The sequence below is a fragment of the Hemiscyllium ocellatum genome, chromosome 1 (assembly GCF_020745735.1).
Source record: "Hemiscyllium ocellatum isolate sHemOce1 chromosome 1, sHemOce1.pat.X.cur, whole genome shotgun sequence".
Lineage (NCBI taxonomy): Eukaryota > Metazoa > Chordata > Chondrichthyes > Orectolobiformes > Hemiscylliidae > Hemiscyllium > Hemiscyllium ocellatum.
The window spans coordinates 98529577-98590524 of NC_083401.1; the positions used below are offsets into that span (position 1 = coordinate 98529577).

A 60948-nucleotide genomic window follows, 5' to 3' on the forward strand; every position below is an offset into this window, starting at 1 on the left:
ATTCCAGAAGTAATCAGCTGCGATAGGGCAGAAAGAGCCAAGATACATGGCAACATTTGGCTCCTCACCCTCTACAAGGAGAAGCTCCTGAACCTGACTGTCTGGAGTGGCCAAACGACTGTGCCATATCCCTGGACTGATATGAAATGCTTTTCTTATCTTTGACTGGTGCACATGCAGTGTGTTTTCCATGTCTACTGTTGGCATGTGGTGCAGGTATGAGATTGACAAAGCATTGTGCCATACACATCATATTCACTCCCTTCAATGATCACTGCGGACAAGTTCAAACAAACATATAGAGCATGCTGGAGAAGCCTAGCCAGTCCAGCAGCACAGGTGGAGAGAGAAAAATAGTTAGCATTTCAGGTCTGATATGAACAAGCTGCCCTGGCTTGGATCTGCGCTCAAAGACAAGTTAAAATAGAAGTACTGTGAACCTATTAACTCTGGCTGAGGGGGCAAAACACAAAAAGATAATGCAAGAAGGGAAGGCAAAGCAAGGATGATATGAGCATCAAAGTAGATGTAAATTGAGTGAGTGAGAAGAGAGCGAGTGAGGATCCCTGAGATATGCCCTCGCCCAATCCATTAGAGGGGACCTATCCCTGAGTGCAAAGTATCATTGCAGCAGCACTGCACTGAGAAGTGTTGATTCCAGAAAAACCTTTCATATCAGTCCAGGGATAAGGCATAGTCGTTTGGCCACTCCAGACAGTCAGGTTCAGGATCTTCTCCTTGTAGAGAGTGAAAAGTCAAATGTTGCCATGTATCTTGGCTCTTTCTGCCCAATCACAGCTGGTTACTTCTGGAAGTATTAAAGTGCAGCATCAATGTTGTACTGTATGCAGGTACACCAGATGTGGTCTCACCAATGCCTTATATAATTGCAACAATACTGCTCTGCTTTTATACTCCATACTTTCAACAATAAATGTCAACATTTTATTTGGCGCCCTTAATACCTGCATACCAGCTTTTTGCAACTTATCCACGAGGACATCCAGATCCCTCTGCACTGAAGCATTATGAAATTTCCCCCATTTAGATGGTAAGTTGTCTTTTTATTTTTCTAAAATGGATACATTTGCACATATCCATGTTAAACTCCATCCACCAAATTTTGGCCCATTCACAGAACTAATCCTATCTATTGTAAGTTTGTTATTTCTTCATTGCAACTACCACCTATTTTAGTGTTGACTATAAAATATTCTATTTTTCCACTAAAGTCATTAATATAGATTGTAAATAATGTGTCCAATGAAAGCATAGAGTGTTCATCAGTTGTAATACTGTTGCTCCCATTGTCCAACTCATTATTTTCTGAAGCATTGTTTCCTATGAATGGATCAGTGAGCTATAAGTCTTGCAATTTACGTTGTTCAGTAGGCCACCTATAAATAATGTGAGGTTGATATATTTCCATAATCTCTGGATTCTGGGCTTACTCCTCATGATATGTTGGGAGTTGCAAGACTAATTATTGTATAAGCAGTCTGCGATGGGATATTAGATGCCAATTGTGTGTTGAGTTTGGGTGTGGGGCAAGACATTAAGTGCAGTGACACAGAGAAAATAATTGCGGTTTACCAGAATCCATGGTGCCTACACACCAAGAGATGAGAATCATAAATTTCTTTTGCTTTTGACTTTGGTCTCCCTTTCAGTGTTTATTCAGCTACAGCACTGTCCAGGTGTCTCCACCTGTGTTATAAGGTAGCCACTTTAATTTGTAGCAAAGTCAAGGGTCTTATAATCCTCATAGGCAATGTGCATGCCTCCAACTACTTCTGCACCAACACTATATTAAAGGTGTCTTAGACCTCTTCATATTTAAAAATTGTTTTTTGCAGAATGTGGGTGTTGCTAACTGGCCAGCATTTATTGCCCGTCTATATTTGCCCTTCAGAAGGTGGTGATGAACTGCCTAATTGCCTGATGAAGGGCTTTTGCCCGAAGCATTGATTTTCCTGCTCCTCAGATGCTGCCTGACCTGCTGTGCTTTTCCAGCACCACTCTAATCTTGACTCCAATCTCCGCATCCGCAGTACCAACGTCTGCCTTCTTGAACAGTTCCAGTCCACCTGCTGTGACATGAGGGAGGGATTTCTAGGATTTTGATCCAGCGACAATGAATGTTCAGTGATATATTTTCAAGTCAGGATGGTGAGTGGCTCGGAGGAGAATTTGAAGGTGGTGGTGTTATCATGTATCTGTAGCCCTTGTCCTTTGAGATGGATGTGGTCATGGTTTAGAAGGTACTGTCTGTGGTTCTTTGGTGACTTTCTGCAGTGCAAATTGTGGATAGGACACATGCTGCTAATAAGCGTCGGTGGTGGAGGAAGTGGGTGCTTGTGAATGTAGTACCAATCAAGTGTGCTGCTTTGTCCTGGATGGTGTCAAGCTTCTTGAATGTTGTTACAACTGCACCCATCCAGGTAAGTGGGGTGTGTAACATCACATTCCTGACTTGTACCTTGTAAATGGTGACAGGCTTTGGGGAGTCAGGAGGTGAGTTACTCACCACAGTAATCCTAGCCTCTGACCTGCTGTTATATCCACTATGTTTATGTGGCAAGTCCAGTTGAGGTTTTGGTGAATGGTAACTCCCATGATGATGAGAGATTCAGTGATGGTAACACCATTGTATATCAAGTGGTGGTGGTTCAATAGTCTGTTATTGGTGATGGTCATAGCCTGGCATTTGCATGGTATGAATGTTACTTGCCACTTGTCAGCCCAAGCCTGGATATTGTCCAGATCTTGTGCATTTGTACATGGACTGCACGTTGATCTGAGGAGTTGTGAATAGTGCTCAACATGGAGAAAAGTGAGGACTGCAGATGCTGGAGAAATGTGGTGCTGGAAAAACACAGCAGGCCAGGCAGCATCTGAGGAGCAGGAGAATTGATGTTTCGGGCATAAGCCCTTCTTCAGGAATGAGGCTGGTGTGCCAAGCGGGCTGAGATAAAGGGTAAGGGGGAGGGAATTTGGGGGAGTGGTGCTGGGAATACGATAGGTGAAAGGAGGTGAGGATGAGGGTGATAGGCCGAAGAGAGGGTGGGGGTGGAGAGGTCGGGAAGAAGATTGCAGGTTAAGAGGGCGGTGCTGAATCTGGGGGGTTGGGACTGAGATAAGGTGGGGAGAAGGGAAATGAAGCCGGAGAAATCTACATTCATCCCGTGTGGTTGGAGAGTTCCTTGGCGGAAGATGAGGCGCTCTTCCTCCAGGTGTCGTGTGGTCAGGGTCTGACAATGAAGGAGGCCAAGGACCTGCATGTCCTTGGCGGAGTGGGAGGGGGAGTTAAAGTGTTCAGCCATGGGGCGGTTTGGTTGGTTGGTGTGGGTGTCCCAGAGATGTTCCCTGAAACATCTGTCTCCCCACTGTAAAGGAGACCACATCGGGTGTAATGGATACAATAAATGATGTGTGTGGAGGTGCAGGTGAATTTGCGACGGATATGGAAGGGTCCATTGGGGCCTTGGAGGGAGGTGAGGGGGACGTGTGGGCGCAAGCTTTGCACTTCTTGTGGTTGCTGAACATAGTGCTGAACATCCCCACTTCTGATGTTATGATGGTGTTATGGACCAGGCCAAACCCCTTCAAAGCATTTCAAGAAAGTAGCCCGGACCCTAACTTTGCTAGTTGTTTCAAGCAGGAGAAAGTGAATCTTGCAGGAGTGATGCAGATGGCACAACCACTTAGTTTTAGACAAAACAGAACTTATTTGCAAAATTACCGAATTAAACACTAATGAAAGAGAACAGAACATAGAATAACAACCTATCTGAAAACTCAACAGATTATCACAACTTAATGATACTGTTCCAAATTCCTGCAATTGTTCCCATAAACACCTCTTGGCAAAAAAGGCAACATCAGACACAGAGTCTTACAGGAGAGAGAGAGATGGCAGAGGGATTCAGAATGGAACACCTTTTCCCATGTAGCTGTTTCTTGGACCAGCAGCCTCAAAAATGACTGACTGTTTTCCTTGAACAGCCAGACTGCTAAAACCTAAACCAACCCAACCTAAACTAGAGAAAAGCTGAGCTGGGAGAACTAGCCACTTCCCTTTCATTGAACAAGTGTTTTTTTAAAAACTTTTTAAAGTAGATCAAGCCAGACATTTTGGAACCTTTGTCTAAAAACAGTTTTCAAAAAAAACCCAAGGACACCACAACCTTGTTAAAGAAGCAGCATCATCACAATGGAGGGAAAGTCATTAATGAAGCAGCTGAAGATGGTTTGGCTACAACTGAGATGACTGACCTCCAACAACCACTACGTCATCCTATGTGCCAGGCATGACTCCAACCAGGTATGCATCCTGGTGCCATTTATTGCAGTTTTGCTAGGGGTCCTTGATGTATCAAAGGCTATCTCTCTCACCCAGCCTCTGGAATTCAGTTCTTTTGACCATGTTTAAAGCAAGACTGTAATGAGATCAGGAGCTGAGTGGCCCTGGCAGAACCCAAACTGGGTGTCACTGAGCACTATTGATAGCATGGTTGATGACACCTTCTGTCACTTTTCTGATGATTGAGAGTAGACTGATGGGGCAGTTATTGCTTTTATCCGGCTTTTATGTACAGGGCATGCCTTAGCAAATTTCCACATTGTCAGTGTTGTAGCTGTATTGAAACAGCTTAGATAGGAGGGCAGCAAGTTCTGGAGCACAAGTCTTCAGCATTATTGATGGAATGTTATCAGGGCCCCATAGCCTTTTCAGTATCCCGTGCCTCCAACTGTTTCTTAATATCACACGGATTGAATCGAATTGTCTGAAGACAGGTATCTGTAATGCTGGGGACTAACTGGAGGAAGCAAGGTGGATCATCCACTCGGCACTTCTGGCTTAAGATTCATGTGCATGCTTCATCCTTATCTTTTGCACTGATGCGCTGGGCTCTTCCATCATTGAGAAGGGGCTATTTGTGGAACTGCCTCCTCCAGCAAGCTGTATAAATATCCACCACCGTTCATGACTGGTTGTGGGAGGATTGCAGAACTCGGATCTTATTGTGGGATTGCTTAACTCTGTCTATCACTTGCTGCTAATACTGTTTGGCATGCAAGTAGAGTCCTGTTCACCAGGTTAACACTATATTTTCAGGTATGCCTGGTGCTGCTCCTGGCATGCCTTCACTCTTTACTGAACCAGGGTTGATCCCCTGACTTGATGGTAATGGTTAAGTAGAGAATATGCCAGGCCATGAGATTGCAGATTGTGCTGGAGTACAATTCTACTGTTAATGGCCCACAGCGCCTCATGGATTAATAGTTTCGAATGGCTAGATCAACTTGAACTCTGTCCCGTATAGCACGGTGATAGTGCCACACAGTACAATGGAGGTTATTCTCAATGTGAAAGTAGGACTTCGTCTCCAGAAGGGCTGTACAGTAGTCACTCTTACCGATTCTGTCAGGGACAGCCAATAATATGCAACCAATAATGTAGGGAATGAATACCAGAGGGAATTTATGATATTAAATTTCTACCATTGCCTTATTTGCCCTTATTTCTTATGCTTCAACTGATTGCACGCAATCTATTTTTAAAATTATACACAGATTAGGACTTACAGATGAGTTGGTTCTAATAGGATTTGGGAGAATTACACAAAGCTGACCAAGCACATTTGATTTGAGATTAAACCTAGCCTAGTAAAAGAACAATCCCAATGCAACATTAGCCATTGCTCAAGGTTACCCAATTGAAGGAATGTGTAACAGAACTTAACATGTGAAGGTGTAAACAAAAAGATGCCAGTATAGATACAAGGCTGATTCATTATTACTGTTAACAAATGTCTGAAATATTAGTGAAAAGACTTTTTCCATAATGATGTGTAACTGTGGGCTTAGTTGCATCAGCAGGTTATTCTACTGGGAAATTCTAAATGTAAAGTGACCCATAGCAAAATTAATTTCTTTTGTAAATGTACTTGATTTCAAAGGATAAACATGAACAGTGACAGTTACAACATAATACTTGATGTATCTTGTGACCTCTTTCTCATGTATTCAAAGCTAATGAACATATTTGTATGAGCCGTGGGCTAATAACATTAATCAGTTACATACAACATCATAATTCAACAGTCAGGAAAATTATGCAAAAATAGACCCCGACATTCTTGAAAGTACTATCATGCAATTTCTAGAACATAGGGTATACTGGTAGATCTGGTAGTCCTAGCAAACAAGAAAATGTGAGATAAAATACAGTTGAAATAAATAGAGAAGCAAAATATAATTAATCTAATAATTGCCTCTCTCGCTCTCACTCTCACTCTTCTCTCTCTGTCCCTCTCTCTCCACCTATCCTTGTTGACATATCTTATTGTGGGGTTGGCAATCTGTGTTTTGCTAATCAACTATCTAAACCCTTTTCGGCCTCAGACAGCTACTCATGATGTGAAGATGAACATTGCCCTCATGCCCACCTTTACCTGAGGGTTAGCTTAACATGCTGTCTAACAAGAAAAGCTTGTAACTTTCCTGAAAAAGGCAACTATAGGGTAGTGTAGTGCCCAATACATTTTTGGTGTCAGTTATAAGCTCAGTGATTTTTTTTCCTTTGTTTTCACATACTTAAGATCTGTTTATATTTGTGGAAAACTCGTTACTGTTATAATACTTTACACAGTAAATACTAAATATGAAATTTTAAAAGAATTCAAACTTTTAAAGGATGGCCCCAATTTCCAACACCACCATCACTTATAAGTTGTACCTCCAAGTCACGCCATACTGATTTAGAACTATATCATCATCCCTTTACTGTTGCTAGGGAAAATTCCTGGAATTCTGTCCCAAACAATCCTAAACCACATGGACTGCAGCAGTTCATGAGGCAGCTCACCATCATCCTCTCTGGGACAGTTGGGAATGGGCAGTAACTGTGGACCTAGCCAGAAACAAGCACGTGCCATCAATGAATAAAGTAAAATTGCTTTTTTAAAAATTTGTCTGTTGCCTTCAAATAATTCTGTAATTACACCTTCAGATCTTGCTCGGGCTCTGCGTGCCCTTTAATATTTTACCATTTGGTTTACATTCTTTCTTTCAAAATTCATCATGACACTGTTCTGTGCATTAAAGTTCTCCCAAGTATTTTCCTACTTCACTCATTTGTCCATGTTCTCTTCATACCTGTTATTACCTTCTATTCAGTTCCATTCAGTACCACAGATGACAGGCTTAATATTCATCAGAAAAACATTTAATTTGAATACAATCTTCTAGTTTTCTCCTGAATTCTGGCTTTATTTCACACATTTTTATCTCACAAAGATGCTGATTAAAAATGTTATAATATCTGGAAGCATATAATATAATTTATTTAACTTCAAACATTTTGATGAATTTTGTTATAGAAATGCTTGAGATTCATCAAAACCAATTTTCTGTGGTTATGAACACTTCACAAAGGTTAACTTGTTATGATTTGGAGGTGCCAGTGTTGGACTGGGGTGTACAAAGTTAAAAATCACACAATATTAGGTTATAGTCCAACAGTTTATTTGGAAGCACTATCCTGTAAAAACTTGATGTTTGTGTTGATGTGAGCAAATTTCTTGGAGATCGTCTTCCAAATAAACCTGTTGGACGATAACCTGGTGTTGTGTGATTTTTTTTAACTTTTAACTTGCTAATTACAGTGAATAAATCAGAATACTTAAAACAGCCCCATCTGGTTTGAAAGTTACCTTTGCCATTATTAGCAAAGATTTTTAAAATGCTGCTGTGCTGTCCAATATGAATCCCAAAAACTGCATTACCAGAACTAAGTACAATATTTTGTTGTTAAAAATCCAAAGAACAGTAGATGGTGGAAATCTAAAACAAAAACAGAAATTGATGGAAAAGCCCCAAAGACCCAGAAACTTTAATTATGTTTCTCTTTCTACAGAAACTGCCAGACCTGCTGAGTTTTTCCAGCAATTTCTGTTTTTGTATGAATAATTGTTTATAAATAATCTTCCTAGACATACATTTACTGTCATTTTTCCTACATTACAACTGTGACCAGATTGCAGTTAAATCTTTCAATGTTATTGGAAAAAGTTTCAAATGCAGCTGCATTTGATGTTGGTTCGCCTATCTATATTTTTATTTTCATTGGGACTGACATCATCTCATTTCATCCACATACTGGGAAATTAAAATCAAAATTGATTTTAATTGATTATGCTAATATAGGAATAGGAGATTAAATCATAATGCACAGTATTACAGTTAGTAGGCTGGCTCTGATAATCACCTGAGATGGTTACAATTCTTTCAAGGTGGACAGTGAAGGAGATGTAGGAGTTATGGGTCTGCAGATTTGTTAATCTTTCATCGTAACTGCAGATATTTGCTTAACTTTTTTGTTATCTTTCACATAATGTGTGAATTTTCAATCTCAACTTGGCTGAGGATTCTTGCTGCCATTGAATGAAGCAGGGACGCTTCTACATTGATTAATAACCTAGTGTTTTAAGTGCATCCAAATTAAATGTAGATTTTTGTGGGAATCCAGGACTTGTTCAAGTGGTCCATTCTATTGTGGTAAGTTTCTTTTAATTCTGTATCAAATAGGTGTGTTGTGGATATTGTTTTCTTTGTTGTTTTTTTGTAATATCAATTCATTGAATTTGATGGTTTGGACATATTCTGCACAATGACTCACTTATTCAGCATTGTGAAACTTAATTGATCAATGCCTGAACTCATTTCCATTTCATGTTGGGGAGACGTATGATTAACTTGTAATTGTTTTCCTCAGTCATTGATTTTCAATGTTAAATTACTGCTTAATTATTCTATGTAATCTTTAAGAGTCTCTCAGAGCAATGTATTGGGTTAAGTGACATCCAAACATGTGCCACTGAGAGAATGAAAGCAGTATAGTACTTATATTAATTATATACTGTGTATAATTAAATCATGCAGTTCTCTTTTCTTTCAATGGAAAGCAATTTTATGTCATTAAAACTGAACTGAAAATGAATTGGAGGATAATCTAATACACATTTTTCAAAGATTATTTTATGTTTAATGTGATTACTCTTTAAGCACCTCATTACTTCACTTATTTATTATCAGATAGATCTGGATTTTTTTTAATAGATGGAACAGGAAGTGCAAGTTTGTTTCACAGAGGATGCTAAATCAATTCAATGTATTTGGAAGCTTAGACATTAGGTAAATATGGAGCATACTTCTTGCACAAGGGTATGCTATTGCCATCTTCATACTTGGTTCCATTCTTTGATAACTTTGGGCCAGTTTTTATTTTTTTGCTCTGATAATATTAGAGCCTGCTGCTTTATGCTCCAACATTAATTAGTTAATAAACACAATATTGAAAAACCAATTCTCCTATTAATTCTAGAATAAGGACAACTATATTTATGTTGCTATATGTGCACTCTGCATTGGAAATTATCCAGATTTCCCCCGCAAAACAATGAGGAACATAATTTTCTCAAAGGGGAGGAAAAATCTAAAGTGGAGAGTGGAGAAATTACATTTTCAGTTTAATTATTTAGGTGCAAATAAAGCGCAAAATGACGATAAAAAAAGTGCGCCTGGTCAAAAGGGAGTAAAAGTCCTTTTGTGTCCATTATTTTAAGTTGCTTTCACACATTTCCTGGTGGATGTAAAACACTGAGGAATTTTTGGCAATTTTTAAATTACAACTTTGTTTGTAAATAAGTGACATTGACTTGCATAGGAAATGTAAGGTGGTGCAGCATTCTGGACAGACTAGACAAGTTAGGTGCTTTGGAGCAGAATAGAATTTATTCTGGCTCTATTCTTCACTACACCTGACTAGAATATTTGTTGTAAACAATGAATGCTAAATAGGGAAAACAATTCAATTTTTAAAAACTGACATTTTTCACTTTGAAGATTATAAATGCCACACAAAAAAAAAATAAAAAGGCAAAGAAATTGGACTGATAATGATGCTGGGTATGGTAATTAAAATACTATTGTGTTAATGTATTATTCTAGATTTGAATTTTTATGAGTATCTGGCAATACTTAGCATTTAAGCGTCGAATATGAAAGCAATTCAAGATCAGCAGCTAAGAAAATTTGAATTAGTTAGGTCAACTTAACCAGTTATGTCAATGCACAAACTTCTAAATGATTCATGTAACACAGTGCTCGGACTAACACTGGAAATCTGTGGTTTTATTATTTCATTATTTATGTTTATTCGATGCCTTTCTAATAGAAGGGGAATTTAGCTATAAATCTGTTTTCCTTTCCATCTGGATACAACCGTGGGCGGCACGGTGGCACAGTGGTTAGCACTGCTGCCTCACAGTGCCAGAGACCCGGGTTCAATTCCCGACTCAGGCTACTGACTGTGTGGAGTTTGCACGTTCTCCCCGTGTCTGCATGGGTTTCCTCCGGGTGCTCCGGTTTCCTCCCACAGTCCAAAGATGTGCGGGTCAGGTGAATTGGCCATGCTAAATTGCCCGTAGTGTTAGGTAAGGGGTAAATGTAGGGGTATGGGTGGGTTTCGCTTCGGCTGGTCGGTGTGGACTTGTTGGGCCGAAGGGCCTGTTTCCACACTGTAAGTCTAAGTCTAAGTCTAAAACAACTGATTACAAGAAGTACCAGAAATTTAATAGGATTAATGAACTTTTATGTGTTTGTAGTGTTACTAAATGTTCAACAATATACCCACCATTGTTAATTAATTTCCAATGCTTCTAAACCTGGGCTAGAAAAGGAATGATGTGACTGCTAAACCAATCATTACTTTATGCAATGTATGATTTTAGCAGTTAACACAGACCAGTAAATCCAAGTTCTTATTGTCACATTGCATTAGTTGTAATGGATGGTAATAAGGGTCCACTTAGCAAAGTAGATCATTATTGAAATGACCTGGTTCTCAGTGTGAAGATTAGGAGGATGATACCGAGTGTTGCTTGTATCTGTGTTGTTGCTTATCATGTAATTCTCACCTGTTTGAAGAGGTTATATGTACAAATTTACAAACTAAAAAATCAATGATGCTTGGTTAAATGGTTAACTAAGGTTAAAACAGGAGAGCAGAAAGTTCATTGCTGCTGTTGCACAACCTAACTTATGGGGCAGGAGGGGCACTCAGAGAGCGGTGGCAATGAAACATTGTGTTCCAGTGAAATTTAAAAGAACTTAAAAGAGAGACAATCAATAAAAAATATAAAAAGAAAAAAACGTTCTGAAAACTTGAATTAGGATCAGAAAACTTAATCCATCTGTAGCATTTTCTCAAAGAGGGTCAGGGTCAAAACATAGCAAGCAACAATGAAAAGGCGTAAAGAACTTTTACGAATGTGTGTTTATAATTTAGTACATTTTGTAAAGAAAGCAAATCTGCCTTTACAATGGACAAAAGGAATCATAAAATGGGTCTCAAAAGCCACATGACTTCTCTTATGGATTCATCTACAGCAAATAATCAGACTGAGTTATCTTCACAGTCAATCATAAAGAGTCATTAAATAATTCAAGAACTCCAGAGCACCCACTCAACCCCCAAAGGCATGAAGACTTAAAGCTTCAGTGTTAAATAGGGGCCAGAAGGGATATTACAAAGAATTCCAACAATATTGACTTTGCTTTGTGGAAATATGATTCATTTTAAAGTTAACATTTAGCTGTTTAATTTAGCAATTGTTGATTTGTAATAAAAGCCAGAGGAGAACACCATCAGAGTGAGACATCTAGAAACCACAATAAAGACTGAAAAGATGGAGAACTTCATCAGATCTGGCAGCATCAGTGGAGTGAGAAAGAGTTAATGATTTGAGTCCAAAGTGGGATTTGAAGAAGAATCTTGGACTCAAAACATTGACTCTGTTTATTTCTTCACAGATTTTGCCAAATGTGCTTCATTTTTGTTTTTTCTGTTTCGAATAAGACTTCCTCATCATCATTCCTAATTTCCCCTAAGAAGTTAGTTGTGAGCCATCTTTTTGAATGATTACAGATTCTACAGTGCAGGGACAGCCCAGTGTTTTAGGGAAGGGTGTTCCAGGTGAACATTGTGTAATCATCCATGACTATCCCACTGGGGATGACGACACTCTGAGAAACTCCTGTAGAATTGTCCTGAGATTGAAATAATTAAAATCAACAGCTTCAAAAGAAGAAACCAGACAAACTGAAATTTGTTAATGGTTTCTTAAAGAGACACATGCTTCTGGACAATCTATATTCATTCTTACTTTTAAACACTGTATTTTCCAGCAGTCTGATTTATTTTCAGGGTTTTTAAAAATAAATTGTGATGCTTTTACATTTTACTGACAATATCATCAATTATGGACACATTTCCTTTCACTATTAATCTGATGCAAGGTTAATTAATGATATGTACTGAAATAGTCTACAATTGCACAAATAAAATGTTCTTTGTGTTCTGAGTACTGATTGAGGAAATAATGAGATAGTTTTTCCAGTTATCACACTTGGGTAAGTGCCTATCTTATTAACCGACACTTTTTCAATTGCTATTCAACACATGATTCTGGAGACATAGAAACAATAAGAACATTTAAAAAACTATAATTGAGTTTTATGATAAATTATTCCTGTTTGTCACAGGAGCAGATTTTTTCAAAAAAATTCTCCAGTGAGGACATAGGGCAGAACCTTCCCATTCCCTGAATGACATGGGCATTGGTAAGTCAATTTAGAAAACAAGAAAGGCAAAGATGGCAACTCCAGCTTTCTATTTGCTCCTCCTGGCTACCATCTATAATCCCTAACATCACAAGGCATGCTGCACAGGCAATGACTGATCATAACCGTGTCCACAAACATCTCCCCCTCACTTATATGTTGTGTTGCCCCTCCATTTATGATTGTTATTCCCTTTGTATCCCAGCAAGCTGCCTCCCAACATGACATACACTTTGAATGCTCCAACAAATGACAGTTCTGTCATAATGCCCCAGAACATCCTCATTTGGTGGTGTCACAGTGCCTCACTCATCTGGAGAACATTCTATCAAAGACCAAAGTCTGTGGTCCTCCTGCACTTTCTCTGTAAAGTGAGGGCACCATTGCCTGGAAACTCTAAATTTTGAGGCTGCTACACATCTACCAGTCCTGGAATGCTGGTTCTGGACTTCCAGATGCAGGTGCTCCTCACTTACTCCTGTGGACATTCATGGTTCAATAAACAAAGGTGACAACAGCTTCCATTGGTGGTGATGTCAACGTGTAAGGAACATCTGAAATAAAGCAGCTCCTCAAAATGTGATCAGTGAGCAGTTGCACAAATAACTTATGACCATTATCTTTCACATACTGGAACATGGAGGTCTCCAAAGTGGAGGGAAATGGCATACCTCTTCATGGACCATTTACAGGTGGAAATTTTTCAGCTGTATGCCACACAAACCATGTGGCAGATATATAAAGGAGGAGTTTGCAAGTGTGGTAGGAACAATGACATGACACAAGCATTGCGTGTAAGAAAATAACAGTCAAAGGATCTCAGATTACTCACAAGTACAACCCACTCCCTCAGCCAAATCAATACACTAATTGCACCCACTCAAAGTTTGGTAGCAGATATGCTGCATTTCCATTGCGCATTTGTGATTCAAGTTAGGATAGTAGCACTTGATAGAGTAAGTTGCAGGTTCATCCATCGACAAAAGTGACCCCAAAAACTGGTGACAGTCTTTGAACCACTACCCCTCCACCTCAAAATGCCCCCATAATTTCTTGCAGTGGTTCCCAAACTTTTCAATTACAAGGCACACTTCAATAAGTCAAACAATTCCATGGCACACTCACATTTTTCAGCTGAATTGATTGCTCATAAATGTCACTTCAATTTGCATTTCTTATGAATACAATCTTACCAGAGAGGTTTGCAAAATAGTTGCCTACAGCAAGCTATAGACAGGCCAAATGAACAAAAGGGATTAGTTTCATTTGGCGTCATGTTCAGCACAACATCGTGGGCCGAATGGACCACTCCTCTGCTGTATTGTTCTGTGTTCTATATAGAATAAATTGCAATTTTCCAGGTTAGTGACTGACCAAGGGTAACCCCTGCACTGGGGTAGAATAAGTCCCTTGAATGACTGTAATAGTGTCATTTGACTAACTATAGTCCCTCTTTACACCATAAAGGACTGGTCCCCTTTGACTTTCACACATGGCCATTCGCTTGAAGCACATGAAATTTGTTTGCTGCACAATGCTGACACATGCTACAAGTATGACATTAACATAATGCAATGTTGCACAGTGACATTTCCACCCCCTTGACTCTTCAGTGATTCCCATCTTGATAAGAGCTAGCTTTCCCCTAAAAGGCAACATAATACATCGTGATGGGCAGCCAGTAGATGTCTAAAGATCCTATACATTGAGAAAGCAATATTTGTGAAAGAGATACATGCATACAAAAAGACTTGGCAATAGAATGCAGGTTGTAGGTAACCTGAGCTTCAAAGTAAAGTTTGGAATGGCTGAAGTGGTTGATGAGTTGATCCAAGAGAAGAGGTGAGGAGACAATGGGTTTGCTGATGCTGACTTGTGTGCCTGGTGATTCAAGGAGGATGATGGCCATCGAGCAAGCAGTGATGATGTTTTCTGAAGGCCAGGACAAGTATCCAACATGCTGCAGCTGCCTGGTACCTACTCTGATTTACTTTTGGAATTTGTGTTGTCTAATTTCTCATGAAAGGAGTGGAAAATGAGTGTGTAACTAAGGCATGTTGGAACTTTTTGAATATATTAAGGCACAGAAATTAGATAATGACTACTCAACAATGATGCCATTTCAAGGTTTGAGAGAAAATTGCAAACATTTTTCTCAACATCAGGATTCAGATTTTATCATTCTTTGTGTGTTGATCCACCTTTCTCACATTGTTCATGCCACATCTGACAAGAAAGAATTCTGGCCAATGTCTTCTAATATTTTCTAGTACTGAACTTTCTTATTAATTACACCAATATAAACTGGGAAGTATACAGGCATGTATTAAAAGACTCAATGTTAAGAACTTATCAGGTATTAAAATTCTTGATTATCACACCCTGTTACGTTGTGGGCTTTAATGAGTGTGAATTCCATAGAACGTAGAACAGTACAGCACAGTACAGGCCCTTTGGCCCTTGATGTTGCGCTGACCTTTTATCCTACTTTAAAATCAAACTAATCTACATACCTGTCAATTTACTATTATCCATGTGTCTATTCATGACGCGCTTAAATATTCCTAATGTATCTCACTCTGCATCCACCACTCTCTGTGTAAAGAACCAACCTCTGACATCTCCCCTAAACCTTCCTCAAATCACCATAAAATTATGCTCTCTTGTGATAGCCATTTTTGCTCTGGGAAAAAGTCTCTGACTATTCACTCTATCTGTGCCTCTCACCATATTGTACAAAAACTGTCTATCAAGTCATTTTTCACCTTTCTTCACTCTAAAGGAAAAAGCCTAGCTCCCTCAACCTTTCTTCATAAGACATGCCCTCCAGACCAGGCAGCATCCTGGTAAATCTTCTCTGCACTCTCTCTGAAGCTTCCACATCCTTCCTATAATGAGGCGACCAGAACTGAACACAATAGTCCAAGTGTGGTCTAACCACGGCTCTATAGACCTGCAGCATAACCTCACAACTCTTAAACTCAATCCCCTTTCTAATGAAAGCCAACACACCATATCCCTTCTTAACAACCCTATTAACTTGTGTGGCAACTTTGAGGGATCATAGACCCCAAAATCCTTCTGTTCCTCCACACTGCCAAGAATCCTGCCTTTAACTCTGTAAACCGCATTCAAATTTGACCTTCTAACTGAATCACTTCACACTTTTCCAGAGGTTGACTCTATCTGCCACTTATGAGCCCAATTCTGCATCCTGTCAATGTCCCACTGCAACCTGCGACAGCTCTCCACACTATCAACAATTCCACAAACCTTTGTGCCATCAGCAAAGTTACAAACCCAGTCTTCCACTTTCTCATCCAACTCATTCATAAATATCACAAAGAGCAGAGATCCAAGAACTGGTCACCAAGCTCCGGGCTGAATACTGACAATCTACTACCAACCTCTGTCTTCTATGGGCCAGTCAATTCTGGATCCAGACAGTCAAATCTCCCTTTATCCCATGCCTCTTTATTTTCTAAATGAGCCTACCATGGGGAACCTTACTAAATGCCTTGCTAAATCCATGTATTCCACATGAACTGCTCTACTTTCATCAATGTGTTTTGCTACATCCTCAAAAAATTCAATAAGGTTTGTGAGGCATGACCATAGTTGGCCATGCTGACTATCTCTATTCAAACTATAGTTTTCCAAATAATCATAAATCCTGTCTCAGAAAATCCTGTCCAATAATTTGCCTACCACAATGACTGGTCTTTAGTTCCCAGGATTATTGATATTCCCTTTCATGAACAGGGGAATAACATTTGCTACCCTATAATCATCTGGCACTATCCAGTGGACAGTGAGGATTCAAAGATCATCGCCAAAGGTGCAGCAATCTCTTCTCTTGCTTCCTGTAGAAACCAAGGGTATATCCCATTTGGCCCAGGTGACTAATCTATCCTTCTGTTTTTCAAAGTTTTCAGCACATCCTACTTCTTAACATCAATGTGTTTGAGCATATCAGTCTGTTTCATGCTGTCCTCACAAACGACCAGGTCTTTCTCAGTAGTGAATACTGAAGCAAAGTGTTCATTAAGGACCTCCAACTCGAGGCACAAGTTCCCTCTACTACCCCTTATCGGTCCTACTCTCACTCTGGCCATCCTCTTTATCCTCACATTTTCCTTAATCCCTACTCACTAAAGCTATTTCACACCTTCTTCTCGCTCTCCTAAGTCTATTCTTCAGTTCTTTCCTGGCTACCTTGTAACCCTCAGGAGCCCTGTCTGATCCTTGTTTCCCAGTCTTAAGTAAGCTTCCTTCTTCCTCTTGACTCGAGGTTCTACATCCCTTGTCCTCCAAGGTTCCTTCACCCTAGCATCCCTTCCTTGCCTCAGTAGGACAAACCTATCCAGCATTTTCAGCAAGTGCTCCCTAAACAGCCTCCACATTTCTGTTGTGCATTTTCCTGAGAACACCCTTTCCCAATTTAGGCACCCCAGTCCTGCCTGATGGCATCATACTTCCCGCTCCTCTAATTAAATACTTTCCCATGCCGTCTACTCCTATCCCTTTCCATAACCATAGTAAAGGTCAGGGAGCTGTAATTACTATTACCAAAAAGCTCTCCCACCAAGAGATCTGACACCTGGCCTGGTTTGTTACCAAGCACCAAATCCAGTATGGCCTCCCTTCTAGTCAGCCTATCTATATATTGAGTCATGAATCCTTCCTGGACATACTTGACAAAAACTGCTCCATCCAAACTATTTGAACTAAGGAGATTCCAATCAATATTAGGGAAGTTAAAATCACCCTTAATAACAACCCTGTTACTTCTGCACATCTGCCTCCCAATCTGCTCAGCTATGCCTCAGTTGCTGTTGGGGACTCTGGAGAAAACTCCCAATAAAGTGACTGCACCTCTCCTGTTTCTGACTTACACCCATACTGACTCTGTAGACAAACTGTCCCCAACGACTTCCCTTTCTTCCCATTAATTGTCTCAATTGTTTTCATTTGGAGATGAGACTGAGGTGAAAGTGACTGCCTTTTAGCATCATGGCACCATTTCACTGAGTGCAGTATCAAGGAGCACTAGCAAAATTAACTTCAATAGCAATTGGGGTTAACTCACTATTGGTGGAAGTCATACCTTGTACAAAGGAAGATGGTTTTAGTTGTTAGAGGTCAGTCATCGTAGCTCCAGGATATCTCTTCAGGGTAGTGTCCAAGGTCTAATCATCTTCAGCTACTTGGTCATTATAAGGTCAGAAGTGGTGATGATCACTAATGGTTTCACAATGTTCAATACTATTTGCAACTTCTCAGATCTTAAAATAGTCCAATAGACCTGGATAATTTTTCAAATTGGCTAAATGTCAATTACCAGGCAATTTTCATCTCTAGCAAGTGAGAAAATATAACTGTTGCACCTTGATATTCAATGGCATTACCATCACTAAATCCCCCACATCAACACTCTGGCCAATTACCATTGACAAGAAACTGAACTCGACTAGCCACATAAATTCTGTGGCTACAAGAGCAGGTCAGAGGCTAGGAATCCTGAAGCAAGCAACACACCTCTGGTTTACCAAAGCCTGTCCACCATACATAAAGCACAAGCCAGGAATTTCTTGGAATATTCCTCATTTGTCTGGTTGAGTGTTACTCCAACATCACTTAAGAAGCTCGATACCATCCAAATCAAAGCAGCACACTTTATTGGTAGGAATCCCTAAACGTTCATCTCCCCACCAATAATGCACAGTGACAGCAGAATGTACCACCATCAAGATGCACTGCAGAAATTTGTCAAGGCTCCTTAAACTTCACCTTATAAGCCCATTTTGAAGAAAAAGGCAGCAAATACATGGCAACATCACCACCTGCAAGTTTCCCTCTAAGCAACACCCCAGTCTGATTTGGAAATATATTGCTGTTCTTTTAGTGTTATTGAGTCAAAGTCATAGAACTGACTCCCGAACAGCATTATATGTCTACCTACATCAAATAGACCGATAGAAAGATGGCAGCTCACCACCACCTTCTCAAGCATAACTAGGGATGAGCAAAGAATGTTGGTCCAGCCAGTAGCACCCATTTCCCAAGTGTGAATTTAAAAAAGTCCAGTTGAATCTTAGGGCCCTAGTTTAGTTTATTATGAACATACTGTGCCGAATAATGAAGAAAACATTTTGATACCTATCGACAAGATTGCATTTAGGTTTCTCATCAGACAAAGTAATGGACATATCTTCCAAGCTGTGGCAATGATCATGGTCAGAGTGCCACTGCTTCCGCAATTTCCCTTGACACTGATGTGAATTTATTTCATGGTCTTCTAAACCCAGCTTTCCCAGAAATGGACAGAACAGTGTCTCTCAGTTGAGGGTCATTGGAAGGGAATAGAGCTAGGGAAGGCAGGATGCAGCACCTTTTTTTGGCACTAGCTCCCATATGGTAAGTTTAAATGTCCAGTGTTTGAGTGTTAGTGAGTGAATGGGTGGGTGAGTAAATGAATGGGTAGGTGGGTGGGTGGATCAGTGAAGAGTCAAATAGCTTAGGAGGTGTAGTCAGGCCAGGGGTTGGGCAGTTCTTGTTAGGGGAATAGTTGGATGCTAAGGGTAATCTAGTTGGGGAAGTGTTCGGGTCAGATCAGGCAGGATGCTTTGGTTGGTTTGGGTGGTGATCGTGTCAGGTTGGGGGTTTAGTTGGGTGATCAGTGGGGGCTGGATCTGGGCTCAGATTAATGGGGTACTGGCCTAGTTGGTTCAGGACTTAATTAGGTAGTCAGTGGGGATAGTTGGTTGATGAGACTTTAATAGTGTGCATAGTCAGGTACTCAGGGTTATATTGGAGGATGGTGGAGGTAATGGAGAGTCAGTTGTGGAGGTGTCCAGATGTTATAATTTGCCTTACAATTTCTGTGTAACTATTCAGGAATGTATGGCAGAGCAGTCCAAAGTCACCAACTGTAGCTCAGAATCGGAGATATTCATGGAGTCTCCCAGTGAGGAGGTAAATTGGCCATCAGGAGTTGAAACATCAAGGGCACTTCCCATATATGTTCAAACATCAGTGCTTCCACAGGTCCTGATGGCCATTTTCAATTGTATGTTTGGGGTTCAGTGACCTGGCCTTTTATACATTGTTATATGTAGTGAAATTAATGGACATCATTATATGGTTAGAAAATATAACAGGCATAGCAATTTTACACTAAAACCAAGAAGTTTGAGAGATTATTTTCTCTGAAATAGCAAAGAAAATGTTAGTGAATTATCCTAGATATGGTAATTTCATAATTCACAATTCCAACAAAATTCCACTTTGCAGTGCCAAGTGGTGTCAGTGATACTGAAGCCTGGAAACTGAAAATGGCAGATGATCCATTGTCAACACCCCCAGTACAACCCATTTTGCACACCATATTTGTGAGGAAGTTAGTGTGTATGTGTCAGGGGTATGCAGAGAGGAGCGATTGTGGTGACACTCAGTATCTAACAATGACTTGGTCCCCTGACTTGTCATTCTGTGCCTCATGGATCTCATTGACGTATATTTCAAACATTCCCAGCTGATCATGTATTCAAGTGAGTGGGCAACCTGATAGGCCTGATAGGAGTATATGAAATAATGATAGGATGGATAGTCGGAGTCTTTTTCCCAGGGTATAAATGACAAATATTAAAGGACATAGGTTTAATGTTAGAGGGGGAAAGTGTTTTTACACAGAGGTGCTTGGAATGCACTGCCAAGGAAGGTGGTAGAAACGGGCACAATAGCAAACTTTCAGAGGATTTAGATAGACACATGAACAGGCAGGGAATAGAGGGATATGAACCATGTACAAGCAGATGGGATTAATTTAAAATGGCATCCCGGTTGAAGCAGACATTGTGTTCTTATGCTGTAGTGTTCTCTGTTCTAAGTGCACAAGGAACCACAAGCTACTGTTATTTAAGAAGATCAGTGTGGAACTTTAAGGCGAGGTGCTTTTGACATTAACTGTTGGAAAGTTAGTGAAAGTGCTGTGAGTTAGAACAGCTATTAGAGTCAGAGTGGAGTGTTGCTAGACTTTAATGAGAATATTGAGAAGTGAATGGGCAAAGAGTTGGCAAATGGAATATAATGCAGAAAAATTAGAAGTTGTTTATTTTGGCATGCAGAATAGAAAAGGAGCATGTTATTTAAATAGTGAGAGATTGCAGAGCCCTGAAATGCAGGAAGATCTCGGTGTTCTCACGCGTGAATCACCGGCATTTAGTATACAGGAACAGAAGGTAATTAGGAAAACTAATAGAATGTTATCATTTATCACAAGGGGAACTGAATTGAAAAAACGTGAGTTCATGCTTTAGTTATACAGGGAACTAGTGAGACACATCTGGAGTACTCTGTAAAGTATTGGTCACCTTATTTAAGGAAGGACGTAAAGCATTGTAGAAAATTTGGAGAAGGTTTATTAGGCTAATACTTGGAATGAGCATATGGTCTAATGAGGATAGGTTTGTATCTGTTAGAGCATAGAAGAAGAAGAGATGAATTGTTTGAAACATACAAAATCCTGCAGAACCTTGAAAAGGGTAGTTGTAGAGAGGACATTTGGTTTTGTGGGAGAATCTAAAATAAAGGGCAATGTTTAAAGATCAGGGGTCACCCCTTTGAAACAGCGGGAGGGGGGGGTTGGAAATAATCTCTTTGAGTGGGTTGTGAGTCTTTGGAGCATTGTCCCTGGAAAGGCAGTGGAAGCAGAATCCTTGAATGTTTTGAAGGCTGAGATAGGTTCTTGTTAGTCAAGAAGTTGAAATGTTATTGTGTGTAACTGGAAATGTGGATTTGAGAGTACAGTCATATCAGCTACAATCCAGACACATTATTTAGCTGTGTACTGTAGTGAGGATCTCTGTGTTTGATTCTCTCTAAGCAGTGACGGTGGTTCAGTGATGTTCATTTTTCCAGCAATGGGAACTACCATGAGCTTGAATGTTCAGAGTTCCAAAGCCAGTCTAGTGGTTCTGGCACACGGTTTGAATCTGGCAGAATAGACCACCTCTAATGGTTTGTGATTCATAAAATTAAGTAATTCCAACCCAGTGCTGGACTAGCATGTGTAGAATCTGTCAGAGATCTACTTGCATTGGTATTAGTCACAGGCACTTCTCATCCTTTGGACTGGCATCTACAATAACTTTTGTTGGCCGATGTGGGTCATAGTATCTCAGGGTTTGAGGAACTGTGAAGTTGTTTTTCAAAGATTTGAAAACAGCCTTCTCTTCTTCTGCAAATATGAACTGTTCCTTCTTCATGGCTAATTTCCTTAATGCATCAGCCAGGGTAGCAACATTTAAGATGTACCTCAGTCAATAGTTCACAAGTCCCAGAGAACATCTCACTTGATTGGAATGTTGTGGTTCACATGTCTTTTGCTTTTGCTTCTCTCTTGTCTGTGTCTCAATTGATTCAGTTGCTTGTGAGTTTATTTCCCATGAACGTTTGCTCTGTAGTACCCAGCAAGGACTTTGCTGCATTAACAGTAAGTGCTGTTGACTGTACTACAGCAAACAAAGATCTAAGCCTTCCATCGTGTTCCTTTCTGTTGGCTGTATTGGTATCCCTTATATCCTATTACAGATGTCATGTGCTGGATCTCCAGTGCCATATTTATGCCAAATGTTAATCACCTGTATGAGTACAGTCCATAATGAGTGAAAATTGTCACTTTCCTCAAATCAGGATGTAGCTCCAGATGCTTTAGCACTAATTTAGAGAACATTTTGCTTGTTAACATCCTTTGAAAGACTTTGTCCGCTGTGGGAATTTAATGTCATTCTCTCACAACCATTTCACTAATTTGTTGCATATCAACACAGAGTTTGATGCTACCATAACAGCACTCACCTCAGTTTTGGATCAAGGTATCATGGAGCCCATTGAAGAATCATCAGTTCCTTGAACCTTGCCCCAAGTTGCCCTTTCAATCAAGAAGGCATTCTGTGTACTGGTTGAGCTACAGGCTTCACATTCTCATCCACGATTAATCTCACTTGGTGGATGTGCAACTTTCAATTCCTAAGAACACTGCTCAAAACTGCTCTCTAAATTTTACATAAAATTTTACCAAATTCACTTTCAATCCAATGTATTGCACCCCCAAGGATTAGGCAGCTTCTTTGATCAGAAGAAACTTCTTTAATGTGTTAAATTCTGGCTCTATGTTCTGATTCCCAGCTCTCACACCCATGGAAGAGTTTGAAGTAGGATGTAAGGTGTGTGAGGATAATACCTTTTGACACATTTTCAAGATGTGCACTTGATCCTCTTTGTCTTCAGCTCCTCCCACAATAACAATGCCAATAACAATGTGGTCAATTCAACACCAGCAGAAATCACTGGCACGTCCACATGGTTGTTTTCACTGAACACAAACATGTCTTCATGATTGCTAGTTACTGTTAGGTTAAAAATCACACAACACCAGGTTATAGTCCAACAGGTTTATTTGGAAGCACTAATTTCCCAGGCGCTGTCTTAATGCCTCGAAAGCTAGTGCTTCCAAATACACCGTTAAACTGGTGTTGTGTGATTATTTTCACTTTGTCCACCCGAATCCAACACTGGCACCTCCAAATCATGGTTAGTCATTAGCTCACTCTCTGCATCTTCTTCAACACACCTCACAGCTGTGGCACTTTCATCTCTCTTTCCTTTACATGGTTTCACTCTTTGTTCATCTTTACTTCTACACATCTTATCAAAATAATCTTTGTTCCTACATTTTCTGTTGACAGGGCCATAGTCATAATCATAGTATCCCAAGCCTTTTAGACTTTTTGATGTTTAAATTTACATGGATCTAGATTCTGTGGTGCCAATCTGTTTTTGTCAGGCTGATGGTAGAGGTGGGACCAAACTTCATCCTGCAAAATTGTCCATCCAGTGCTTCTAAAGTGAGGCTGCTATTTTTAATTGTCATTCAATATTAATTTACCTCAAATAAAAGCAAAATACTGTAGTTATGAAACTGCAGAAGATCCAAAGAAAAATCTTATTAGACTCAAAACATGAGCCAAGTTTCTCTCTCCACAGATACTGCCAGACCTGCTGAGTTTCTCCAGCACTTTCTGTTCTTAGTTCAGTCACCTCCCCTTTCCAGCAGTTTATGATGTAATTTATCAGAGTTGCCATCTTGGATTACCTGTTGCATTATTTGGCTATTCAGATCTATCACAATATAATTGCATCCATCTGACACGCCTATCTCAAACAGTTCTCAAATCTAGCTATTGCTTTTCTCTCTTTGAACCCCATCTCTCAGAAACCATGGGACAGAATCTTATAAGGGTGTGAGCAATGCTGACAAGGGCAAGGCACATTGGAGAACTGAGTGACAAGTGCAGCGAAGCCCATCTCAATGTTGGGAGCAACTCACTCCATATTGTATGCTATTCATAAGTAGCATGGCGAGATTTTCCCTTGGCAGTGATAATATGCCAATTGACGGGGGATTAGCCATTTTGCTAATGGAGAAACTGGATGCATTAATATTCAGCCTCCCATCTTACCGAACACAGCAAACAAGCTCGATGTTAAGAAATCTTGATATGCAACTTGACCGAGCACCTGGCAGGCTTAGCTTGCTGTTTGCTGTGACCAGCCTCCATGTTGGAAATGTTGTCTCAATGTCTCATGGCACACTCCATAGGCATCAGCCATATGCGGTCCACATCACTGTGACATCCACATTACCAGACTGTAAGAATCCTTAAGGTACACCCTCAATCCACCTCTTCACTTCAAAGTTGCACCTCAGGGTGCACTGGCAATTATCACTGTAATGTGGAGCAAGGACACAGTGCACTCAAGGGCATGCATTCAGCTCATGGACTGCACCAGGCTCCATCTCTGGACTCTTCACTTGCTGTCATAGTGTGAATTCATCTTAACCCTATCTGGAAGCTCACAGCATCCCTGCCTTGTATTGCTTTGCCATGTTTTTTTTACATTTTGCCCCTGAGCTAGAGATACCAGCTTCCTATTAGCACAGACACAAAGCCAGAAAGCTTGTCATGGTTTTCAGCAGGCCCCAGTGAAGTTGAGCGGGATTGCTTTCCCTCGGGCTCTGACTCAATAAGATAAAGATAGTCTTCAAAGTCAGTCCAAGGCCTGCTTGGGGTGCTCAGTCAGGATAAGAGTGAGATATTACAGAACCTATCTCAGCCTTCAAAATATTCAAGGTTATTCATTCGTAGGATGTTATCAACCACTATCAATTTTCCATGCCAGCACTTCCAACTAAGAATCACTTGTTTATATTTTTCTGAAAATGTTGCATATGCATTGTGCAAAAATTCAATTCCCCTTTTACAATGTAAGAAAATGGCAACTTGTTCTTTACACATATAATTAGCTGATGTAACAATAATGTTATATGCCACATTATGAAAGAAAGGTGCTTTGCTCTCAACAGAGTAGACTCATGATCTCCTTTTCACACCCAACATTTCCACCAATTTTACATCTCCGCCACTCCTTTAACACTGTTAGCACTCCATTTGTCTTTTGCTCCAAACACTCTCACTATCTGTTCATTCACTACCTCTCTCCCTCTATCAGCAGCATGAAAATCATCATTTCTAAATCCCTTTCAACTCTGAACAAGAGTCATACTTTGAAATGTTAACTCCGTTTCTCTCTCCACAGCTGCTACCAGATCTGTTGAATATTTGTAGCTTTTCTGTTTTTATTTCAAAATATCCAGTATCTTGTTTTACTTTATTTGCCTTGTTCCTTTTCAGGGAATCAATTTGGTCATCAAGATGGCGACTGTGATTAATACACACCAGAGCTATCTTCGCATTCCCCGAGTGTCTGTTCATCCTGCAGATGATGAGGTGGAACAGATGGAGAATGGACAAAGCAGGTATAGCAGAATGATACAAGTCATCTTGTATCAGAAATCTAATCACTTAAGAAAAGTTTCATAATGAAACTCAACAACACTACACTATATAAGTATCTACACAAGTTTAAAAAACAAGTTCTTGCTATTTTGAACTGTATGGTTCTGAAGAAAAGTGGGCACTGATATTGTCCATTACATGACTTTTGAGCTCGTCTTCAGGTATTATCCATAAGTAACAGAAGCCTGCAGCAAGCATATAATTTTAACTCTGTATCTGTTTGTCTATCATTGAAAGATGAAAAATTAAGAAAAAAACTCTCCCATGAAAAAATGCATTTGGGTGAACTAATGGACCTATAGGCTAGTTCCAGCATTGCAGGGCTCTGTAAAAATTATCCTTTTCATCCCAGGACAAAACTTTGCCTGTAATTTACTCTGAAGTTAATCATAAACTAGCTTTCCCCAAAACTGAGATATGTAGTGAATATTATATACACAGTTTGACCAATAGTCATGGAGATAACTCTATTTCACCTAAAATTGTATTTTAAATGTTGATCTGTTTGTTTACTTGAAAACCAAATGACGTGCCATGAAACAGGTCTGTGGCATAAATCAAAACACTAATTGTCGTCTCTAATTTTTTTGTTGTCAATAAAATATCTGAAGTGTACGTGCAAACTGTCTTTAATAAATAATGGGGGCAATTGTAAATTCTAGGGGGCCAATGGAGTAGGCTGATGGTTGGGATGGGCGAGTTAAAAATAATGTAGGAACCCAACACTATCTGAACCCACTATCTGCTTAGAAAAGAAGCAGATCAGTGGAATTGGCGAAAGTTTGACTGGTCTGATCTTCGGAGATGGGTTGGTCACTAAAATCTTAGAAAGAAACAGGGACTACATTTTTATCAGAAGTTACATTTTTAACACTTGCAAACTAGGGTACATACACTTTGGAAATTTGAGCGGATAAAAGGAAGTGAGCAGTGTTTTTCTGTAAGGTTTCAAAGTAGCAGAAGTGTTTACCCCATTCATTAAGCTTACATTTTGAACTTTGAACAGTAGGCCATTTACCCCATTGAGCCTGTTACTGCCATTTAATGCATTCAGGACAGATCTGTAGCCTAACTCCATACACCTGCCTTGGCCCATCTCCCTTAATAACTTTGACTTAACAAAAAATTATCTATCTCAGTTTTAAAATGAATAACTGATCCACATCCACTGCCATTTGTAGAAGACAGTTCCAAATATCTCACCACTCTTTGTTTAGAGAAGTGCTTCCTAATATGTCTTCTGAATGGTCTGACCCTACTTCTCAGACTTGGCTCCCTAGTTCTAGAATCCCCAACTAGTGGAATTAGTTTTCTTTATCTACCCTGTCTTTTCCTGTTAATATCTTGAAGACCTAGATCAGATCACCACTTAACCTTCTAAATTCTAGAGAAAGAAAGGACTAATTTGTATAATCTCTCTATGTAACTTAACCCACAAAGTCCATTCTTGTTAACCTGCATAGCACTCTGTCCAACGTCATATATCCTTCATAAGGTGTGTGCCGGGTTTTGTGAACATGCAACGTAACTTTTGCATCCTTATACTCCAGTCCTCTATAAATAAAAGGCGGTATTTCATTAGCTTTCTTGATTATTTTCTGTACCTGTTTATGGCGTTTTATAGATCTTTAGGCCTGAACCCCCAAGTCTCTTTGGACATCGTCTATATTTAACCTCATATCATCTAGAAAGTACTCTTATCTATAGTTTTTTTGTCCAATGTGAATACCCTCACACTTGCCTCAATTGAATTTCATCTGCTACAGTTTTGCCCTTCCACTTAGCTTATCAATATTGCTTTGAAATTTTATGCTACCGTCAACAAAGTCTACAATGCCACCTAACTTTGTGTTATCAGCATATATGGATGTATGACTTTCTATGCCATTGTGCTGTGATGGTACATGCTTGCAAAATGATAGTTCCACTTAATAGTGTCCTTTTCACATTCCACTCTCATCCCTTTGATGTCAGAATGCCTGATGAATGCTCACAGATTGCCTATGGTCAATCTTGGCTATTGGATGGTCAACCTATCGAAAAATTATAAAATGTCTTGTCATTCATTCTGTTAGGATCTGTATAATGGCATTATTTTCATGGCAGCGTGGAAGAGCACCCTCCCTCCCAATGACCAGGTGCTGTGTCTTACCACGGCTGACATGGGGTAAACCCTATGCAGAGTCAACCCATGTAAGGCTGCTGGACCAGATAACATCCCTGACAGAATGTTCAGAGGATGCTTTGATATACTAGTGGATGTTGTCATAGACATCTTCAACATCTCCCTGAGTTGGGCCATAGTTTCAACATGCTTCAAGACTACCACCATCGTCCCCGTGCTGAAGAAATCTTCAGCATCCTGCCTCAACAACTACTGCCCTGTTGTGCTAACACCCATCATCATGAAGTGTTTCGAGAGGCTCATGATGAGGCATATTAAGACATTGCTGTCCCCCTCACTGGACACCCTGCAGTTTGCGTATCGTCCCAACTGCTCAACTGATGATGACATCTCTACCACTCTCCACCTGGCCCTCACCCACCTGGAGAAGGATACTCACATCAAATTCTGTTCATACACTTCAGTTCTGCATTCAACACTATCATTCCTCAGCACCTGATTGGAAAGGTGAGTCTGCTGGACCTGAATACCTCCCTTTGTAACTGGATCCTAGACTTCCTGACCGGGAGATCTTAGTCAGTCTGGATTGGAAGCAGCATCTCCAACACCATTACACTGAGCACGGGGGCCCTCCAGGGCTGTATGCTCAGTCTACTGCTGTCCACCCTGCTGACACACGACTGTTTAGCGATACACAGCTTGAATCATATCATTACGTTCACTGATAACGCGACTATAGTCTGTCTCATTAGCAGGAACGGTAAGTCAGCATAGAAAAGGAGGTGCAGCAGCTAATGGACTGGTGCAGAGCCAACAACCTGTCTTTGAACATAGACAAGATGAAAGAGATGGTTGTTGACTTCAGGAGGGCATGGAGTAACCACACTCTGCTAGACATCCAACAGCACCCCTGTGGAGATTGTGAAGAGCACCAAATTTCTTGACGTATATCTGCCGGAGAATCTCACCTGGATCTTCAACACCAGCTCCTTGGCAAGAAAGCCCAGCAGCGTCTCTACTTTCTCACAGGCTGAGGAAGGCCAACCTCCCACCTCCCCCGTCCTCATCACATTCTGCAGAGGGTTCATTGAGAATACCCTGAGCTGCTGCATCACTGCCTGGTTCGGGAATTGCACTGTCTCAGATCATAAGACCCTCCAATGGATAGTAAGGACAGCTGAGAAGACCATCAGGGTCTCTCTTCCCTCCATTACAGACATTTGCATCACATGCTGCATCCAAAAGGTTAACAGCATTGTGGACGACCTCACACAATCCATATTCAAACTCATCTTCCTCCCTCTGGATCATTCAGTCTCTCACAGCCAGACTGTGCAACACTTGTTTCCCCCAAGTCACCAGGTTCCTTAACACTGTATGATCGCACTGTATTCCATCTGCAATTTTTTGCATGACTTTTCAAATTGCTGCTGAAACAATCGTTTATGAATGATTATTTATTATTACACTGTAAATTTTACACCACTGTGCCTATTATCTTGTCTTCTCAGGTATTACTGTGCTATCTAGCGAGGTTTGCACTTATCTTATGCACTTTATGCTGCCTTGTACTCTCGTGTAATTTGCATTGCCCATGTAGCACATTGTTCCTGGAGAAACGCTGTTTCATTTATACTGTAGCAGTTGTATACGGTAAAAATGACAAATAAAGCTACTCGTGACTCTTGACTCTTGATTCTTTTTAGGATTCTCTTCCCTGTTGGTTTTTTTCCTGACTCTGAAAGTCCAAAGGTTTGGAAAAGGTGTTATATAATTCTTTTGATGAACTGTGCAGCCATCCAACACACTCTCATGTAAATGATTTACTGCAATTAGATTTAACTGTTTGACCTGGATACAATATTTGGTACATAATGTAAGTGAGGAGTCAGATTTTCAGCTCCTTGGAGATTTAGTTTGTTTATGGAAACTATGAGACTAACCATGCGCATATACAAGGGTTGGGATAAAACTTGAAACCTATCAGGCAGTTGTTTTAACTACTAGGTGCAGGATTTTGCAGTTAAATCCATTAAAGAACTTTATTTATATCCCTAATACATTCATCTTTGTATTTCATTATTTTGGGCTGTCCAATATTCATACATACTGATTATAGGTTGTTTTAGATCAACCTTCTCAAAAGATGATTCTCAATTAGCCACTTCTAAAATTTGTTTTAAATTAAATGTATTTCTAACCAATTTATCATTAGGACCCAGACCCTTGTTGATGGCAGGGAGATGTCCAACATTAACAACAGCAACAACAATGATGAGTGAGTATAGTGTTAAATTTCTGAAACAAAGTATTTTTTATTGTTCATTTTGTAAAGTTTATGCAAGTAAATCAATGTTAAACATAGTTCTTTCATCTCTAAGTTGAAAGTTTGAATTAAAACTTTACATAATCCTTACACTGATATTTCAGTTCACTTACATAGGAACAGGAGTAGGCCATTCAGCCCCTTGAATCTGTTCCATCATTCAATGAGATCATGGCTGATGTGTGCCCCAACTCCATACACTTCCCTATGGCCCACATTCCTTAGTGCCATTACTTAACAAAAATGAATCTATCTCAGATTTAAAATTAACAACTGTTGCAGCACCCACTGCCATTTGTAGAAGAGAGTTCCAAACCTCGACCACCCTTTGTGTGTAGAAGTGCTTCCTTACATCTCTCCGGAATGGTTTGTCCCTAATTTCTAGACTATGCCTCTTAGATCTAGAATCCTCAAACAGTGCAAATAGCTTACCTTTATCTACCCTGTCTTTTCCTGGTAATATCTTAAAATCTTTGATCAGATCACCCCTTAACTTTCTAGCAACTTAACAAATATTGCATTAACTGTGATCTTTTGATAAGACATTAACTCAACCACCCCTCTCAGATGAACATGAAATGTTATATGGCCTTAATCAAAACCAAAAGAAGTGCAGACTTACCATTTTAGGTTATGGGAAACGATCACTCAACCTGAAACATTACCTCTGATTTCTCTCCACAGATGTTGCCAGACTTGCTAAGTTTGTCCAGCAGTTTCTGTTTTTGCATATTATCTGGCCTTGTTTAAGGAAGGGAAGAAAAGCTTTTCCCATTGTTTGGGTTTTCCCTGGGTTAATATTTATTCCCCAATACCTGTAAGAAATGATTTAGTATTTCTTTCGCTACTCATTTTGGGAGCTTTCTGTGCTCAAATTGACATTATAATAGTGACTACAATGCAAAAATTATTTAATTAATTATAAAATATGTAGGGATATCCTGAATTGATGAAACTGTATTAATGTTAGTCTTTCTGATAAATTTCAGACAATATGAAAATTAAAACAAAAAGTGAGAAATAGTGCAGTTTAGCGTGATATTTCTTTGTGAACTCTGACACAAATACAACTGTAGATGTAATTTTAAATGAAATTCAGACTGGCTGAATAATTAAAAAACAACTTTCTTTATTAGAGAGAAAGAGACAAAGAAGGAATCCAAAAAGAGCAAAAAAGAGAAAAAGGGGTAAGGAGAAAAGACTTATTTTTGATACATATCCATCTAAGCAACGCAATTATTTCATTCTTTCTTGTACAAGTGCTTAATCTCAATCCATTTGACAGTAAATCTGGTGGCAAAAAAGAAAAGAAAAAGGATAAGGAAAAGAAAAAAGATAAAGATAATAATAAGGAAAAGGATGAAGAAAAAAATAAAGATGAGAAGAAAGATGATGAGACCGATAACAAGCAAGATATCAAGAAAATGTAAGTATGCCAAGCTTTTGGTTTACTGAAGTTTGTCGGTAATATTTTGAATTTTATTTGGCAGTATTAGTCTGGGTGACTCCAGAAATCTTTATAAATGGTATCGAAGTGTGGAAACTGTGCTCTCATTTCCAATGGATGTCACTTTTGCACGCAGAAGGAGTGTGAATCACATGGCAGGAAAATACTGCTGAGTTCAAATAGACCCCATTTTTGTCTTTCCAAACGTCTTAACCTGCTGTGTTAGGTTTATGGAGTAGAGGTAATTGCTCTTGATGGGAAAATAAGATCTATATAAATTACGTGAATTGAAGGTATTTTAATGTCTATTGTAAAACAAAGAATTGCAGATACTGGAATTCTGATACAAAAATAGAAATTGGGGGAGAAACTTAACAAATCTGATAGTAGATGTGGAGAGAAAGCAGAGTTAATGTTTTGATTCCAGTGAACATTTTCCAGGATTAATAAGTATACGGCCTTTCCCGAGCTGCTATTCGTTCTGAAGGAAGGTTATTGAACTTGAAACATTAGCTCTGTTTTCTCCACACAAATGCTGCCAGGCATCAGAGTTTCTCCAGCAATTTATGATTTTTAAAAATTTTAATCCCCAGCTCTTTAAACATTAATGAAAAGGAGATGTTATTAATTGGAGTTAACAAAAATTAGCTGCAGGTGTATAGTGATTGACAGCTCGACTGGTATAGCTTCTGGAAAAGCTGCACCATCTGCTTCTGCAGATACATTGATTGTTGATATTTTCCAACATCTCTCCAAATTATTGAGCTATTTATTACAAGTTAAGTAATAGAAAACCATCAATCTCTTTATAGCAGCAGGAAGTGGGCTCTGGAAGCTATTGGTGATGGTTAGTTAGCAGCAGCAAGTGAAGAGTAAAGGTGGAAAAGATGATGGAGGTATGGCAGTTGTGAAAAGTCTTTTTTCTAAAAGATATCCATCAATCTGTATGGGTTCAGAGCTGAAGTTACAACTGCAACCAAGACTAAAGAGCTCCACCCAAAACTGAATCACTGAGAGTCTCCAGCTCTCCCTTTAAACACAAATGACTCACAATAGATCCATTGTTTTTTAAACACAGTACTTTATAAATGCTGTAGGGCAGCCCCAAATTAAGAAAACAATCTGGAAAAGTGTTGAAAAGAAAACAGAAGAAAAAAGTTTTCTAAAGAGGCTTTATCTATGTCCAGGCCTATCATCTGATCAATTCCATTGTCTTCTTTTCATGAAGTGGCGTGAAAATGAAATAAAGCTGTTCATACTATCATCAGTGCTTCTTTTTCGATGTGAATGCCACCTACAAGCTGAAGCCTGCAATATTTAAAGAGTCATCAGTATTTAATAAAAGAGAATAGATCAGTTAATAGCAAATAATAAACAGAGTAAATACAGCATTGCTATACAAACTATTACACTAGCATTGTAGAGATTATAATACTACAAAAGAAAGATATAAAGCAAATATCTCACTGTGCATAAGCAGTCTATTGACATGCTCTAACAATTAAAACACCAAAGGTTTATGGTCAGGTAGACTCTATTACATACCACACAGGCCCTTTCAACTGTCCTGCAACTTCTGTCTATAGTCCCATAATAATAATCATAAACAGGTAGTTCTTCTATAACATAATGATTGCATTCTTGTGCAATCCCACATTATAGGAAAATTGTGCTGTAGAAACAGCGCTTAAACTGTTGATGATATAATCAGGTTACAGCCAACACACGTTTTAAAAGTTCGCACTTTCGAAACAGTGTCCTTAATTGTGAATCATGTTACAGTGAATTGATGTTAATGAAACACAATTTACAGCAGGGCGACCTGTACCAAAGAATATAGTCCTGAAACTTGACAGCTCGCAAACCTTGCAATTGTAATAAAGCTATAACCCAGAATGACTTGCATGCTAAAAAGGAGAAGTAGCGTACAGTAGACATTGCTACATAATTCTACAAGCAATGGATTAGATAATAATTCTGCAAAATTGAGAAATCCAGTTATGAATGGTGGTATATAATTACAGAACAAACAGGAGGAGAAAATTCTCCAAATCAACTCAGTATTGGAGAGATCTAGCACATCAATTCAAATGTCAGCAATGACTATGGGCCCTGACAGCATCTGGCAATAGTACTGAAGGCTTGTGCTCCAGAACAAGTTGCACCTTTAGCCAAGCTATTCTACTAAAGTTACAACACTTTCACCTGTCTGACCATGTGGAAAATTGCCCAGATATACTCTGCCCACAAAAAGCAGGAAAAGTCCAATCTGGGCAATGAAAATTGCATAAGCCTGTTCTTGATTAACAGTAAAATGATGGAGTTGGTATTTGACAAAATATCAAGCAGCACTGAGGCAGCAAGACACTGCTCACTAATGCTCAGTTTAGATTCGGTCAGGTCACTCTGCTCCTGACCTTGTTACAGCTATGGGTAAAAGAGGTGAGTTCAAGAAGGTGCAATGAGAGTGTCTCACTTTCCCTCCATTTGAGGGTCAGCATGGGATTTTCACTAATGATAATTGCAAAATATTCAGCCACATCTGTGACTCCTCAGACACTGAAGCAGTCCAGTTTTCATGTACAGCGTGACCTGGACAACCTTCAAGCTTGGACTCATAAGTGGTTAGTAGCATTAATAACAATGGCCATCTCCAATATGAGTAAAATTAATTCCCCTGGACATTTGTTGGCATTACAATCTCTGAACATCACACCATCAGAATCCTGGTAAGTATTATTGACAAGAAATTGAGCTGGGCCAGTCACATACCAAATATTATCTTGCTAACGTCAGTTTTCTAAGATTAGATTAACTTGATGGTTGAATCAAACAACTTCCTATGTGCTATTCACTGATTCTATCAACAGGTGAGGTTGCACCAGGGCAAGTGAGTCAGGGAGAGTTTGCATATTTTTGACTGAAAGATAAGGGTTGACGCTTACATGACATGCACAAAAAATCATTTTTGGCACATTACAGGGGCCTTACCTTTTACATAAGACTGACCATTACTTGAGTGTATTTAGTAAATACTATAGCTCTGAGAACAGGTCAGCGGCTGGAAATTTTGCAGTGAATAGCTCTTGACATGAGCTACTGGCATCAGAAGCAATAATTAGCCAATTTCAGCCTCTTCCAAGAACTCTATATCTCCCACCCTCCACACTTTCATTCTTGAACTGTTTAAACCTCCCTCAAACAATACCTTCTGTTGAGGTTTCTACCTCATTGCCACCTCTCCACTCATACTAAACATTGTCTAGGTCACCTTACTCACTAGTCAGCCTGTAATTCTTCAGAACTGATTAGGACTTTCTGCCACCTCACTCCACGTGAATAATTAACATTCCATTTCTATTTCTACCTGCTGATTATTCTAAAACAAAAAAATATGTTTTTGGTAAAACTTTATAACGGATCATTTATTTTCTGCCATTCTTTTTTAATCTGTTTAACAATGGCTCAGTGGTTAGCACTGCTGCCTAACAGTTCCAGGAATCCAGGTTCAATTCCAGCCTTTGTGGAGTTTGCACATTCTCCCTTTGTCTGTGTGGGTTTCCTCTGGGTGCAGCAGTTTCCTCCCACAATCCAAAGATGTGCAGATTGGATGAATTGGTTAGGTGTAGGTTAGGTGCATTAGTCAAAGGTAAATTTAGAATAATAGGGTAGAGGGGTGGGTCTGGGAAGGTCAGTGTGGACTTGTTAGGCTAAATGGCCAGTTTCCACATTGTCAGGATTCTATCTCTGAAAATAAATAATTTTCCGTGCTAAAATTAATTTAAAAATTGAACTTATGAATGAACTAAAATAAAGTCTACATGGATGAAGGTTTGCTTGCTGAGCTGGAAGGTTCATTTTCTGACGTTTCATCTCCGGACTAGGTAACATCTTCAGTGAGCCTCCAAATGAGCAAACCTACATCCAGAACCTCAACCTGAGCTACAAATCTTCTCAAAACTCACTAACAGAGTCTACATTTTTGTAACATATATATAAAACCAGGCATTTTAAATGATTATTATCATGAATACAAAATATAATTCGCTGATTACTATGACAAAATTAAGAAATACAAACTTCTAAAATAAAGTTTTAAATTTGCTCTTTCCACACAACTATTTTTCTTCACATTAGTAATTTTGAAACTGCACTGGTAGTAAGATTCTCACTTGGATTGTCAACAACGGGTTTTGAAGTGATCAGTGAAAATGAATGTTGGACATGTACAGTTGACAATTACAACTGTTGGAATTGTTAAACAGCTGTCACTTGAAATTGTTTTATCACAATTTTTTAAAGATAGTATGTTTGAAATAACTCCACAGAGGCCGATATCCCATCATCAAGTCATCCTTTATTTATATATGCACAATACATGGACTTTGACCATTTAGTCAGAGCCAGTCCCTAGTGTGAAGAGAATCTCTGATACTCCTATTTATATTTGACAGCCAGGGCTTCCTGATTGGCCCAGGTTAACATCTGCAAACAGGGATCTCACATGCAATGAGCTCCATGTGATCCTTGTTCCAATCACTACAGTGTTCAATGTCGCTTTTCTGTTTCAAAGTCACATTTTTTAAAATGGTCATGTATGTTAATTTTTTTAATTCATTCATGGATGTGCATGCTGCTGGCTGGACCAGCATTTATGACCGATCCCTAATTGCCCAGATAGTAGTTGAGTCAACCATATTGTTGTAGATCTGGAGTCATATGTACATCAGGCAGGTAAGGATCTCAGATTTCCTTCTCTGAAGGATATATTTGAATAGGAGTTTTATTTTTAAATGACAATTGACAGAGGTTGCCATTATGCTACCTTTTATTTCCAGATTTTCATTGAATTTAAAATTCACCATTTACCATGGTGGGATTCAAACTCACTTAACCCAGAACCATAGACTCAGGTTCAGGATTACTACTCTAGTGATATTACCACAATTACCTGCCCTAAGTTGTATATAAAGTACTAACATAATTGTTTTTCCTTCTGTTTTCTACACTTCATGTTCAGGCTGATGAATATGATTCCCACGCTTCCCATTCTTGATCCAGCAGGAAACATGTATTACAACTGGCTCCTGATTATTACAATGCCTGTGATGTACAACTGGACAATGATCATCGCTAGGTAGGATGAAGTGCAAACAAAACTCACAAATAACCCAATATAAATATTACACTGTCATTGTGAAGTGCTCATTGAGGATTATAATTCTCAATATACTTAATCATATTAAGTCAATCTCAATACTGTAGGAAGTGACAATTGTATCTGGCGTAAGAAGGTGAAATTGAATATTAGTTATCCGTGGGATTTTATCAAGAACTCTTCAGTAACTGAATCAGGACAGGATGATCAGATGGCAAGACCTGTGACCTTAAAGCAATAAGGAATATTTGTAAGTTCTTTAAAATTCTTGTGAAGTCTCTAATGACCCTTGACGTGGAAGTAGCATCAACTAAAAGGAAGTTATGATACCATATCACTGGCAGACAGAAGAACAGGCAAAGAACAAATTGCTGTAAAGGAGAGATTCAAGGAAATATTCAGTTCATAGAATGAAGACTCAAAGAGAAAGCAGAGACAGGAAGGAGAACATGTAGAGCCCACTTTTCCTGTTTGGCAGAAAAGGAGAAAATAGCTTTTAGTGGCACAATTCAGGCTGGTAAAACCAGGATATTGGTATGAATATCTTACAGACACTATAACCAGGGGCAACCTTTTCACACAGAGGGTGACACGGGTATGGAATGAGCTGCCAAAGGAAGTGATGGAGGCTAGTACAATTGCAACATTTAAGAAGCATTTGGATGGGTATATGAATAGGAAGGGTTTGGAGGGATGTGGGCCAGGTGTTGGCAGGTGGGACTAGATTGAGTTGGGATATCTGGGCGGCATGGACGGGTTGGACTAAAGGGTCTGTTTCCATGCTGTACATCTCTATGACTCTAATAGCATATTGTCAGACAGTTTGATTACATAGTATCGCTGTTAGCGAGAATGATGCTAATGCAAGTGGTTATGTAAGATTATCAACTACATAAAGAGGAATTTAACTTCTTATTTAAAACATCATTTGCATGTTAATTCATGTTCATTCTAGATTAGTTTTGTTTCTTACTAAACTAAATGTTAGTAAAGGTGATCTCTTATTGATAATTTCTTCATTTTGGGGTCATCTGGTAAATTTATTTATTTAAAGAAAATCATAACAATCTGGAAATTGATTGTCTTAACTTTGTGTTAGTGTACAGCTTATTGAAAGTCAAAAAGTAGAAGTTAAAGGGCTCTAAACCAAAAATTATGTAACAGGTTTCAAAAGAAACAAACAAATATTTATTAAACTATTAAATTATTTAGTGTATATCCTGTTCTTCATAGTGTCTCCTTGACAATTCATTTAGAGCAAGATACATTGTTATTGAGTGATGTATTTCTTGAGGGAAACTTTAATTAAATGTTATGTGTTGGGGAAGATATCTGTAAAGTGAGCTGTACTTTATATGATAAATGGGTAAGGTATTACAAATAAACTAAATGGAATAGATACTTTTGTTGTGTGTAACAAAGCATTGAAATGTGAGTTTGCACCTTTGACCCTTGATATTGTTAGTTACTAACTTCAGGCAAAATATTTTTATTGTCAATGGAAACAAATAGCAAGGAATCACCTAGATTCATCCCAAATGCTTCATTATAGAGTCGTAGACCTATGCAGCATGGAAACAGATCCTTCAGTCGAACTCGTCCATGCCAACTTGGCAATTGTGGATTACTTTCTTAGCCTAGAATGATGATGTATTGGATAGAAAAAATTAAAAGTAGAATAGGAAAAAGGTTTTGAAAAAATATACAGAACAGCATCAACTACAGGTTAGATATTATCATAATTTCCTACACGCAGAAAAATATTATCAAAGCACTTTACAAAATAAAAGGAAAGGGAAACAGAAAGAGATTAAGCTGTGTTCTGAAAACACAGCCCAAGGAGACAATTGACTCTGAACAGGGGTAGAGCCTTTGGGGAGATACTTCCAAAGGACACAGAATAACAAATAAATGGAATCCCACCAATAGTGGAGACAAATGAGTAAGGTACGAAAAGTAAACCAAATTCAGAGAAAGCTGGGTGTATTCAAGGAAATATAACTGAAGGGGATCACTGAAGTTGGAGGTAAAAGTATTAAGGAGATTTGAAATTGAGAATGTGATTGTCAACAAGCATGGTGGATAGTGAAGTTTGATCACAATAGGGTTGACAATATTTAAGAACTTGTTGTAGATGTAAACGTTTTGTTGGGAATGGCATGGAGGATGCCTAGCCCACTATTTGAGTCATCCAGCTTCAAAATCATAAAGTAATACTTCCCAAATTCTTTGCCCTGTATGATCCTACTTTAATATGCCAAACGCTTTGTCACATCAGGGACTGGGAGGTGTTCTTTAGCTAATGAGTAGGTTGGAGTTGGGATGGGGTTGAAGGTTTGGGGTGGTGCTGGTTTAGCTCCTGAGCTGGGAAGGGGTGAGATGTTCAGGATGGGGAATCATTGATACGCTAACTTAGGCAACCATCTGGATCAAAACATTTGTCTCGACCAGAACTGCTTTCTAGAATTGTTTCAGCCAGATCTTTCCAGATTCTGTTAGGTGAGCACAGTTTGAGTAACAGTTTCCTTTCATCATTAGAGGATGCTTTTAGTTGTTGCAACTAGATTGAAGCTCAAATTCAACTGTATTTTCTGCAACATCTGTACAGATATGTGTTAGACCTTTTTTATTTGCTTATAGTTATAGTGATGTTACCTCAATGTCACTTTGCTACAGTATCTATGTATCCATTGATGTAACTAGTTTCCAGAAATCTACTGTTTTCTGTCTGGAGGCTGCTCAGTGATGAAGCTGCCACAGTCCTTTGGGTTAGAGAATCCCAAACATTCACCACCCTCTGACTGAAGAAATTTCTCTTATTTCAGTCTTAAATTGCCTATCCTTTGTCTTGAGCTTATATCTCTTACTTTTAGACACACTAGCTTGGGAAAGCAAATTATTTACATCCTCCCCGCCATGCCTTATACAAATTTTCAATGAAGTCACTCGTCAGTGGTTGAATCTCTAGACAACACAATGGGTGGCATGGTGGCTCAGTGGTTAGCACTGCTACCTCACAGCACCAGGGACCCTGGTTCGATTCCAGCCTCGGGCACCTGTCTGTGTGGAGTTCTCCCTGTGTCTGCGTGGGTTTCCTCTGGGTGCTCCAGTTTCCTCCCACAGTCCATGCTAAATTGCCCATAGTGTTAGGTGCATTAGCCAGAGAGAAAGGGTCTGGGTGGGTCCCTCTTCGGAGGGCCAGTGTGGACTTGTTGGGCTGAAGAGCCTGTTTCCACTTTGTAGGGAATCGAATCAAATCTAAAAACAGACCCAGTTGCCTTAATCTCCGCTCGTAGCAAAGTCCCACCAACGCAGGACTATTCTAGTGAATCTCACTACACTTCCTCAATGACAAGAATATACTTCCTTAAATAAGGGAAACAAAACTGTACACAATGCATCAGATTAGATTTCACCAATGCTCTCTATAACTGCAGCAAGACAGCTTTATCCTGTACTCAAACCACTTGTGATGAAGACTAATATGCCATTTGCCTTCATAATTGTTTGCTGCACTCATGCCTTAACTTTAAGTGACTCATGAACAAGGGCACCAAATTCCCTTGAGACACCCACACTTCCCAACCTCTCACCATTTAAGAACTATTCTGCTTTTCAGTGTGTTTTTTCTACAGAAATTAATAACCTCACACTTGCATATAGGGGATAAAAAGACAGTTCTTTAAAAACTTTCAATAAACACTCATCGGGAAACCGTGCAAGAACGTAATTTCTAGAGAAAACCAACATTTGTACTGTAAAAGGGGAAGTGCTGATTGATTGTCAAATAGACTCTGATTTTAGAGGTGTTGCCATGGAAAATGAATTCATGAATGATTGACAGGCGACTATCAGGTTTTGTTTAAATTTTAAAACAGGCCAATTGCTGACTGTTGACTGTCAATCATCGTTCACAGAGACATTCTCCATGGAAATGCTTCTACCAGTTTGAGCTCATTGTCTATTTAAACCGTGTTCTCCTTTTATACAGTGTAAATGTGATTTTCACTGAGAATTGGTATTCATGCATAGAGACCTGATGAATGCAAGAGAAAGGACAGGTGATAGCCTGGTGTTACTATCACTGGACTGTTAATCCAGAGACCCAAGTAATGTTCCATGAATCCTACTATGTCAGATGATGGAATTTGAATTCATAAAGTATCTGGAATTAGGAATCTAACGATGACCATAAAACTGGTTTTGATTGTCAGGAGAAATCCATCTGGTTCACTCATGTCCTTTAGGGAAAGGAAACTGCTGTACTACACATGACTCCAGACCCACAGTAATGTGAGTGACACTTAACTGCCCCCTGGACAATTGGGGATAGGTAATAAATGCTAATATGGCCAATGACAGCCACATCCCATGAACGAATTTGAAAGAAAGATTTGACAAAATAGTTTTATCTCAGCAACACTCAAGTTCTTTGCTACCAAATAATTTCACAGTGTGATCATGTTCTAGCCTATTCACTTTGAATATTCAAGTCCTTTAATCCTTCTCATATCTTACATCCCTACCCAGGAAATTTGTGAATATTACAGTTAGTTCCACATCCAAATCATTTATAAAGATTGTGAATAACTGTGAACCTCGTATTAATCTTTGCAATATCACTCTCGTAACAGCCTGTTATCCTGACAATGATCTATTTATTCCTGTGCTGCTTTATTTCTGTTAAACAATTCTCAATGTATACCAATATATTTTCCCCATGCACACTTATTTTCTTTACTAACCTTGCACATGATATCTCATCAAAAACTTCTGAAAATCTAAATACACCATACTTTCTGGTTTTCATTTATCAATGCTACAAGAAAATATCTCAAAATGTTTCAACAGGTATGTCAAACTTGATTCTCTTTCATAAATATATACTGACTCTGCCTAAAGTTGCTATTCTTTCCAAACTGTCCAGTTATCCATCCTTTATAATAGATGCTAACATTTCTCCACTACTGACATCAAACTAACAGGTCTATAATTCTTCATTCACCTTCTTCCTCCCTACTTAAATAGTATGGTTACATTTACTACTTTCCAGTCCACCGGAATCTTTCCAGAATATATAGCATTGTGAAATATAATCACCAATGTATCCATTATTTCTCTCGCTACCTTCTTCTCTACATGTAATGGACTTATATTTCTCCTGAGTATACAAGCAGGAGGCTGGGAGAACACAGCAAGCCAGGCAGCATTAGGTGAAGAAGTTGACGTTTCAGGGGTAACCCTATTTCAGGCTATTTCCTCCTAGCCAAATGTTTCCTTTTCTTAAATGTAAAGAATCTTTCACAGTCCACCTTTATGTTCCTCCCTAATTTAAATTTACTTCCCTTTCTTGATCAGCTTCGGTGTCCTCATTTGTTGGTTTCTAAATTATTTCCAATCCTAAACTTACCAATTGTTCTGATGAAAGCCAAATCCTTTGATCAATTGCAATCTTTCACTTCTTTCATTGACCATAATTGATTTATCTTCAACTTTGGGTGTTTGTGCCATACAGGAATGTATTTGTGTTCTAAACCATATTGTATCTCTAACTACTTGCTGTTGCCAAGCTACTCTCCAATACTTTTGTCAACCATAGTGAATGCAGTCCCATTACCTTCATAATTCATTTCAAGTCTAAAGATCCTAGTTTCAAAATGAATTATACCACATTCAAATTTAATTCCAACATTTTATCACTTTACAGTTATTATTTCCCAATGGCTCTGTTTAGCAAGATTATTGATTAGCACTTGTTATTACACAATAATTTAATATCAATAAATCCCAAATAGCACGATCTTTAGTTGGTTTCTCAATGTACATCTGCAGAAATTCACCTCATGCACTCTAAGGGGTATGAGCTCAGTGAGCTATTTGTCTTCCTTCTGTGCTGTAAATGACTCTATAAAAGCTAATAGCATAGTTAATATATGAACGTTTATAGTTCTGCCTGTGCTGAGATTACCACAAGGAACTAGAAAATTACCATAATCTCACAATAGTTTATAACTTATTACTTCAAGAAGATCATTACTGATCCCCTGATAATTCATTGAAACGTCTTAAATACCTTGGTAGAAAATGTTAAATTCAATTGAATGAATACTAAGGTATTTTTCATTTTGTTTTCACTTCTTTTCTCATTTAGAGCATGTTTTGAAGAACTTCAGTCTGACTACTTGAGCACGTGGTTCATCCTTGATTATGTATCAGATGTTATTTATATACTCGACATGTATTTAAGAACAAAAACAGGTAAGTGTACTTATATTTATTTTGTCAAAGAGTTTTGAGGCTATTTGCCATCTATGTGAGGGTCGATTTTAACCCCCATTGCTGGACTGTAGCAAGTAGGAATGGAAAATTCACAGTGCTGTGTCACTTTCTGGCACCTAACTCCAAATCACCTCTGGGACAGAGTATCTTAGATATGGTTTTGTGAAAGGAGAATGGGTTAATTCATAATCTTGTTATGACAAGGCTTATGATAGAATTCTTCATTGGAACAGAAAGTAAAGTAGTTCAATCCAAAAGTAGGAACCTAAATCTAACCAATGAAACTATGCAGGCATGAAAGACAAGTTGACTGCAATAGAAAATATACAAAAGGCATGATAGCTCTCAATATTTAAGGACTAAATGTATCCATTACAAAAATTATATATTTCGCTTGGGTGAAAGAACACAACAAAAAGTTTGTCCAACCTAACAATGAAATTGAGGATAGTATTAGCTCCAAACATATGTCATATAAAGCAAAGCAGACCAAGCAATGGGAGCAGTTTAGAATCCAGGGAAGGAAGACTAAGAGGATGATGAAGACGGAGAAATAGAGAAGGAGAGTAAACTTGCAGTGAAATTTAATGTAGACTTTAAGCGCTTCTAGAGGTATGTAAAAAGAAAATAATTAGTGAAAACAAGTGTAAGCAGTCTAAAGGCAGTCTAAAAAGGCAGAATTGTTCATTATTCACTCATGGGATGGGGGTATTCCTGGCTAGGCAGCATTTATTGCCTAGTTACACAGAGGATAGTTAAGAATCAACTGTATTGCTGTGGGTCTGTAGGTCAGACCAAGAAGGGATGGCAGTTTCCTTCCTTAAAGGTCATTAGTGAACCAGATGGGTTTTTTCAATAATTGACAATGGATTCATGGTCATCATCATCATTAGATTCTTGATTCCAGATTTGTAAAAATATTAAATTCAAATTTTAATATCTGCCATGGTGGGATTCAAACCTGGGTTCCCAGAACATTATCTTGGTCTGTGGCTTAACAGTCTAGCAATAATATCACTAGGCCATCATCTCTCCATAAGTGCTAATGAAGACCAAGGAAATGCAGAGCAATTAAGCAAATACTTTTTGTAACTGCTTCGCAGAAGAAGGCACCAAAAACCTCTGAGAAAAGTTAGAGAAGCAAAGTTCTGTTGGAAAGTAGGAACTAAAGGATATTGGTCTTACAGGTACTTAAAAAAAACTACAAAGAAATTAATGAAAATGAAAGCCAACAAATCCTCAGAGACAAGGCCTAATAATTTTCATTTCAGAGTAATAAAGGAGGTGGTCATGGAAAGCGTGCATATAGTAGTTGACATCTTCCAAAATTCTATAGATCCTGGAACAGTCCCAGCAAATTGGAGGGTGGCAAATTTAACCCCACAGTTTAAATATGGAGGGAGGAGAAAACTGGGAACTACAAATTTGTTAGCCAACATGAGTAGTGGGGAAAAAGCTGAAGCCTATTATAGACAATGTGATAACAGAACATTTAAAACATACCAACAGTATTATACAACATCACATGGATTTATGACAGAGAAATCATGTTTAACAAACCTACTGGAGTTTTTTGAAGATGTAACTAGGATATATCAGATAGGGATCTGATCCAGGAAAGCAGTGTTCGGGCTCCTGAGTCCATCCATTCCAGACCAGCTGCTTCCTTCCTTCTTTCTATACTCTTTTCATCTTCTTTCTTTTTCTTCACCTTCTTCCTGTCAGTGGTGGCAGAGAAGGTGACATCATAAAGGGGGATGGCCGGAGCAGGACTCCCTGGTGGTGGCCTAGCCTGGCAGCAGAGTGAGAGACACATGGTTGTGGTAGGCCCAGAGGTGGACTCCTAGTTGTGGTAGGCTTAGAGAGGGACTCTTGGTTGTGATAGGCCCAGAGAGGGATTCCTGATTGTGGTAGGCACAGAAGGGGACTCCTGATTATGGTAGGCCCAGAGGAGGACTCCTGGTTCTGGTCGGCCCAGAGGGGGACTTCTGCTTGTATAGACCCAGAATTGGGGACTCCTGGTTATTGGTGAGGCATTCCTGGTTAAGGGGTAAATGTGGATCCAGCATGGGACGCAGCATCGGCATCTGTGTGGACGAGATGGATACTGCGGCAAAGAGATGGCACCTGAAGAGTGGCGACTCTAATATTGGTAGATCCAGCACAGACAGCGGTGAGATGGTAGAGGAAGAATGATAGTGCAGGTGTCATTGGTGAACCTGTTCAGGACTCAGAACCCATGGCAGAGGCAGTGGAACAAAGATGGACTCTCTTTTAGCGATATCTTTTTATTCTTTCTATTATTGGTAGGCTACTTGGTAGTATGGATGAGCAGAGGGATCTTGGTGTCCATGTACACAGATCTCTGAAAGTTGCCACCCAGGTAAATAGTGCTGTGAGGAAGGCATATGGTGTACTGGGCTTTATTGGTAGAGGAATTGAGTTCCGGAGTCCTGAGGTCATGTTGCAACTGTATAAGACTCTGGTGCGGCCTCATCTGGAGTATTGTGTGCAGTTTTGGTCGCCATACTATAGGAAGGATGTGGAGGCATTGGAACGAGTGCAGAGGAGGTTTACCAGGATGTTGCCTGGAATGGTAGGAAAATCTTATGAGGAAAGGCTGAGGCACTTGGGGCTGTTCTCATTGGAGAAGAGAAGGTTTAGGGGAGATTTGATAGAGGTGTATAAGATGATTAGGGGTTTAGATAGGGTCGACACTGAGAACCTTTTACCGCTAATGGAGTCAGGTGTTACTAGGGGACACAGCTTTAAATTAAGGGGTGGTAGGTATAGGACAGATGTTAGGGGTAGATTCTTTACACAGCGGGTTGTGAGTTCATGGAATGCCCTGCCAGTAGCAGTGGTGAACTCTCCTTCTTTATGGTCATTTAAGCGGGCATTGGATAGGCATTTGGAAGTTATTGGGCTAGTGTAGGTTAGGTAGGATTCGGTCGGCGCAACATCGAGGGCCGAAGGGCCTGTACTGCGCTGTATCTTTCTATGTTCTATGTTCTATTATTCAAAATGGCATTGGATTGTGGTGAAGGTTGATGCTTTTCACTGTATTTTACTGTATTATTCACTGTAAAATACAAGTCACAAAGTCTCATTCAAATTCAAATTCAGACAAGAGAGAACCAGTAAATATGCTGTATTTGGATTTTCAGAAAGCAATGGTTATTGTGAAAAATCAAAGCACATAGGATTTGTGGTAAAAATGGAGTGAGAATTGGGTGGACAAGCAGGAGGCTGGAAGGACACAGCAAGCCAGGCAGCATCAGGAAATTGAGAAGTCGACATTTCGGGGCTAACCCATCTTCAGGACTGAGGTGGGAGGAAGAGGAGCTGTAGATAAAGGGGGTGGTGGGGGCAGGGTGGTGAGGTGAGGATAGATGAAGACAGGTAGAAAGTACGACCTGGTTGGTTAGTGAGAGGGATGAATCCAGTTGGTGGTTGGGAGAAGTGGAAGGGAGGGGGAGGGGGTGGGAAGGGAGGTTATTTGAAATTGAAGAACTCAACATTGAGTCCTCCGGGCTTTAAACTGCCCACGTATAAGGTGAAGCGTTGTTCCTTCAACTTGCGGTTTGGTTCATTGTGGCAAAGGGGGAGGCCTAGGGTGGTCATGTCAGAAAGGGAGTGGGAAGGGGAATTAACATGGGCAGTTACTGGGAGGTCCATTCAGCCCCTATTGACCCGGCTGAAATGCTCAGCAAACTGTTCCCTAAGTTTACATTTGGTCTCCCCGATATAGAGAAGACCACATCGTGAGCACTGGATAGAATAAACTAAGTTGGAAAAGAGGAAAGTGAACCTCTGTCTCACCTAGAAGGATTGTTTGGGGCGCTGGATGGAGGTGAGGATGGTGGTGTACTGGCAGGTTTTGTGTCTGTTCTAGTTGCAGGGGAAGGTACCTGGGGGTTCGGGAGAATTGGTGGGGAGAGTGGCGCAAACCAGGGATTGGCCAAGGGAGCGGTCCTTGCAGAAGGCAAAGAGGAGTGGGTAGGGGAAGATGTCCTTGGTGGTGGGGTCTAGTTGGAGTTGGCGGGAGTGTTTAAAGATGATACATTGAATGCAGAGACGGGTCGCTATCTGTATTGCATTTGGAAGGGATTGGCTTTAGAGCAATGGAACGGGGAATGGAGGTGGTGCGGTAGAGGGCTGTATAGATGACATGGGGGAAAATGTGTTGTTCGAAATAGGTGGACATCTGGGATGCTTGGAAGTGAAATGTCTCCTCATCTGAGCAGATGAGGTGGAAGCAGAAGAATTGGGAGAACACAAGGGAGTTCTTGCCAGATACTGGTTGGGAGGAGGTGTAGTTCAGGTAGTTGTGAGAGTCTGTGGGTTTAGAGTAAACATCCATCTGGAGACTGTCGCTAGAGATAGAAATGGAGAGGTCAAGAAAGGGGAGAGAGGTGTCCGAGATGGACCAAGTCAATTTGAGGGTGGGGTGGAAGTTGTGGGCGAAGTTGAGGAACTGCTTTAGTTCAACCTGGGTCCAGGACGCTGCACCGATGCAATGCCTGTGTAGGTACTGAGGAGGGATGGCTCGACATGGCCGACAAAGAGGCAGGCATAACTGGAGTCCGTCTGAGTGCCCATGCCCATTTGCTGGATTTGGAGGAGATGGGAGGAGCTAAAGGAAAAGAGTTGGGAAGCAGACAGAAAGAGAGTTAAGTGTCTTTACACACAGTTCACTAAAAGCAAGCATGCAGATACAGCAAGCAGTTAATAGGGCAAATGTATGCTGGCCTTCCTGACAGTACAGGTACAAGGAAGTCTTAGTGAAGCTGAACGGGTTTTGGGGAGGTCATACACGGAGTACTGTGTATAGTTTTGGTCTCCTTACCGAAGAAAATATATAATTGCCATAGAGGTAATGCAACAAAGGTTGACCAGACTGATTTCGAGTCATAGAGTCACAGAGATGTACAGCATGGAAACAGACCCTTCAGTCCAACCCATCCATGCCGACCAGGTATTCCAACCCAATCTAGTCCCACCTGCCAGCACCTGGCCCATATCCCTCCAAACCCTTCCTATTCATATACCCATCCAAATACCTCTTAAATGTTGCGATTGTACCAGCTTCCACCACATCCTCTGGCAGCTCATTCCACACACGTACCACCCTCTGCATGAAAAAATTGCCCCTTAGCTCTCTTTTATATCTTCGCCCTCTCACCCTAAACCTATGCCCTCTAGTTCTGGGCTCCCTGACCCCAGGGAAAAGACTTTCCCTATTTATCCTATTCATACCCCTCATACTTTTGTAAACCTCTATAAGATCACCCCTCAGTCTCTTATGCTCCAGGGAAAACAGCCCCAGCCTGTTCAGTGTCTCCCTGTAGCTCAGATCCTCCAATCCTAGCAACATCCTTGTAAATGTTTTCCGAACCCTCAAGTTTCACAACATTTTTCCGATAGGAAGGAGACCAGAATTGCATGCAATATTCCAACAGTGACCTAACCAATGTGCTGTACAGCCACAACATGACCTCCCAACTCCTGTACTCAATACTCTGACCAATAAGGGAAAGCATATCAAACGCCTTTTTCACTATCCTATCTACCTGCGACTCCACTTTCAAGAGCTATGAACCTACACTCCAAGGTCTCTTTGTTCAACAACACTCCCTAGGACCTTACCATTAAGTGTATAAGTCCTGCTAAGATTTGCTTTCACAAAATGAGCACCTTGCACTTATCTGAATTAAACTTCATCTGCCACTTCTCAGCCCATTGGCCCATCTGGTCCAGATCCTGTTGTAATCTGAGGTAACCCTCTTTGCTGTCCACTACACCTCCAGTTTTGGTGTCATCTGCAAACTTACTAACTTGTACCTCTTACGCTCACATCCAAATCATTTATGTAAATGACAAAAAGTAGTAGGCCCAGCACCGATCCTTGTGGCACTCCACTGGTCACAGGCCTCCAGTCTGAAAAACAACCCTCCACCACCACCCTCTGCCTTCTACCTTTGAGCCAGTACTATATCCAAATAGCTAGTTGTCCATGTATTCCATGAGATCTAGCCTTGCTAATCAGTCTCCCATGGGGAACCTTGTCGAACGCCTTACTGAAGTCTATATAGATCATATCTACTGCTCTTCCCTCATCAATCTTCTTTGTTACTTCTTCAAAAAATTCAATCAAGTTTGTGAGATATGAGTTCCCACGCACAAAGCCATGTTGACTATCCGGAATCAGTCCTTGCCTTTCCAAGTACATGTACATCCTTTCCCTCAGGATTCCCTCCAACAACCTGCCTACCACCGAGGTCAGGCTCACCGGTCTATCATTCCCTGTCTTGTCTTTACCGCTCTTCTTAAACAGTGGCACTACGTTTGCCAACTTCCAGTCTTCCGGCACCTCACCTGACTATCGGTGATACAAGAATGTCAGCAAGAGGCCCAGCAATCACTTCTCTAGCTTCCCACAGAGTTCTCGGGTACACCTGATCAGGTCCTGGGGATTTATCCACTTTTAACCGTTTCAAGACATCCAGCAATTTCTCCTCTGTAATCTGGACATTTTGCAAAATGTCACCATCTATTTCCCTACAGTCTATATCTTCCATATCCTTTTCCACAGTAAATATTAAAGCAAAATATTCATTTAGTATCTCCCCCACTTTCTGTGGCTCCACACAAAGGCCACCTTGCTGATCTTTGAGGGGCCCTATTCTCTCTCTAGTTACCCTTTTGTCCTTAACATATTTGTAAAAACCCTTTGAATTCTCCTTAATTCTATTTGCCAAAGCTATCTCATGTCCCCATTTTGCCTTCCTGATTTCCCTCTTAAGTATACTCCTACTTCCTTTATATTCTTCTAAGGATTCACTCGATCTATCCTGTCTATACCTGACATATGCTTCCTTCTTTTTCTTAACCAAACCCTCAATTTCTTTAGTCATCCAGCGTTCCCTATACCTACCAGCCTTCCTTTTCACCCTGACAGGAATATACTTTTTCTGGATTCTTGTTATCTCATTTCTGAAGGCTTCCCATTTTCCAGCCATCCCTTTACTTGCGAATATCTGCCCCCAATCAGCTTTTGAAAGTTCTTGCCTAAAATGTCAAAATTGGCCTTTCTTCAATTTAGAACTTCAACTTTTACACCTGGTCTATTCTTTTCCATCACTATTTTAAAATGAATAGAATTATGGTCACTGACCCCCAAGTGCTCCCCCACTGACACTTCAGTCACCTGCCCTGCCTTACTTCCCAAGAGTAGGTTAAGTTTTGCACCTTCTCTAGTAGGTACATCCACATACTGAATCAGAAAATTGTCTTGTACACACTTAAGAAATTCCTCTCCATCTAAACCTTTAACACTATGGCAGTCCTACTCGATGTTTGGAAAGTTAAAATCCCCTACCATAACTACCCTATTATTCTTACAGATAGCTGAGATCTCCTTACAAGTTTGTTACTCAATTTCCCTCTGACTATTGGAGGGGGTGGGGGGGGGGGGTTCTATAATACAATCCCAATAAAGTGATCATCCCTTTCTTATTTCTCAGTTCCACTCAAATAACTTCCCTGGATGTATTTCTGGGAATATCCTCCCTCAGCACAGCTGTAATGCTATCCCTTATCAAAAATGCCACTCCCCCTCCTCTCTTGCCTCCCTTTCTATCCTTCCTGTAGCATTTGTATCCTGGAACATTAAGCTGCCAGTCCTGCCCATCCCTGCACCATGTTTCCGTAATTGCTATGATATCCCAGTCCCATGTTCCTACCCATGCTGAGTTCATCTGCCTTCCCTGTTAGACCCCTTGCATTGAAATAAATGCAGTTTAATTTGTTCGTCCTACCTTGTCCCTGCCTGCCCTGACTGTTTGACTCACTTCTGTTCTCAGCTGTACCCGTCTCAGATCAATCTCTTTCCTCACTATCTCCCTGGGGTCCCTCCCAACAACCCCCACCCCCCACCCCGACTCCCAACCTTACTAGTTTAAATCCTCCCAAGCAGTTCTAGCAAATTTCCCTGACAGTATATTAGTCCCCTTCCAATTTACGATCAATCCGTCCTTCTTGTACAGGTCACTTCTTTCCCAAAAGAGATTCCAATGATCCAAAAATGTGAATCCTTCTCCCACCAACTCCTCAGACATGCATTCATCTGCTCTATCCTCCTATTCCTGCTCTCACTAGCTTGTAGCACTGGGAGAAATCCAGATATTACTATACTTGAGGACCTCCTTTTTAAATTTCTGCCTAACTCTCTGTAATCTCCCTTCAGAGTTTCAACCTTTTCTCTTCCTATGTTGTTGGTTCCAATGTGTACAATGACCTCCTGCTGGCCCCTCTTCCCCGTGAGAACATTCTGCACCCTCTCTGAGACATCCTTGATCCTGGTACCAGAGAAACAACACACCATTCTGCTTTTTCTCTGCTGGCCACAGAAATGTCTGTCTGTACCTCTGACTACAGAATCCCCTAACACAATTGATTTCTTGGAAGCCGATGTACCCCTCGTTGCATTAGAGCCAGTCTCAATACCAGAAACTTGGCTGTTTGTGCTACGTTCCCCTGAGAATCCATCACCCCCTACATTTTCCAAAACAGCATACCTGTTTGAAATGGGTATAGCCACAAAAGACTCCTGCCCTAGGTGTCAACCTCTCTCACCCTTCCTGGAATTAACCCATCTATGTGACTGTATCTGAGACTTTCCCCCCTTCCTATAACTGCCATCCATCACATACTGTTGCAAATTCCTCATCGCTTCTATCTGTCTCTCCAACTGGTCCACTTTATCTGATAAGATTCGCATCCAACGGCATTTATGGCAGATAAAACCCACAGTAACCCTTAAACTCTCTTTAAATTCCCACATCTGAAAAGTAGTACACATCACTGCAAAGCCATTTTTGCTCCTTCACAATCTATAGACCCGGAAAATAACACAGTCTTATTCCTCTACAAACACTGCCCCAGGTTAAATTAATAGCTATGGCTTATATTTTAAGTTTAATCAAGAGACTTCTCTCCAAAAACATATAATCAAGAAAGAATCCACCATACTCACTACTGCAGCCTTTCTCTTGGACAGACTTAAAACAACAATTAAATTATCTGATTCTGTGCTATGAACTTCACCCAACAGTTCCTCCAAGATTAGTTGTGAATTTCACTGTTTGTTAATTTTCCCAGATGCACTCTGATGTCCAGCGACACACATTTCTGGAATGGTAGGTTTGTCATAGGATAGGTTACGTTGACTGGACCTATATTCACTGGAGTTTAGAAGAAAGTTTTGATCCTCTTACTTGAGGAAGGATGCAGTTGCATTGGATGTAGTTCAGAAACAAATATCACTAAATTAATTCCAAAGATGAAAGGCTAGGCTTCAGGATGGTTTGAGCAGTGTTGTTGTATGCATGCTGGAATGAGATGAAATCTAATTGAGCTACGTAAGCTGCTAAAAGGAATTGACAAAGTTGAGCTGGAGCAGATATTTCATCTTGAGGGGTAATCTAGAACAAGAGGTCATAGTTTTAGGATAAGGGGTGGCAGATTTAAAACAGATGAGGTGGAATTACTTTCTGAAAGTGTTGTGAATATATGGAATTCATTGCCATTGAAGGCTATGGAGGCATGGTCACTGAATATATCTAAAAAAGAAATGGTTTTCTCAAAGCTGAAGGTGTCATGGTTTAGGAGGATAGATTGGAAGTATGATGTTGATGTAAAGTATAAACTGTTATTATGTTGAATGGCAGAGTTGGCTCAGTGGCTGAATGGCTTTCTCCTGCTCCTATTTTTTATGTTTTTCTGTTTCTCCACACCACTGCTATGTCTTGGCATTTATAGCCTTGGAACCTGGCTGCTTCAGGTGGATGCCTCAGTTCATAAATTAACCAGAGACATGTGACATTCATGAGAACGCCCATGAAGTAAGCACAGCCTGCACTTCAATCACTTGTACTCGATGTTGAGTGGCCGAGCTAATCAACTGTCCTTGATGGGACTGTTCAGGAAAATAAGATATGTCTTGCTTTATATAATAGTTAGGTGAGGCCAGAAAGCATTTACAAAAGGTGAAATTTGAAAATGTGTGGAATTTCATGTAGAATGCACAAATATTCTCACTCTAATGCATTGCTTTGTGGTTAAATCCTAAAATAGAAATTAATACCCTAGTTTTCAACATATTTGGCAGTACTTAATTATTTTGGTTAAAATGTGTTTCTCTCACTTGTTATTGCTCTTCTCGCTTAAATCTTACGTCATATCTATTTCCAAACATATCATTAATTAATTTTTTTTTTCACAGGGTATCTGGAACAAGGTCTATTGGTCAGTGATGGAAAGAAACTCAGAGAAAAATACTTTGCCACAATCCAATTCAAATTAGACGTCATCTCACTTATACCAACTGACTTTCTGTATTTTTTATTTGGACTGGAATATCCAGAAATTAGATTAAATCGTTTGACTAGGATTAGTCGATTGTTTGAATTCTTTTCAAGAACTGAAACTCGGACAAACTACCCAAACATTTTCAGGATTTCCAACCTTGTCATGTACATTGTGATCATTATTCATTGGAATGCTTGTGTGTATTTTTCAATTTCCAAAGCTATAGGGTTTGGGGCAGATACATGGGTATATCCAAATGTATCCATTCCAGAGTTTTCCCGGCTTGCTCGGAAGTATGTGTACAGTCTCTATTGGTCAACACTGACACTAACTACCATTGGTGAAACACCTCCTCCTGTAGAGGATTCAGAATACTTTTTTGTGGTGGCTGATTTCCTAGTTGGAGTGCTGATTTTTGCCACCATTGTTGGTAATGTTGGTTCTATGATTTCCAACATGAATGCAGCTCGTGCAGAGTTTCAGTCAAGGATTGACGCCATCAAGCAGTACATGCACTTTCGAAAAGTGAGCAAAGATTTGGAAAAGAGAGTTATCAAATGGTTTGACTACTTGTGGACAAACAAAAAAGCTGTAGATGAAAGAGAGGTCTTGAAATATCTTCCTGACAAGTTAAGAGCAGAAATTGCCATCAATGTCCACCTTGATACACTGAAGAAAGTTCGAATCTTTGCAGATTGTGAAGCTGGTCTGCTGATTGAGTTGGTGTTGAAACTAAGACCCCAGGTGTACAGCCCAGGGGATTATATCTGTCGCAAAGGAGACATTGGTAGAGAGATGTACATCATCAAAGAAGGGAAACTTGCTGTTGTTGCTGATGATGGAATTACTCAGTTTGTGGTTCTAAGTGATGGCAGCTATTTTGGTGAAATTAGTATTCTGAATATCAAAGGTAGTAAAGCTGGAAATAGAAGAACAGCAAACATTAAGAGTATAGGCTACTCAGATTTGTTCTGCCTCTCCAAAGATGATCTAATGGAAGCACTCACAGAATATCCCGATGCAAAAGCAATGCTGGAAGAAAAGGGAAAGCAAATTCTAATGAAGGATGGTCTTTTGGATTTAGATATTGCCCAGCTTGGAGCTGACCCAAAGGACATGGAAGAGAAAGTAACAAGACTTGATATGGCAATTGATCTTTTACAGACTAAATTTGCTCGACTTCTGGCAGAATACAACTCTACACAACAAAAACTAAAAGAAAGAGTAACAAAGATTGAGAATAAAATTAAACAATCAGGAATGCAATTTGAATATTCAGAACTGGTAGATGCTGAAGCACCAACTGAAACTGAAGAAAGTAAAAAGTAGTGTAAGTATGCATATTAATAATACAAAGCTAATACTTATTTTTTGCATTACTGGATGTACTAACAATACATATCTCAGAATGAAAATTCATTTAAACTTTGACAAATTGTTATAGAAAGGATATTTCACTGTGTTTAAAATATATATTATACATAAAATTCATACAGATTGATGAGTTACAACTGAAAGCTGTCTGTTGGGAATATATTGGAATTTAATTACAGGTCACAAGCAAGTATTTGTATCAGGATAGAATATTTCTTGCAGTACTCAAAATTAAAACCGCACTGTTAAGTAAAAATGTCAACAATGTTTCTTACTTAAATCTACTGTATATGTATAAGAAATTTATATTTACAGTGTACCTTACTCAGTATTTTCCAAAATACTTTACAGAAAAAGGATTATTTTCAAAGCTCAACCATGATTGCAATGCAGACATTATTTATAATATGTTAAAAACAACTGTATTCAAAAATCTATATTATCAAGTTTATATGTTTTTGTAACTATGGCTGTGCAATTTCTTGGGTTGGTAGCTTAATGTTAGTTAAGTTCTCACCTTACACTACTCTCCAGTGCTAAACCAAATGGCATTTGCAGAGTCATGAGCTGGGGCTGGGGAGAGGGGAAAATCTCTTGTGGAAGAGGCCTCTTCAAGTGCATTCTGTTTTCTTACCAAATCCACAATCTTATGACATTGAGGCAGTCTTACAGATGCTGCCCACACACACACCCAGACCTTTCACATAACTTTGTGAATATTTCTATTGGCCTCCTTGCTCAGGCCTGGCTGTGGGAACTAAAGGAAAAATAAGGTGTCATTACACCTGGATGAATGCCCGAACAGTCATTCACCTTAAAAGGAATGACGACATCTTCCTGAAATAGTGGTGGTCAGTATAACCAGATTTCTGCCATTTCCCTGGAGATTTGTAAATCTCATGCTGGAGTTACAAGATGAAACTGGTAGAATTCTTGGAGACTTTGGGTTCCATGATTCAGTAATAAATTATTGTTAACTGTTAAGCAATCATGTTTTAAAGAATAACTTTACATCTGAATTGTCACATAAGTTGAAATAATATATGGACATAAAATACAAACAAAGAATGACTAAGTCATTAGTAATAATTGACACTTTACATTTAGTGAAGTTGCAATCTGAAAATAGAAATATTGTGGGAATTTCTAGCTTCAGTTTTGTCTTGGCTCTTCAATGGAATCTATTGTTTTATCACTCTCATTAACTAGGTCTCGGAAGTGCATGAGGACAGGGAGATTCTGCACAAATTATATATTGTCAGACTATCTCTGTAGCAGGTTAAATTAACTGTAGAAATTGATTAGACTGGGAAGGCAACAATTTATTTCTTTATAGAATGTTGTTAAAAGATGAATGTGTACTAATAAACCTGTACTGAAAAAAAGTAATATACTTTGGAATAATATATTTCATATACTAATTAATCATACATTATACATACATGATGTTGAATCTTAAATATGTTGTGCTGCCTGACCTGCTGCGCTTTTCAAGCACCACGTTAATCTTGATTCTGATCTCCAGCATCTGCAGTCCTCACCTTTGCCTGTGTTGTACAAAAGTCCATTACTTTCTGCTGCATTTGAAATTCTGTCAGTAGTGTATTTGATCAAACATATAGAAGAAGTAAATATTGAAATAAATTTACTTTATACTATTATTCATGATGACTATAGAATGGCTACTTCGAGTCTGTTTGCATGGTTCTTAACAACTTTTCAGATACGTGAACAGAGTATACTTGAGCAGAACTTTCCTGTGGTAGAGTTGAAATTTTCTTTCTATATACCTCATGACATTATTACTGTGTGATTGTATAAAATTAAACACCATAATAATTCACAGGTACATTTTAAACCTTGTGGGTTCTTGCTAAAAGTGTAATAATCCAGGACCTCTGCTGCTGACCCTGCTGAAGTTTTTGCAGTTAGATGGAAGTGCAATGATTTACCTAGTTACGCTAACTCTTGCTAACAAGATTAGAAAGTTTGCCAAAACAGCAAAAGGCTTTTATTTGTTGACTCCACATTTAAGAAACTATTCTGAATGTATTTGGGATTGTTGCTGGATCCTTGAGTGGAATTTCTAAATTGAGCTTGTCAGTAAACCAGATGTACCAGCACAGTAGAAAAGCCGAGCCAAAGAAATGCAGAATCCAGAGAAAGTGCTTTCCACCACAGGTTCATTCCCCTGCTCCATAAACACTGATTTTATTTTTAAAAAGGCAGAAATTTCACTGTTACATGATTATCTTGAAAGTGAAGATTAATTCCAGGACTTGGTATACCCCATTTTGCCCTGCTTTCCTGCTGTTCCAATGGTTTGGTACTGGAGTGATAGCGGGAATACATTGGAATGGACACAGAATTTCAGTCCTTTGTTAAAAAAAGGATGTTATTCATGACATCTTGCAGCCAAATAATTAAGAATAAATTGTGTATTTTGATAAGGACTATTTTGACCCATGTAAAAATATATTGTTAAGTTAAAATAGATTTTAGCTTAATTTTTATTTTACTTTACAGGTCACAAGTCAAACGTTTTATGCAGTATTAAAAAGTATTCTCTAGATTTAAAGTAAACAGGTCTGAAGTAGTCTTTTTGTTCGACTAATTCAGTCATTTCTGCTGTTCAGTTTGAGTTCATCAGGGTAAACCAACGAAATAGGAATAAAGAATATCAATGAATACTATCAATATAACAGTAGGGCGGTGACAATGAACTAATTTTTATATAACAGCTATCATAAATTCAAAGTCAGATTGATTTTTTTATTACACTTAACAGTTAGGCAATTTTTATTGTTTGGTGAGCAGAGTTTTGTAAGTCAAGTATTTATGCTGCAGATATTTCAGGTTTTTATGTTTAATATGATATTCTAAGTGGTTTAAATTTTTATATTATTTAACATCAAAGTTGTGCACAAGTCATGGATTTGCAAATAATTGATTCATTATATAGGCTAGCATTTGTCTGACATTTAGAACGATTGGAAATACTCTGAAAATACAATATTAATAAACTCGAAATAATGTCAATTATATTTGTTGTGAATTTAACAGACCTGTTCTTGAAGTTCACCCTTAACTCTTCTTCTATACATTCCTGACATGTTAATTTAAAAGGTTTTTCTACAAACTAGAATTTCTTATTAAGTTCATTCATGCAATGTGGGTTTCATTGGCAAAGCCAACATTTGTTAAACATCTCTAATTACCCAGAGAGTAGTTTAGAGTCAATCACATTGCGATGGGTCTGTGTCAGCCAGCCAGATAAAGATGACAGTTTCCTTCCCTAAAGGACATCAGTGAACCACGTTGGTGTTTGGAACAATTGACAATTGTTTTATAGACAAAAGGTGTGGTGCTGGAAAAGCACAGCAGATGAGGCAGCATCCGAGGAGCAAGAGGGTCGACGTTTCGGGATTAAGCCCTTCATTGGGAATAAGGGTTTCGTTTTATGGTCACTATTTGAATAGCTTTTCATTCCATCTGTTGTGGTAGGATTCAAATCCATGTCCCTAGAACATAGGGCTGCAGTTTATGAGTCAGTAACATTATCACTACACCACCACCTTTCTGTTCCAACTGGATTGGTGGATGACTTCTAAGAGACAAATATTGCGGTGGCATAAGACATGGATTTGCATTGCAAACCAAATTCCAAATGGAATCAGTCAGTTAAGTAGGGGAGGTGGTGGTGCAGTGATATTGTTGCTAGATTAGTAATCCAAAATCCCAGACTAATGTTCAAGGGACATGGGTTAGAATCCCACCATGGCACCTTGAGAAATTTGAATACAAAAAAATCTGTAATTTAAAACATGGCCAAATGATAGCCCTAAAAATATTGTTAATCGTTCACAAATCATTAGCCATTTTAGCTTATTTGTGGCTCTTCAGGATGTGACTCATTCTGCAAGCCACTTAATTCAAGTGTAGTTTGTGTTGGGCAGGAAATGCTGACCTTACCAACGACTTCTACAAGAATTTAAAGAAATAATAATTTTGTAAATTATACTACAAAAGCATACTATAGAATATGGCACTATGAAAATCAGTTATAGAAAATTGCGCTGTAGAACATTGCTATACCTGTTCAGCAGAATGTTAGCGTTATCCAAACAGCGCCCACAATTTGTCAATCATGTTATAGCCAATTCACGCTGACAAAACCATGCTATACCAGAACTACCTATATTTCTGGTACCTACCTGTAATCGGTGTGTAATATAGTCTGATGAGAGTCTGAAAGCTAATGAGGTCATGTTACATGTTCGCTTTTGAAATATCCTCACTGAGGTCTGGCAGGTTAAAGGCCCCCAATCAATGAGGACAATTAAGGCAATAAATTTTGAAATTGCTTGTGATACCTATTTTTCCAAGTCATTTTAAAAAAAACTGTCAGAGGAACAGCAGCATTCTGTAGAAGACCGTTGTTAGTAGTGTTCAGGAATGTTATGGTGAAGGTGAAATTTGGTCCCTTGGGTTTCACAACAAGGAAAGAAAAAATAGAATAGTTTTAGGAGGCACATCAGCTTCATCACCAAGACAGCCTACTTACCCATCTGTACTATTACCTGTCTTCACCCTGTTTCAACCGAGCTATGGGTAAGCTCACATTAATGCCCTTGTTATTCTAAAGTTGATTATTTTAATGTTTTCCAGCTCAACTTCTCAGATTACAGCCTCCATAAACTTGAAATTCATAGAATGGTGTTATTCTTCCATCATTTCCCTGCTCACTGACTTATATTGTCCTGAGTCAGGTAACACTTCCAATTAAAACATTCACATCATTGCCTTCAAAAGTTCTTCCCTGTTTTCCTGACTCTCCAGCTCAGTAACCTTCTCAATCCTGCAACCCTTCAAGATATCTGCACTCCTCCATTTCAGCCAGGAGCATGTCATTAAGTTTCATCATTTCACCTTGTCTCCAGTTTTCATTTGTGATATTCAATTGTTTAATTGGTATGTGTTTGATGATGTTAGTCTATTTACTGATCTATGTTCACCGTGCTTGATTGATTAAGACTGGGCATCTGAGAGTGAAACTAAACAGAGGCAAGAATTGCACGTATGTGTGAAGACATCTTGTAATTGAAGAGATACATTAAAGCAGTGCAAAGAGACCTTTGACTTGGAACTATCATCTCTGAATTGTTCTGAGATAAATCAAATTCCCTTTATATAAAATATTTATCAAAGCAGTAAATGCATAAGAATATTTAAGAGAGTTCTAAAACCTTCTTATTCAAACAAAGCTTTGGTTGATCATCAAATATCTCTTTATGGTTTATTTTTTCTTTTTTTTGCTTGATAACGTTTCTGTGAATAGAAAAAAAAGGAAATGGGGAACATGATTTTCCCTTTGAACGTGCTCCACTGTTTACTAGAATCATGGCTTGTCAATTACTTCACCTTCTGAAATAACGCATTCATTCCTAAATTTCCTTATGGATAAAATCTGTCGACCACAATCATGAACATGCTCAGCGATGGACCATAAATAGCACTCTGGGGTACAGAATTCCAAAGATTCACAAACTCTTGAATGAAACTATTTCTGTGTGTCTTAGTATTAACTGGCTGCCTAAGGCACATCCAGCTCTGTAGGTTCCCCAACCATGAAAACACTTTTTCAGCATTTATCCCAGTCACCCTTCCTCAAAATTCTTCATATTTCAATTAGATAGAGTCATAGAGATGTACAGCATGAAAACAGACCCTTCGGTCCAACCTGTCCTTGCCGACCAGATATCCCAACCCAATCTAGTCCCACCTGTCAGCACCCGGCCCATATCCCTCCAAACCCTTCCAATTTATATACCCATCCAAATGCCTCTTAAATGTTGCAATTATACCAGCCTCCACCACATCCTCTGGCAGCTCAAGGTCATTCTCATTCTTCTAAACTGCAGAGAATGTAGGCCTTGGCTACACAATCTCTCTTCATTGAGACTGACCTCTCATCCTGCTCAGGCAAGTACGCCCTTCTTTAAGCAAGGAGACTGTACAAGATGTGATTCTTCTGGTGTATTTTAATTAATGCCTAGTACGGTCCTGAGACCTCTTTGCACTTGTACTTCACAGCCTTTATAACAACAGTCAACATTTCATTTGCCTTCCCAGTTGTACTCTGTATATGTGCTAATTATTAGTGATAAGGATACCCAGATCCCTCTGAATGAAAATACTTCCCAGTCTCTCACCATTTAAAAATTACTCTTTTCTTACTTTCTCACCAAAATGGATAACTTC

The 60948-nt window shown here is 39.4% G+C and overlaps 1 protein-coding gene across 1 annotated transcript; it reads left to right on the forward strand.

The window, feature by feature from the left end:
- The first annotated feature begins 20765 nt into the window (after window positions 1–20765).
- On the forward strand, window positions 20766–54642 carry cnga1b (cyclic nucleotide gated channel subunit alpha 1b). Its single transcript, XM_060824555.1, has 8 exons — window positions 20766–20927; window positions 25443–25567; window positions 29948–30010; window positions 31195–31245; window positions 31344–31484; window positions 36526–36642; window positions 42815–42921; window positions 53228–54642. Exons 1-8 carry the CDS (start codon window positions 20766–20768, stop codon window positions 54640–54642), a joined length of 2181 nt encoding a protein of 726 aa, XP_060680538.1.
- The last annotated feature ends 6306 nt before the right edge of the window (window positions 54643–60948 follow it).

Coding starts and splice junctions, on each gene's coding strand:
- cnga1b (XM_060824555.1), top strand. CDS start 20,766: ATGGAATATAATGCAGAAAAATTAGAAGTTGTTTATTTTGGCATGCAG. Junction 25,568..29,947: donor ATGGAGAATGGACAAAGCAG/GTATAGCAGAAT, acceptor ATTTATCATTAG/GACCCAGACCCTTGTTGATG. Junction 31,485..36,525: donor AAGCAAGATATCAAGAAAAT/GTAAGTATGCCA, acceptor CTTCATGTTCAG/GCTGATGAATATGATTCCCA.